The sequence below is a fragment of the Dromaius novaehollandiae genome, chromosome W, assembly GCF_036370855.1.
Source record: "Dromaius novaehollandiae isolate bDroNov1 chromosome W, bDroNov1.hap1, whole genome shotgun sequence".
Lineage (NCBI taxonomy): Eukaryota > Metazoa > Chordata > Aves > Casuariiformes > Dromaiidae > Dromaius > Dromaius novaehollandiae.
The window spans coordinates 4,960,907-5,032,995 of NC_088130.1; the positions used below are offsets into that span (position 1 = coordinate 4,960,907).

Consider the following 72,089-nt stretch of genomic DNA (forward strand, 5'->3'; position numbering starts at 1 on the left):
AGTGTCATTACAAATTAACTGCATATGGGTTACACTCTGCAGAACAGAGGCAGCATTTACAAAGCGAAAGCAAGTATCTGCTTTAGATGTGTTAGCTATATGGAAAGAGTAAGCCCAAGGTGTCAGCTTTTGGGAAACAATACCCAAATCGTGGAAATTCATGGGAGAAACAGAAATGTCAGCATTTTTTAGGAAAGTGTCACTCTGCAATACCTCGAGTGGAGCCGGTACACCTATGTAACATGTAGTTAAGGCATCATGCACTGATCGTCCTCCTGCAATACAGAAAGCAGAGAGGTTAGCTGATCTTTGTGCAAGCCAAATCCATGTATTTACATGGGAAGCTGGATGGTCTTGTAGATCAAGGGCATCTGTCGTGGTCAGCAAGGGGCACCATTCCAACGGCAGCTTACAGATGCTGGCGTGATAACCTGTTGATGGGAAGATACAAAGGCATGGTATCGCCATCAGGAAGGACTAGAGCAGTGGCTCCTAGACCATCTGCTAGAACAGTGCCAGGCTGTTTTTCCTTTTGAGGAGTTAGTACCCACACACTGGCTAAAGAGCGCATTGAGGGTGTTTGCTGAACTCGAGGCACTCCGGCACTGTGGATCAGAATTCCTCGCAGTATTGTTGCTCCTTGTGAGACATTCACTGGCGTGGATACGGATACCTGGAAAGATAAATCTTGAGAAGAGGTCAATAAGAGTGGGGCTATTTGAACGGGTATCAAAGGTGTAATCAGCCATACACACTGTGAAGGGCAGTCAAGTCTTAAGTGTAAGCTTATAATTCTTCGTTCAGCAATCGTAAGTTGCTCAGATGGATAGAATGCTACCTGCCCAGAGGCGAGTATGCAGCAGGCAATTCCCCCTTCCATTACAGTTATCCGAGCAGGGATTGCTAGGGTTGGTTTGGCTTGTACTCGCTCAGGAGATAACCTCCCAAAAGGAGGGGGCCTCTTGGACAGGCAATGGCTCTATTGGGGGAGCAAGGGGCGGTGGCAGCCCCTCTGGCACAGACAACAGAGGCATGCATTCAAAATGTACTTCCCCTAACAAGGTTGCAGGCGGGGTACTCATATTCTTTCTTCCTCCCCTTAAACCGGGCTTGTAGACAGTGTTTCCATTTCCACTGAGTTGCAGCTTGGGCCACCCTGACATGGGCCCTGACTGTGTCATCCATCACCCATGCCTGAATGGGGAGGGGGGGGTGTACAGTCACCGGGTCACGTCCTGTAATTCGTTCGGTATCCTGCAAAGCCCACACCACAGCCAAAAGCTGTTTCTCCAGAGGTGCATAATTTGCTGTGGCCCCTTGCAGGGAACAGGACCAGAAACCTATAGGTTCCCACCTTGCGTGGGCACATTGCTGCCACAACCCCCAAGACATCGTATCCCCCATAACTGTTACCTCCAGCTCGAAAGGTTGTCCCTCGTATGGAGTGAATAGCTTGGAATGTTCGTCCACCGCCTCCTTGCACAGGTCAAAGGCTTGCTGCTGCTCTTTAGTCCATTGCCACTGGCTATTTTTTTTTTTTTTTGGTCGAACACTGTAGTGGCTGCATTAAATATGCTAAGTGGGGTATAAAGGTCCGCCAGAACTCCAAAAGGCCCCCAAAAGCTTGTAGTTGTTTTACAGCAGTGGCAGCAGGGTATTGCTGAATAGTACTGTGCACTTTCTCAGGGATAGCTTTTGTCTGCCGCCTCCAGACTATCCCTAAGAATTGCACACTGGCGCCCAGCCCCTGTACCTTCTTAGGGTTTACAGCACTATGCAACACTGTAACCTCTGCTCCTGTATCTACTAAAGCAAGCACAGCTACTTCCCCTCCCGAGCGCCACCTAATTCGCAGGGGGACGTATGGGCGTCGGTCCCCCGGATGCTACACTGCAACCCACGCTTGGATTTTGGGGGACTCGCCTCCCCTTCATTGTTTCTTAGCAGGCAGCTTCCAGGGAGCACTGGGTGCAGGTGGGGGAGTGGGTTTAACTCGGTTCTGTTGATTGGCAGGCAAACGCTGCCAGCGCTTGAATAAATCAGCAGTGGACAACCCATCGATCTCATCCCACGATACCCCCGCCTGCCACAAGTCAGCCCACATCTGCTTTCGTGTGACTTTTCCACTCACTTTAGTCACCCCTCCCTGTCTCTTTGCTCTAACTTTCTGAGCCACCCGTACCTGTTTAGAATCTGGTCCACCCAGCAGAGCTAGGGCTCGCAAATTATTCACCAGCGCCCCCACTGTACCAGTAGCGGGCATCACCGTCCCTAACAGGAGCGGTTTCAAGGCACTTGGGGCCCCTCTCAATAGCTGTGTTTTCCTTTGCCGAGTTATCTCTACACCATCTGGACCGTTACTGTCTGCTAATCCGAAGGCTACCCCCAGCTGTCGCAGCATGTTTATGGCCTCTTCCATGGTACGCCATGCCCCCACCGTGGCGGCCAGCTCGCCCGTAGATGGGTAAGCCCCTACCACCGCGGCACATAACCACTGGTACAGCGAAGGAGCAACTACAGGGTTACCGGAGCTATCTTGCGCAGACGTAAGCTGGGAGAGAGACTACTGCACTTGAGCGTCTGTGGACAACGGGCTCATTAAATTCAGCTCCTCTCTTAACAACGTTAATGATCCAGCCCCATTATCCCAGGCTCTCACCATCCACGCTAGTAATGACTCCCCCGGTTGCTGCTGGAATGCGGTCAAAAACTCACGTAACTCCTTTGGTGTATAAGTCCTTCTCTACTCTACAGTATCCCTATCTCTGTGTCTCCCCCCCACATCTGAAGAAGCGGCCGCACCTGAGCATTAGCAGGTTCTTGCTCGATATCAAACTCAATTTCTGAGTCAGATGAGGTACTCCAAATATTGCCATCCCACTCCTCTGGGTCCCAGGAGGGTCGAGTTATAATCGCCCGCACCTGAGAAACAGTAGCGGGCACCTTCCCATAACACCCACAGTGCCTATTAGCCATCCGCAAAGCTAGCCGCTCCATCTTGTGGGTTAATTCCTGACTCTTTTCAGTTTGGGTCATAATCAGCTCCTGTGCTACCGCCTTCGCATCACGCAAATCCCCAGTCTCCTTCTCCAGATCCTTTACTTGTTCCTGCAAAGACGATATCTCATTATCTAAGGCTCGAATGCCTGTCAACAGTGCCCACCCTAATCGTCCGGCCAGCTTCCGAGCTGCTTCCGAAGGGGCACGGAAGGGCATGACCTGTAAAGTGGATTCAACCGCCTTTGGGGTAACACTTTCCCCCTGTGCCAACTCTGGCCAGTCCTCGGGGACTGCCAGCGTGGCAAGCAATGCAGCTACCAGCCCCCATGGCTCAGTCTGGGGCCATCCTGGCAGCCGCAGGCGAGCAGTCCCTTCTTGACTCTCGCCTTCCCCCTTCGCTCTCCTCAGCCACGGCATTGTCGTTTGTGTATCCTGCCGAATATGCCAAATGTAAGGGTGAGGCAGGGGTACCACCTGGACTCCCAGCAGGGACGGATACACAAACACAAGGCATACGATGGTCGATATGGAGCATTTATTACCTCTGTGTCTGAACGGGGAGTCCCTGACATTTTCCCAATGGAGGCAATAATGGAGCGGGGGATCCCTGGCACCGCTGAGCATCGGTCCAGGGTGAAGAACACTGTGGGGTGGGGGCACTAGATGAAGTTTTTATGTACTATACACATGCGCAGTAAACATGTTGAGCTCATTGTTATTCTCGATTCAAAGCCCAGGTGCAGCGCCACCCTGGCACAGGCTCAAGCACGTGACTACGGGTCCACATGCCCTGTTGATGCTCCTTTTCCCACAGAACCGTCTGGCTAGCTTCCATCGCCTATCTCCTTGACATTCTTCCGCACTTTCTCATACAGTGTGTGTTTTCAGAGTGTGTTTCTCAGTGGTGTCGATTTTTCAGTGTGTGTGTGATTTTCGAGTTTGTGTTTCAGTGTGTGTTTTCAGTGTGTTTTTCTGTGTGTGTGTGTGTGTGTGTGTGTGTGTGTGTGTGTGTGTGTGTGTGTGATTTCAGGGTGTGTGTGTTTTCAGTGCATGTGTTTTTCCATGTGTGTGTTTTTCCATGCGTGTTTTTACTCTGTGCTTGTGATTTCAGAGTGTGCATGTGTTTTCAGTGTGCCTGTTTTCAGTGTGTCTTCCAATGTTTTCAGTGTCTGTGTGATTTTCAGTTTTCCCTGTCTGTTTTCAGTGGGTGTGGTTTTTTTCCAATGTCTGTATTTTCTTCTGTGTGTGCATTTCAGTGTGTGCGTGTGTGTGTGAGCATTTCAGTGTGTGTGTACTTTCTGAGTGTGTTTTTTTCAGTGTGTGTGTGTTTTCAGTCTGTGGTTGTTTTTCAGTGTGTTTTCACTGTTTTTTCTGTGTGTGTGTGTTTTTTTTTCAATGTGTGTGGTTTCTTCAGTGTATGTGCATCTCTGTGTGTGTTTTCTGAGTGTTTTCAGTGTGTGTGGTTTCAGTGTGCTTTCAGTGTGTGTTTTTTCAGCCTGTGTGTTGTTTCAGTGTGTGTGCTTTTAGTCTCTGTGACTGCAGAATGTGTGTGCGTTTTTAGTCTGTGATTGCAGAGTGTGTGTGTTTTCAGTGTGTTTTTAGTCTGTTTCTGATTTCAGTGTGTGTTTTTAGTGTTTTTTATTTCAGAATGTCTTTTCAGTGTGTGTATTGTGCGTGTGTTTTCATTGTGTGTGTTTTCAGCGTGTGTTTTTTTAATGTGTGTTTTCTTCAGCGTGTGTGCATTTCGGTGTTTTTAGTCTGTGATTTCTGCATGTTTTCAGTGTGCCTGTTTTTCAGCGTGTGTGTGCATTTTCAGTGTTTTCAATGTTTATTTCAGCGCGTGTGCATTTTCAGTGTGTTTCAAGTCTGTGTGCGTTTTTCAGTCTCTGTATTGTTTCAATGTGTGTGTGTGGTTTCAGTCTGTGTTTGTGTTTTCAGTGTGTGTGTGTTTTGCAGGGTGTGTGTCTGTTTTCAGAGTGTGTTTGTTTTTCAGGGTGTTTTCACTGTGTGTGTTGTCAGTGTGTATGGTTTTTTCAATGTCTGTGTTTTTTCTTCAGTGTGTGTGCATTTCAATGTGTGTGTTTTCCCAGTGTGTGTGCGTTTCTGTGTGTGCCTGTGTGTTTTCCCGAGTATGTGTGTTTTCAGTGTGTGTGTGTTTTCAGTCTTTGTGTGTGTTTTTTTCACTGTGTGAGTGTTTTTAGCCTGTTTGTGTTTTCCGAGCGTGTCTGTGTGTTTTTCAGGGTGTGGCTCTCTTCTCAGTGTGTGTGTCGTTTTCAGTGTGTGTGTTCTCAGTGTGTGTGTTCTCAGTGTGTGTGCGTGTTCAGTGTGTTTTCAGTGAGTGTGTGTTTTTCAGTGTCTGTGTTTTTCAGTGTTTTCAGAGTGTGTGTGTATGGGAAAGTGCGGAAGAATGTCGAAGAGATAGGCGATGGAAGCTAGCCAGACCGTTCCGTGGTCTTCATCTAGTGCCCCCCCACGGTGTTCCTCACCCTGGACCGATGCTCAGCAGTGCCAGGGATCCCCTGCTCCAGTATTGCCTCGATCGGGAAAACGCTGGGGACTCCCCGCTCAGATGCAGAGGTAATAAATGCTCCATATCGACCATCATATGCCTTGTGTTTGTGTATCCGTCCCTGCTGGGAGTCCAGGCGGTGCCCCTGCCTCACCCTTACACTTGGCGTAGTCGGCAGGATACACAAATGACAATGCCGTGGCCGAGGAGAGCGAAGGGGGAGGGCGAGAGTCAAGAAGGGACTGCTCACCTGCGGCTGCCAGGATGGCCCCAGACTGAGCCATGGGGGCTGGTAGCTGCATTGCTTGCCACGCTGGCAGTCCCCAAGGACTGGCCAGAGTTGGCACAGGGGGAAAATGCTACCCCAAAGACGGTTGAATCTGCTTTACACGTTATGCCCCCTTTTTTTTTTTTTTCCTCCAATTTTTAACGTAACTACTGCCTGTACCGCTGGGGTGGCCAATCCTTCCAACCCACATATATGGATAGTGGCCTCCCCGGAGCTACTGCACTATGTAGTACGGTAACTTCTGCCCCAGTATCTACTAAAGCAAGCACAGCAATTTCTCCTCCAGAGCACCAGCGAATTCTCAGGGGTACATAAGGGCATCAGTCCCCTGGATGCTAAGTCGCAATGGATGCTCATATTGCAGGGGACCCACCTCCCCCTCATTGTCTTTTGGCTGGCAATTTCCACACTGTGGCTGCAGCAGTAGGCTGTGTCCAATATGGCTGATTAGCAGGTAACCGCTGCTTAAATAAGTCAGCAGTAGAAAGACCATTTATCTCATCATGTAATACCCCTGCCTGCAGCAAATCAGTCCACATCTGTCACCTCGTTAGCTTTCCACTCAATTTAGTAGTCCCTGCCAATCTTCTCACCTTGGAATTCCAAACTGCTCTCACTGGCTTAGTATCTGGTTCACCAACAAGGGCAAAATTCCTTATATTATTTACCAAAGCCCCCACTGTAGCAGCTAACTCACCAGTGGACAGGTAAGCACCTACCACAGCCACGCACAACCATTGATATAATGTTGGAGCTACAATAGCATTTCCTGCCCCATCCCATGCAGAAGTTAATTGGGTAAGATAATACTGTAGTTGGGCATCAGTCGATAAGGGGCTCATTAAATTCAGCTCCTCTCTTGCAAGAGTAAGTGATCCAGCACCTGCATCCCATGCTCTCACTAACCAGGCTAACAAAGACTCCCTGGGCTGCTGCTGGAAAGTAGTTAAAAACTCACATAAATCTTTTGGCGTATAAATCCCTGACTGCTCTACAGTATCCCTATCTATTTGTCTCTCCCCCTTGAATTGCACAAGAGGTCAGACCTGGGGAGTAGTCAGTTCTCCTTCTAATGCAAATTCAACCTCCAAGTCAGAGGAAGTACTCCAAATATTGCCATCCCACTCCTCTGGGTCCCAGGAGGGTCGAGTTATAATCACCCACACCTGAGAAACAGTAGTGGGCACCTTCCCATAATGCCCACAGCGCTTATTAGCCATCTGCAAAGCTAATTGCTCTACCCTATGGGTTAATTCCTGACTCTTTTCAGCTTGGGTCATAATCAACTCCTGCGCTACTGCCCTCGCATCATGTAATTCTCCACTCTCCTTCTCCAGATCCTTTACTCATTGCTGCAAAGAGGATACCTCGTTATGTAAGGCTCGAATGCCTGTCAACAGTGCCCACCCTAATTGTCTGGCCAGCTTCCGAGCTGCTTCCGAAGCGGCACGGAAGGGCATGACCTGTAAAGCGGATTCAACCACCTTTGGGGTAACATTTTGGGGCAGCCACAGGCAAGCAGTCCCTTCTTGACTCTCGCCCTCCCCCTTCACTCTCCTCAGCCACGGCATTGTCGTTTGTGTATCCTGCCGACTACGCCAAGTGTAAGGGTAAGGTGGGGGACCGCCTGGACTCCCGGCAGGGACGGATACACAAATGCAAGGCATACGATGGTCGATACGGAGCATTTATTACCTCTGCCTCTGAACGGGGGTTCCCCGATGTTTTCCCGATCGAGGCAATAATGGAACGGAGGGTCCCTGGCACCGCTGAGCGTCAGTCCAGGGTGAGGAACACCGTGGGGGGGCACTAGATGAAGTTTTTATGCACTATACACATGCGCAGTAGGCATGTTGAGCTCGTTATTCCCGATTCAAAGCCCAGGTGCAGCGCCACCCTGGCACAGGCTCAACCACGTGACTATGGGTCAGCATGCCCTTTTGATGCTCCTTTTCCCATGGAATGGTCTGGCTAGCTTCCATCGTCTATCTCCTCGACATTCTTCTGCACTTTCTGAAACTGTGTTTTTCAGTTTGTGTGTATTTTCATTCTGTTTGTGACTACAGTGTCTGCGTGATATCAGTGTGTGTGCATATCAGCGTGCGTGTGTTTTCCGAGTGTGTCTGTGGGTGTGTTTTCACTGTGTGTGTTTTCACTGTTTCCAGCGCGTGTGTTTTTCAGTGTGTGTGTTTTTTCTCTCTCTCTGTGTTTTCAGTGTTTTCACTGTGTTTTTAGTGTGTGCTTTTCTTTTCAGTCTGGGTGCTTTCAGTGTGTTTGTTTTTCAGTGTGTTTGTTTTTAGTGTGTTTTCATACCGTGTGTGTTTTCAGTGTGTGTGTGTGTTTTCAGTGTGTGTTTTCAGTGTGTGTTTTCAGTCTGTGTTTTCAGGGTGTGTGTTTTCAGTGTGTGTGTGTATGGGAAAGTGCGGAAGAATGTCGAGGAGATAGGCGATGGAAGCTAGCCAGACCGTTCTGTGGGAAAAGGAACATCAACAGGGCATGTGGACCCATAGTCACGTAGTTGAGCCTGTGCCAGGGTGGCGCTGCACCTGGGCTTTGAATCGGGAATAACAATGAGCTCAACATGCTTACTGCGCATGTGTATGGTACATAAAAACGTCATCTAGTGCCCCCTCCCCCGGTGTTCCTCACCCTGCACCGACGCTCGGCGGTGCCAGGGATCCCCCTGCTCCATTATTGCCTCGATCGGGAAAACGCCAGGGACTCCCCGTTCAGACGCAGAGGTAATAAATGCTCTGTATCGACCATCGTATGCCTTGTGTTTGTGTATCTGTCCCTGCCGGGAGTCCTGGCGGTGCCCCCACTTCACCCTTACACTTGACGTAGTCGGCAGGATACACAAAGGACAATGCCGTGGCCAAGGAGAGCGAAGGGGGAAGACAGTTGAAAGCACTTCACAGGTCATGCCCTTCCGTGCCCCTTCGGAAGCAGCTCGGAAGCTGGCCGGACGATTAGGGTGGGCACTGTTGACAGGCATTCGAGCCTTAGATAATGAGATATCGTCTTTGCAGGAACGAGTAAAGGATCTGGAGAAGGAGACTGGGGATTTGCGTGATGCGAAGGCGGTAGCACAGGAGCTGATTATGACCCAAACTGAAAAGAGTCAGGAATTAACCCACAAGATGGAGCGGCTAGCTTTGCGGATGGCTAATAGGCACTGTGGGTGTTATGGGAAGGTGCCCGCTACTGTTTCTCAGGTGCGGGCGATTATAACTCGACCCTCCTGGGACCCAGAGGAGTGGGATGGCAATATTTGGAGTACTTCCTCTGACTCAGAAATTGAGTTTGATATCGAGCAAGAACCTGCTAATGCTCAGGTGCGGCCGCTTCTTCAGATGTGGGGGGGAGACACAGAGATAGGGATACTGTAGAGTAGAGAAGGACTTATACACCAAAGGAGTTACGTGAGTTTTTGACCGCATTCCAGCAGCAACCGGGGGAGTCATTACTAGCGTGGATGGTGAGAGCCTGGGATAATGGGGCTGGATCATTAACGTTGTTAAGAGAGGAGCTGAATTTAATGAGCCCGTTGTCCACAGACGCTCAAGTGCAGTAGTCTCTCTCCCAGCTTACGTCTGCGCAAGATAGCTCCGGTAACCCTGTAGTTGCTCCTTCGCTGTACCAGTGGTTATGTGCCGCGGTGGTAGGGGCTTACCCATCTACGGGCGAGCTGGCTGCCACGGTGGGGGCATGGCGTACCATGGAAGAGGCCATAAACATGCTGCGACAGCTGGGGGTAGCCTTCGGATTAGCAGACAGTAACGGTCCAGATGGTGTAGAGATAACTCGGCAAAGGAAAACACAGCTATTGAGAGGGGCCCCAAGTGCCTTGAAACCGCTCCTGTTAGGGACGGTGATGCCCGCTACTGGTACAGTGGGGGCGCTGGTGAATAATTTGCGAGCCCTAGCTCTGCTGGGTGGACCAGATTCTAAACAGGTACGGGTGGCTCAGAAAGTTAGAGCAAAGAGACAGGGAGGGGTGACTAAAGTGAGTGGAAAAGTCACACGAAAGCAGATGTGGGCTGACTTGTGGCAGGCGGGGGTATCGTGGGATGAGATCGATGGGTTGTCCACTGCTGATTTATTCAAGCGCTGGCAGCGTTTGCCTGCCAATCAACAGAACCGAGTTAAACCCACTCCCCCACCTGCACCCAGTGCTCCCTGGAAGCTGCCTGCTAAGAAACAATGAAGGGGAGGCGAGTCCCCCAAAATCCAAGCGTGGGTTGCAGTGTAGCATCCGGGGGACCGACGCCCATACGTCCCCCTGCGAATTAGGTGGCGCTCGGGAGGGGAAGTAGCTGTGCTTGCTTTAGTAGATACAGGAGCAGAGGTTACAGTGTTGCATAGTGCTGTAAACCCTAAGAAGGTACAGGGGCTGGGCGCCAGTGTGCAATTCTTAGGGATAGTCTGGAGGCGGCAGACAAAAGCTATCCCTGAGAAAGTGCACAGTACTATTCAGCAAAACCCTGCTGCCACTGCTGTAAAACAACTACAAGCTTTTTGGGGCCTTTTGGAGTTCTGGCGGTCTTTATACCCCACTTAGCATATTTAATGCAGCCACTACAGTGTTCGACCAAAAAAAAAAAAAATAGCCAGTGGCAATGGACTAAAGAGCAGCAGCAAGCCTTTGACCTGTGCAAGGAGGCGGTGGACGAACATTCCAAGCTATTCACTCCATACGAGGGACAACCTTTCGAGCTGGAGGTAACAGTTATGGGGGATACGATGTCTTGGGGGTTGTGGTAGCAATGTGCCCACGCAAGGCGGGAACCTATAGGTTTCTGGTCCTGTTCCCTGCAAGGGGCCACAGCAAATTACACACCTCTGGAGAAACAGCTTTTGGCTGTGGTGTGAGCTTTGCAGGATACCGAACGAATTACAGGACGTGACCCGGTGACTGTACACACCCCGCTCCCCATTCAGACATGGGTGATGGATGATACAGTCAGGGCCCATGTCGGGGAGGCCCAAGCTGCAACTCAGTGGAAATGGAAACACTGTCTACAAGCCCAGTTTAAGGAGCGAAGAACCTTGTTAGGGGAAGTACGTTTTGAATGCATGCCTCTGTTGTCTGTGCCAGAGGGGCTGCCCCCGCCCCTTGCTCCCCCAATAGAGCCATTACCTGTCCAAGAGGCCCCCTCCCTTTGGGAGGTTATCTCCTGAGCGAGTACAAGCCAAACCAACCCTAGCAATCCCTGCTCGGATATCTGTAATGGAGGTGGGGAGGGATTGCCCCCCGCGTACTCGCCTCTGGGCAGGTAGCATTCTATACATCTGAGAAACTTATGATTACTGAACAAAGAGTTATAAGCTTACGTTTAAGACTTGACTGCCCTTCACAGTGTGTATGGCTGATTACACCTTTGATACCTGTTCAAATAGCCCCACTCTTATTGACCTCTTCTCAAGATTTATCTTTCCAGGTATCCGTATCCACGCCAGTGAATGTCTCACAGGGAGCACCAATACTGCGAGGAATCCTGACCCACAGTGCCGGAGTGCCTCAAGTTCAGCAAACACCCTCAATGCGCTCTTTAGCCAGTGTGTGGGTACTAACTCCTCAAAAGGAAAAACGGCCTGGCACTGTTTTAGCAGATGGTCCAGGAGCCACTGCTCTAGTCCTTCCTGATGGCGATACCATGCCTTTGTATCTTCCCATCAACAGGTTATCACGCCTTGTAGGGAGATGCTCCCAGCTTCCCCCCTCATCTAGTGCCAGTTACAAGCAGTCTGCATTCCTGTGCTTCACTCTCTGAAAGGGAGGATGTCAAGGCTTTGAGATAAGGCCTGCTTGGGCATCCGGAGGATGTCAAAGCTGTGAAACAAGGCCTGCTTGGGTGCCAGGACTCTGGGAAAGGAAGCCTCCTCTCACTGCTGGAACGGTGTTAATTAGGGTGTTCTGGACTCTCTCTTCCTCCTCAGGACCTTGGGAGATAACACCTGCTTTCACTGCTGGGGCAGTGTTAATCATTGGGGACTGGAATTAACTCCTTCTTACCCGAGCTATGGGATCTCTCCTTGGGATCACCACTGCAAGATTAAAGCAGTCATTCGCAGTCAAACTCCTTTCTCCAGTGCTGAAGAGTGCTCCAGGCAGCTAGCCTGCCCTTGGGGGTGTTCGGCTATCCCCCCCACCACCACCCCATGACTGTGGGTGCGATCGTCATAACAACGACAGAGGAGAGTTGAACCCTGCAGCAGCCAAGAGCTAGGGACTGCAACTGTGCGAAGAGACCTGCAACTGGCCTTGGGACTTCACCTCCACCTTCCCCTGAAGGGGATAAATAGGTTGGCCCCAGAGGCCTTCTTTGGCTCTTCGCGGGTGGCAGCAGGTCTGCCAAATTGTGGATCCCCTCGGGACGGGGACACCCTCCCGCAGTTACTTCCCTGGGACTGAGTGTACGTTGGCTGCTCAGGCAACGCGTGGGTAAGATCAATTAGAATTGGAAAATAAGTATTCTAGTTGAACTAAGTTTCTGTGGATAAGAATTGTTGCTTTGTACTGTTGTAACTTGTGTAGTAAATTTAGATCTTGAAAATAAGTTGTGGAGTCATGCAGTAAATCTCCTTCCTCCCCTCCTCCCCTCCCTCGTGCCACACAAAACCCTCATGGTCCGGGACTGTAAAGATAGTCGGTAGTCCCGCGACATTACTGGTACCACGAGTGGGGTGTGGTTTGACGAGATGGGGACTTTGGAAGCATATTTACCAAGGCATGGCATCCCTAAGAACCCAGAGGTCGACCAGCAGTGGGTCGAGAGTAATTGGGATCAAGAAGAAGAGATCGTGCATCATTTAGAGGCTGCACGAGGTAAGATGAAAGATGGAAAGGGTAAAGGCATTGTGTGTAAGATGCTTACCTCTTGTTTGCTAGCGGGAGGTGCTGAGAAGAGGTGTTTGTTAAATCAGTTAGATGAGAAAGAAAAGTGCATCAAGGATTTAAAGGCACACCTCACCATGTTGGAGACTCAGTTGCAGTCTCAGAAAAAGACTGCGCAGAATGATGCAGTTCAAATTCAGCAGTTGGAGACTCGGGTTGAGAGTATGTTGACTCGACAGCTAGCGTCTGGGGGAAGAACCCCAGATCCTTTGAAGGTTAGGGCTCTAGTCCGAGCTGGTCCCGAGGATTGGGACGGAGATATTTGGTTTGACTCTGATCCGTCCGAACCCTCGGACGATGAGAACTCTGTGAGTGAGACCATTCCAGTGAGACCTGTGGTGAAGTGGGAAACCACAGGTGGGCGAGGGGCTCCACCTCGCACAGTCATGAACATTGCTGATCGGTATAGCCATAAGCCTGGGGAAACCCCTCTAGAATATGTGACTCGTGTGTCGGAGGATGGGGGTGACCGCATTCTTCTCTTAGGTTCGGAGGCCTCAGGGAACTGGGGGCCAGGAGTGTTTCTGTCTGGCACCCAGCGGGATCCTGCATCCCTCACGCACCGTGTAGCAGTTTGGTGTAGCAGTGTGCCTCATTTAGAGAGAGGCGAGGCAGCCCGTCTGCCAGCAGGAACAATGGGGGAATTAACCCCAGGATTTCTAAGAGCTGCCGTGGCGCAGTTGTGTGAGCTTAGAGGATTTGGCTGGGGCCCTTTGGGGAACATTCCCCTGGATTCCCCTATGGAAGCCCATGCCGATCTGGTCGGAATGGGACCCTTAATGAGAGGTGCTACACCCGCTGTAAAGCTTGCACTGATTAGTGTTAAGCATGAGCTTCAGAATGTGCCCTTGAGGTGGGGAGAGGTGAGTCATGGGGCTCTGACCTTAGTTCGGGAAATGGGGGCAGAGAGTGAAGCTCCCCATGGACCAAAGCCAGTCTGGACAGTGACTGCCTGCACTGTTAAATCAAAAGAAAAGAAGAGAGAAATGCCTCAGTCCCGGAATGCAGAGGCAGTTAAACACAGGAATGATTTGTGGAGGCAGGCCCTTAAGGCAGGTATTGCTAGGCTGGGGTCTCCTGCTCCTTATTGGGTCTCATCACTGTCCCTAGGTAGGCCGTTTACTGTTGCTGTTTCTGCTGACAGGCGTGTCTTCATTCCTGGGTCCAGCCATTGTCTCTCAAGGTCCTGACAAAGAGGTGGTAATTCCAGCAATTAACACTGTTTCAGCAGTGCACAGGAATGCAAACTGCTGGTAACTCCCTTATCATTCCAGCCTGCACCAGCTTTGGGGCCCTTTCTCACTGGACTAGGGAATGCGGCTTAAGGCTTCAGCAAATTTAGCTACTCATGCTAAGCAAGCTTTATAGAAGTTGTACTAAGCAGCAATAATTTACAGTCCAGGTCCCAAAGTCTCTGCCCGATCGTGGTCTGGTTCAGTGCAGGCTCAGTGTGTCCTGGGTGGTCGCAGGGAGACCATTTCGGGGGGTCGCAGGAGCTCAGTCCTGTTTCCGCCAGGGACAGATGGCTTGTTCGGGGTTATGGTTTGCTTGCACCTTATGTACCAAGAAATGTTTAAGGCAAAAGTTCACTCATCTGTCCGCCACACCACCCCGTGACTTAAACACTGATTGGTACGTCTCCTTCCTGAAGTCTTCATAGCCTTCGTCCACGGTGGTGATATGAGATAGAGATCAGAAGGAAGTATAGAAAAGGTAGAACAAGCCCCAGGAAGAGTAAAAGGAACGATATAGGTTCAGGTAAAAGGTGCTTAACAGTGATTAAACAGAGGTGTTGCTCAATGCAAGCTCATGCTTTAACAACTTTAACAACATTTAACTTCACAGAACAAACATCAAAACTGAGTTAACAAGGTAAGTGATTGTTACAACAGGTATAACAGCTGGCAAATGTGGTATGGATGTCAATATGCAATTTCCTCCTTCAGGATAAACTGGGAATGGGTTTAAATGATGGGTACTGTGGTTGGCTGTGGCCGATGGATGGCACGGATTTTCTTTATGCCGTCGGGTGAGGTGGTAGGAACAAATTGCATATTTGACACAACATGTCGGATTAATTGAACAAAGCAAGGGATTATACAAGGTAAGAACATTAAAGCGGAAACTGCACATGACAAATACAATGTTAACTGTTTCACCCACGGTGCCCCCGGTAACCAGGACCACAAATCGCCACTCCAGCCATTCCAGGTTTGGACAGGAACGTGGGCTATTTTTCTGATATCTTTGGTTAACTGGAGGACTACTTCGCCTACATCATCTATCTCTAGACAACAGTTGGAAATATTTAATTTCCCACACACCCCTCCCTCTTCAGCTAACAGATAGTCTAAAACCATGCGGTGCTGAAGGATTGCCATGCGCATCTGTTGGGACTGCCGAGTTAAAAGATCTATTGCGTCAGCGGTTTTGTTGGTAATAATTTCCAGAGCCGCTTGTAGTCTGATTATTCGATTCAGGTTATAAATTGGTTCTCTCGCCCCCGATATTGGCTCATTAGGATTCCAGGTTGCAGGCCCGTAATGTTGAATTATTCGTTCAGGAGGCCACTCATTATTTCCCCATTTTTGCGTCCCACCCAAATTTACCTTAACGGATTGCGTCTTATGGGCAACACTTCTGTCTCCGAGGTTATCATATACCTTTATGCCTAACCGAGGTCCGCCTGTTTCTGGTAAAAGGAAAAACAAAGGTCTGATAATCCCTATATAACAGATTCCCAACCACCCCGCGGGTAAAAATTTATATGCTGTGTGTCCGCAGATCCAATAATGCCCCTTCTTAGCTCCGATGCCCTGAGCAAATGGCCCGTCTATCCCTGGTGGGAATTGAAAGTAAGTTGTGTCTCTGTCGCCCAGAGGGCTGAAAAATGTGGTCGCCCCATCACCTATTCGGCCGGTACAATACCAAGCCCCAGAGGTGCCTTTCCATTTGCAGGCTTGCTTGTAAGGGGGATAATTGGGTCGTTGGAGAGTTAAAGCTTCATTTTTGTTTGACCAGTATCCCTTAAATCCCCGATTGCACCCTGTTTCATCGAACCACATCCATGAGTGGAGAGTCCTGTCTTTATCGAGTGTCTTACAAGTGAGTGTCCATCGACATTTACTTTCCCCCACATCAATCCCTCCCTCCTGGGTACGATTTAAACAATATTGCCCCATGGCTGGAAACTGAATTGGCCAGGTCCCACTGTCGTCCCACGTGTCGTCCGCAGTTTCGCTACAATTGCTTACGATCTGGTCTGGGGTGAGGGGTGTGGACGTCCACAGCCAGCTTGATAACCCTAGCGGTCCTCCGCAAACCCAGCAGTGGCTTAAATTGACAGTTTGGCTTACTGCTTTCGCCAGCAACACGAGCTCGTTGTTCTCGAAGGGATTAAATGGGTTGGGGGAAGGTAGAGGGAGTGGTCGTTTGTCGCCCTCGTGGATGCATCCTTGAATCAGGATGGTCCAGAGCAGTAGATGCATCTTGGTCAGATCGCCGCCCTTGAAAACAGAAATAAGAACAAACTCGCTCCTCGGGTCAGGAGGAGGGAATAATCCATTTTGTGTGAATCTTGTGGGTTTTCCCACTAGCATCCTTTGCTCTCCAAGTATATTTATTATTCTATTAACCTCCCAGCCGTTTTGCTCCCAAAAAGGAAGCCATTCCGGGCAGCCTTTGAACACCATATGTGAGTCCGTGTAGATGTGTACAGGGGAAGTAGCCTGGCTTTCGCATTGGAACACGCTCCACACTGCAGCCAGCTCTCCCACCTGCGCACTGCCCTCTCCCTCTGTAATGATCTGCTCCTTAGTCCACACTTGGAGCGCCACAGCCCAGTATCTCCAGGTTTTCCCTTCCTGCTTTGAGGAAGCGTCTGTGAACCATGCATTTAGGATCTGATCGGAAAATGGGGGAGCTACTTGAAGTACAGGGGGACGTCGGGGGGTTTCTTTATTCAAGTCTGCCTCGTCTTGTATATTTAAAACTTTAGCGGCTCCCTCCGTTATGGAAAAGATTTCGCAATAATGCTCTATTTGTGCGTACCATTTTCGTACGGAGGCTCTCTGAGCCACCCCGTCAGGGGGCGGAGTCCCTGCCAGGACCGCTTTGGTCACTTTAAACAGACCTCTGAGAACTATGGGTTGCTTTCGAATAGTCTGTTCAGCCTCCCTTACAGCAAGGCTGACTACAAACAGGCCCTTCTGCCACAGGTGGATAGAGAGCCCAGTCCGGGCAAACCCCCATTCGATCTGGATAGGGTCAGTGGGGTGGATTGGCCCCAAAGCTTGGTAGGCGTTCTCCTCAAAAACCCGCAGCCACAATGCCTCATTGTGGACCGAGGTCTGCTCCCAGTGAGCCCTTTTCCATAGTAAGTCGTATAATGGCCTGGCAACAACTGAAAAATGAGGAATGTGCTTCCTCCAAAACACAAGCAGCCCTAGAGCATGTTGCAAGTCCTTTTTGGACTCCGGCATCTTAACTGAGTCCAACGAGGACAGGGTATCTGGGGGAATGCAGGTCATCCCCCTCCTCCACCAGATTCCCCAAAATTTTACTTCACTAGAGGGAGTTTGGATCTTTTCGGGCGGAATTGTCAGCCCTGTCTGCTCTAGGTGAGCAATAATGTCGCGCTGTGTTTTCTCAAAGTCCTCTACCTGGCTCCCTCCCACGAGCACATCATCTATGTATTGATAAATTTTGACTCCTGCCTGTATGGGAACAGTTTCGAGCTCTTGTGCTAGCGCATGATGGGCTAGCACAGGGGAATGCTTGTACCCCTGAGGCAGTCGAGTGAACGTGTATTGCTGTCCCTCCCACGTGAAGGCAAAACATTCTTGGTCCTCAGGCTGCAAAGGGACCATAAAAAACATGTCTTTGACATCGATTGGTGCCATCACAGGGTGGGACTGCTCCTGGATAGTCGCTATTAATTCAGCAATGTTTGGCACAGCTGCCGTCAATGGGCCTGTATTGTTATTTAATTGCCAATAGTCTATGGTTAGTCTCCACTTACCCTTTGGTTTTCGAACTGGCCATGCAGGGGAATTGAAGGGGGACTGGGGTAATTCCCTCTCTCCTTCTCAAAGGTAACAGATAGGGTTTTACATTAGTCAGCCGGGAAGTGGGGAGGGGAGACGCTGCTTGCAGCAAGCGCACTGCCACACCAAAATCTCCGGTTAGTCTTCTGACCTGAGGAACACCGAAAGACCGCGAATTTCCCTGGGTATCACGCCACTGTTTCCCCTTCAGGACATCTATGCCTAAGAGGTTCATTTGAAAGGCCCCACAGCCGCCATGGTGTCCACAGGACTCTCTTCCCCTGGTAACCACAATGTTACCGGGGTCATGGGCACAGTTTGGGTCTTCCCCAGAGCATTTAAAACTATTAGGTGTTTGGATGGGACTGAGATGCCACACCGTTCCGCCTCACTCCATGTTAGCGCTGTAATTTGTGCCCCCGTATCGATTAAAAAGGTTAGGGGCATTCTCTTCGGCCCCACTGCTACGGTGATGAACAGATCTCCTTTGTTATTGCAGGTGAGTTGTCTTATAAACATCCACCCTCCGCCTCCCCCCTCACCCTGAGGGGGCCGAGGAGCTAGTTTTCCCGCTGCCCTTTTGTCCTCCTCGAACTCCTCCCCCACGTTTAACGCCGGCACCGGGGGGGGGGGGGGGGGGGGGGGGGTTGTTTCGGTCTGGGCGGGGGTCCCTGTCCGGACCACCTCCGGACCAGGAGTTCTAGTTTTTTGGTCGGGAGCCCGTCCATCAAGTCTCGGGGCACGCCTTTTTGCAGCCCCAATTGCCATAGTCCCTGCCGGGTCAGGGATCTTTCTCTTCTGGCTAAGTCTGGGCTCCTCCCAGAAAGTGCCAGCGGCTTGTTTGCTGGCTCTGCCGCCCGCACGGCCCTAGTTTCCACCCTTTGGTAAGTCCGGCCGACTGGCCCGTATTTCCTCCCATAATTGATCAATTCCTGGGCTACCTCCCCCCAGGTCCACACCTTTTCCCCCAGCCGCGGGTGCTCGGGAGTTACCATCCCCTCCAGGGCAGCCGCGATTCTCTCCTCGTGGGGCACATTTTGGATTCTCCCCTGCAATTGGATCCCAATAGGTTTCAGGGAATCAGGAAGTCCCCGTATTAGGGGAGTCATCTGCTCGGGATCTACTGGCAATAACATCGGAGAGCTCAGGCTCGGCTTGAGTTCCCGATCGTACATCATTTGCAGACAAGCTGCCTTTTGTACGCTTTCCAGCAATTGATGGACGGAACCTGTTATAGCTAGGGGATCCCCCCTTTCCAAAGGGTTCAGCCCCCCCGCCCAACACGCGACCCTCTGAGTCAGGGACCACGGGGCTCGGCGATTGCCGGTCGTCAGGAACACGCCCGGGCCCCAATATCCCTCTGCCTCCCTTTCCGATAGCAGGATTCCGTCCCGCCCCAGACAGGGATACCCTCCACACGTATTCGGTTTCGGATTCCCTAGCCGTTCTGGCAAAATCTTTTCGCAGCTTGGCCAGTTCGGTAGCTGTGAAAGGGATTTCTTTGGTAACAACCTGGGGGCAGTTGTCGCTGTCGTCCTCGTATATATATTCCATTTTGACTAGTGGGCACATATCGGGGGGGCCGTCTATGACCTCCTTTAATCTTTTCAGGTCCCTTTGGGGGTAAATTTGGCATACCCCTTTTCCCTCGAGCAGCACCTCAGTTTCGGTGAGGGTGTCTGCCTCCCTCAGGAGCTGGTTTCTTAGCTCCTCTTTCAGTATCAGACCTTGGTGCTTCTCCTCCTCCAGCGCCCGCTTGGTTTCCCGTAATTGTTCTTGCAGCGGCGCTAGTGCCGCTTGCAGCGCAGCAATCACAGCCTCCGCCTGACAAGGTGCCTGCTTCCTGTCCTCCACCGCAGCTGCTAGGCACGCTCCTAGCACGGCGCAAACAATAGCTTTCCCTTTTCCTCTCTTAACTTTAGCAAGACCGCTATTCGGTCCACTACACTTTCCAAGTGGAACCAATGGTCCCATGCCCAGTCTCGTCCCGGGGGTGAGGGACGAGAACGGTGTACTTCCAAAAGGTCATACAATTTCTCGATTTCCTCACAAAAATCGCCTGCCTTCTGGGCGGCCATATCCTACAAAGGGGATGTTGTCCCGAGGGGGTCACACCTTAAAATCCAAGTTTCCCCTATACACCCTCAGGAGGCCAAACCGTAAACTAGTACAAAAATGTCCTACAAAGGGGATGTTGTCCCGAGGGGGTCACACCTTAAAATCCAAGTTTCCCCTATACACCCTCAGGAAGCCAAACCACAAACCAGTATACTAAAGATCTCAGCATTCACTCCTTCCTTATGCTTCGTTCATCTCCGGCCGCTTCCCTCGCGGGAGAGCGGAACCATGGATCGCAACTCCGCACTCGCTTCGTACTTGCTCGTACGTCTCGTTCACACACAATCGCTCAGCACACCATAAGGTTGTACGACACTCTTGTCTCAAGGGATCCTTTCTGTGACACCAATTAGATGTCCTGATCCAATATCGGGAAGGTTTCGTTACGATCCCAAGGACGAGATTAAGACCCTAAAACCAGTCAAATGTCGTACAACCTTTTACCTTTATTTTCAACGGAGTGGGGAGAAAAGGTGGGGAAAGGCAAAGGGGAGAGGGCAACAAGGGTAAGGGGAAAAGATAGACGAAGTTGGAAAAGGAGAAAAGAAACTAGCTACTGCCACTCCGAGTCCGATGATGTTCCGCTGACTCCGCTCGAGATCTTCAGTCCTCGCAAACAAGCCCCCCCAGTCACACAGTCTGCAGTTTTTATAGGTTCTTGCCCCACCTCTGGGAGGTGTTTCCTTACTTCCCATGCAGATTAGCTGTCATGCGCAGTCTGCCCTCTCGGAACCTTCCAGAAACAGGCTGGGGGCATCTGGGGGTCTCCTGCTCATGCGCAGATGGCAAATGAGTACGTGTGGTTCGTGCCAGACATGCTGTTCCCCTAGAGGCGGCCTTCTGCCCTTTTCATGCCCTTTTTTCCCCGTGCAGGTGCACGAGGTTGTTTAGCTCGCGGACGGCTCCCGGGGGCGCTGGCGCGGCATTGCCCGACATGCCTTGGCAGCGGCGGCTCTGCAGCAGCAGCAGCAATGTCGAGACAAAACCGCATTTAGTACCAGTTCTCTACAATAGGCCACCTGTGGCGTTGGCTGGCACATATGTATATGCTGTAGTGCCACACAGAAGGAACCATCCTAATGGTAGGATAAGGTGAGCAGATGCATAGGTAATATTCATAGTGTCATTACAAATTATTACTTAAGGGTAAGGACTTAAGGGTCCTCGATCCTGGATGATAGCCCTCGAAGGAGGGAAGGAAATTCATGTTCCACAGGCTTGGGTGCGCCTCCCCAAGACCTAGTTTCTTTTGTTTTTCAGGTCTCATGTTCGAGCTCGAGAAGAAAGGTTGCTGGCACCATCCCCTTCACAAACGTGATTAGGAGTCCGAGTGCTGATGCCAGGATGGGAATGGGTACTAATGGTTGCTCTGGTAATTCCAGCAATGTGTGTGCTGGGCCTCGAATATTGCTTCTCAAAATGAACGCAGCAATGTGTCTGGCGGCTGTGTTGTCAAACGGAACCAGCCGAGCCAGTGAACCTACCACCCAACATCTTGAAAATAATTTAATCCTACAACAAATTCATAAATTTGGCCAGCTAATTAATGAACCCGCCATAACAGCCTGCCTGCATACACCTGGGTCAGTGGATGAGGCGGCACTGAAAATCCATGCATACCCGCCTTCTGACTGGGGAGAACGCCTCCTCAGCCTCTGGAAGAAGGCTGGCTCATTTATCTTTACTACTTACACAGCTAACAGTAACTATTCCTGGCCTGCACACCGCTGGAATGACACCACCCTTTGTACTGATGATTATCTTAATAGCAAAGTTTCTAGACCTTTTTTATCTCTCCCTTGGGGGTTAGCAGCTGACACTAGTGACTGGGACCGAGGGGATCATTCTGTCCTGTGGTCAACAATGCCAGATAGCATACCTTGGTGTATAGAGCGACCTTCCAAGTTCGGCTCAAATTGTGAAAGTGCATGCCATTCCCATGGCCTGGGCTTGTAACAATCAACATCTTTATAGCACATACACACACATACAGGTAAAAACCACACAGACACTGGAAAACCTACAAGCACACACAGTGAATAAGACCCCCACACAAACACACACGCACACTGAAAAAACAACACATGCACACACTGAAAAAACAACACATGCACACATACACATGCATACTGAAAAAAACCACACACACTCAAACCACACACACACACACACACAAAACCACACACACACACACACACACACACACAAAAAAAACACACACACAAACCCTGAATCCCTGCCACAACCACACCGAAAAAAAGACTCCCCCTGTTGGGGACCAAAATAGGATGACGCTGTGTAAGACAGCGGAGAATCTCTAAGGCAGAAAGTGATGATGTGCTAACTATGATCTGTGGCCAGAATGTGTGCACGTGAGTTGCCAGCAATCACGGTGTGCCTTCCTGCCCACCTGCCAGGGATCAGGATATGCCTTCCTACCTATCACAAGATGCCACAATGCACAGGAGACACGCGGAAGGAGGAGGGGCTGGGCTTGGTTGCTATATAACCAGCCATTGTTGTCTCAATAAAGGAGATCTCTTGCACCACCCTACCTGAGGTCCGTGTCATCATATGCCACATCCTCCCACACACACTGAGAAAAACCGCACACACACTGGAAACACCACACACACACACACACACACACACACACACAGAAGCCACTCACAACCACCCCACCCCACCCCACCCCAAACACACTAAAAAAAGACCCCCCCCACACACACACTGAAAAAAAACTGTGCGCACACACACAGACACACGCACACACTGGAAAAGTGAAACACTCACACAGAAAAAAAATCACAAGCACTGGAAAAAACACCACTGTTGGGGACCAAAACAGGATGGCACTGTGTAAGACAGCAGAGAATCTCTAAGGCAGAAAGTGATGATGTGGTAACTATGATCTGTGGCCAGAATGTGTGCATGTGAGTTGCCAGTGATCATGATGTGCCTTCCTCCCTATGTACCAGCAGCCATGATGTGCCTTCTTTCCTGCGTACCAGCAGTCACGGTGTGCCTTCCTGCCTACGTGTCAGCAGCTATGGTGGGCCTGTCCTGCTGGCCTGCCTGCCTGCCTGCCAGGGATCAGAAGACGTCTTCCTACCTATCACAAGATGCCACAATGCTTAGGAGATACTTGGAGGAGTGGCTGGGCTTGATTGCTATATAACCGGCCATTGTGTTTTTCAATAAAGGATCTTTGCACTACCCTACCTCAGGTCCGTGTCATCATATGCCACAAATGGCGCCTGAAGAGGGACTTCAAAAACACAAGCATGAAAAATAGAAGCATGAAAAACAGAACCAATGGACTTCAAAAACAGAAGCATGAAAAACAGAAACAATGAATCCGGTGGCATAGCCCAGCTGAACTTCAGGACAGTTGACAATTGAGCGCTCTCATCAGCACTGCTGGACAGCAGGTGAGCAGCTGGGAACCATGGGGCAATCTCTTACAAGAGAACAGAGAAATCATGTGAACGTGTTACAGAAAGTTTTAAAGACTCATGGGGGAAATATCTCCCAGCTCTCCTGGTTTTCGCAGGAGGGAACGTTAAACATTACGGTGTGGAAACATACCGGGGATGAATTGGGGCGGCGGAGTGATGATAAAGCGAAGAAACTTTTAATAACTTGGCAACAGGTCTTTTCTGCCTTCCACCGCTTGCAAGCAGTAAATGTGGCTAAACTCCTGCCCTACGCAGCAACGGCTGGTGAGGGCACCAAAAGGCTCTCGTTAAAATCCGGACCGGATTCCGAGCCTGACGATCCATTTGACCCAGGGCCGATTGATCCGGAACAGGAGCCGGACCTCTATCCACCTCTTAATGCGCCTTGCTGTGTCCATCTTACAGCCCCTTCGGAACCACCCCCCCCCGCAAGAGACGGGACCGCCCGCCAGTGCAGACTGCCCACAACCCCCTCCACTGACCGGCCTTCTGGGAAGAATCCATCGCCCCAGGGCCGCTTGGCGGGGCGTGACTACACCGGCCGGGGACGCCCACCGCCTGCCTTCTTCCCGCCTTCCTTCCCCCTCCCGCCCAGCCCTTCCTCTCTCCGCCTGGCGCTGCCTCCGCCTGGTGCCGCCACAGCCGAGCAGCAGGAGGAGGAACATGGCAAAAGCGGAGCAGGCCTCAGCCTCGAACCGCAGCACGAGCTCAGATTCAAAGAGCCTTTCGCAGATGGTGTCACCACAAACCTGAAACTCGGCAATCCTACAGATAGAAGTGTGTGCTTCAAAGTTAAGACCACAGCACCACGTAGATACTGTGTAAGACCTAACAGTGGAATTATCGATGCAGGAACATCAATTAATGTTTCTGTGATGCTACAGCCTTTGGACTATGATCCTAATGAGTAAAGTAAACACAAGTTTATGGCTTAAAAAAAAAAAGAAAAAAAAAGAAAAGGAAAAAAAAGAAAAGGAAAAAAGAAAAAAAAGAAAAAAAAAAGAAAAACCAACAGTCTATGTTTGCTCCAGCTGATACTTCAGATATGGAAGCAGTATGGAAAGAAGCAAAACCAGAACTCATGCATTCGAAACTTAGGTGTGTGTTTGAGCTACCAACGGAAAATGATACGCCTTATGACATAGAAATAAAATTGTATCCACAACTGCAACAAAGACAGATTCTTCTGCAATGTCTAAATCAATAAGTTCCTTTTTGGATGACATTGAAGTTAAGAAAGTAATGGAAGAATATAGGAGGCTTCAAGTAGAAGTTCAGAGGTTACGGGAGGAGAATAAACAGTTTAAGGAAGAAGATGGACTTCGGATGAGGAAGACACCCCAGACAAACAACCCAATATCTGCTTCTGCAGCTGCTGTCCGAGCCTTCACACTGTCCAAGGCACAGCCTTTGAACGTTGTTGCTGACTCTCTTTACGTTACGGGCGTCATCCAACGCCTGGAACGATCCTTTTTAAAAATTCTTACAAATCAACAATTGTTTCTTCTGAAGGAACGACTGTTGTTTTTGTTGGAGCAAAGAGAGCATGACTACTTTGTTTTATGTGTTCGCTCTCACACCACTCTACCCGGACTGATTGCCCAAGGCAATCGCGTTGCTGACCATTTTACAGTAGCTGTGCTGACACCTGACACCTGTCAGCAGGCTAAATTGTCCCATGATTTCTTTTTTTTCCACTAAAATGCAAAAGCACTACAAAAAACTTATCATATCACAAGGGACCAGGCCCAAAACATTATTCGAAGTTGCCCTGATTGCCAAAATGTATCCCCGTTACCACCCTACTTGGGGACCAACCCTCGAGGCCTGCAACCCTGCAATGTCTGGCAGACAGACATTACCCATTATCCCTCATTGGGAAGATTGAAATATGTCCATGTCTCTGTAGATACCTTTTCCCATTACGTTGTCGCTACTGCCTATGCTGGGGAAAAAAAAAAAACCTGTGATGTATGTCGTCACTGGCTTGCCTGTTTCGCCACAATGGAGGTTCCCACTCAAATTAAAACTGACAGTGGTCCCGCATACACTGCACAACGAACGCGGGCATTTCTTCAAACCTGGGGGGTCGCTCATGTGACCGGAATTCCCTATTCCCCAACTGGCCAGGCAATAGTGGAACGTACCCATCGTACTCTAAAATACATGCTTGAAAAACAAAAAAAGGGGGAATAGCCCTGGTGCCTCCCCACAAGAGCAGCTCTGGAAAGCTTTATATGTTCTCAACTTCTTAAACCGTTATACGGACCAAAGTGCAGTTAATGAGCATCTCTCATGCCCTACGTGGCGAGAACAGCCTCGGGTTCACTACAAGAACCTGGAAACGGGTCAATGGAGTGAACCAGTAGACTTAAAAACATGGGGGAAAGGTTATGCTTGTGTCTCCACAGGTAATGGGCCTCATTGGATGCCTGCACGGCTGATTCGACCTGTTGACGCATCCCTCGAAACACCAAACGAGGACTGAGAGCCAGTTACGATGAGCCCATTTCGGGATATTTTCTGGCAATATCTGCCTGCCTTGTGCAGGGTCTATGTCGATTCATAAAAGCTTACTGTGATTACATGACCTTACTAATAAGTTGTAGGTAGAATCAGAGTAGAACCCTTTTAAGGGATAGGACTGGATGTTAGGTTTGGGGTCGTGGGTTAAGAAGGCACCGGCGTGTGGATTGGTAATCTTGCTAAGATTTTTAGCCCTTGCTATCTATCTCCCCTGCTTAATAAGCCTTATGCAGAGAATGACTCGAAGGGCTTTGCATCAAGTACTTGCTGTACAAATACACACAAAACAGGATGGCACTGTGTAAGACAGCAGAGAATCTCTAAGGCAGAAAGTGATGATGTGGTAACTATGATCTGTGGCCAGAATGTGTGCACGTGAGTTGCCAGTGATCATGATGTGCCTTCCTCCCTATGTACCAGCAGCCATGATGTGCCTTCTTTCCTGCGTACCAGCAGTCACAGTGTGCCTTCCTGCCTACGTGTCAGCAGCTATGGTGGGCCTGTCCTGCTGGCCTGCCTGCCTGCCTGCCAGGGATCAGGAGATGTCTTCCTACCTATCACAAGATGCCACAATGCTCAGGAGATACTCGGAGGAGTGGCTGGGCTTGGTTGCTATATAACCAGCCATTGTGTTTTTCAATAAAGGATCTTTGCACCACCCTACCTCAGGTCCGTGTCGTCATATGCCACACACCACACACACTGAAAAAAAAAACCCCACACGCACAGAGGAAAAAACACACACACAAACAGACACACTGGAAAACACCACACACACACATACATATGCACACTGAAAAAAACCCCCCCACACACAGAAGTCTCACACACACACACACACACACACAGAAAACAAGCATGCGGACACACACAGAAACACACACTGGAAAAACCATGCACTCTGGAAAGAGCACACACAAACTGAAAAAAGCGTGTGCGCACACACACTGAAAAAACGATACACAGACGCAGAGAAAAAAATGCCATACACACACACACTGTAAAAACCACACACACACTGACACACCCCTCCCCACACACACACGCTGAAAAAAAAAGCCCCACACGCACACATACAGAGAAAAAAAACACACACACACAGGAAAAACGCACATACACACTGAAAAAAAAAAAAACCAGCACACGCACTGAAAAAAAAACCCAGCACACAGACGTTGAAAAAAAAAAAAAACCCACACGCACTGCAAAAAATTAACGCATGCATGGACACACACTGAAAAAAAACCCACACTGAAAAAAACCACTCACTGAAACCACACACACTGCAAAAACCATGCGCACATACACAGACTGCAAAAAACCACGCGCACACACACGCACACTCACTGAACCACACGTTCTGAAAACACACACACACGCTGAAGAAACCAAACACTCAAACCACACACACCCCCCACATACACACAGGAAAAAACACACATACTCTGTAAAACACACACACAGAGAAACCGCCCCACCCACACACACTGGAAAAAAACACACATGTACTGAAAAAACCACACGCACACACTGAAAAAAACACACATACACACATATACTGAAAAAAAACAGCCCCCACCCTCCCACACACACTGAAGAAAACCACACACACCCCCCGAACTGCCCGCACAACCACACTGAACCCCCCGACAAGCACACCAACCCCCCAACAACCAGCCTAACCCCCCCAAAAAACACACTGAAAAAACCTCACACACAGAAAAGAAACCTCACACACACAGTGAAGAAAACACATGCTGCAAAAAAACACACACACACTGCAACCCCCTCCACACACAGAATAAACACACACACACACTCTGAAAAAACAACACACACACCAAAAAAATGACACACACACACTGAAAAAACGCCCCCCACACACAGTGAAAAGGCCCACACAGACACTGAAAATCCCCACACACACATACACACACTGAAAAAAATAGATGCACACACACTGTGAATAAAACACACACGCACACACACACTGTGAAAATAACCACACACACACACACTGAAACCCCTCCCCATACACACACTGAACCCCCCCCACTCACTGAAAAAACTCCCCCCCCACACACAGAGACACTGAACTAACCATACACACACTGAAAAAACCGCACACACACACTGAAAATAAAACACACACTGAAACCGCTCGCCACACACACACTGAAAAAAGCCACACACAGACACACACTGGAAAAAAAAAAACCACACGCATACACACACTGAAAAAAAACCACACAAAGAAACTCTGAATCCCCCCCACACGATCAATGAAAAAGCCACACACACTGAAAACACACACACACACACACACACACACACACACACACACACACACAGAGCAAAATAACACACACACTGAAACCCCCCCCCACAGCACCCCCCCCAAACACACACCAAAAAAACCCCACACACAGAGGAAAAAACCACACACTGAACCCCTCCCACACACAGAGACACTGAACAAACCACACACACACTGAAAAAAGCCATACACACACACACACACACACACACACACACACACACACAAACTGAAAAATACAAACACACACACACACACAGAAACTGCAAAAAACCACACGCACACTAAAAAAACCACAGAGACACACTCTGAAAAAAACACACGCACTCTGAAAACACACACACACACACACACACACAGGAAAAACCACACACACTGAAAAAGAGCACACACACACTGAAACCACCCCCCCCCCACACACACACACACTGGAAAAATCACACACACACACAGAACAAAAGCGCGCACGCACACACACACACACACACACACACAGAATAAAAGCACACACACAGAATAAAAGCACACACATGCACAGTGGAAAAAGCCACACGCACACACACACTGCAAAAATACCGCGCACACACACACACACTCTCTCTCTCTCTCTCTCTGAAACCCCCCCCCACATGCACTCATACAGAGAAAAAAACACACACACAGAGGAAAAAGAACACACACACTGAACACCCCCCCCCCACACACACACAATGACCACCCCACCAAACACACACTGGAAAAAAAAAAAAACCACACACACACACTCAGAAAAAAGCCTGCGCGCGCACGCACACACACACACACACACACACACACACACACACTGAAAAAAAAATGCAGACACACACTGAAACCCCCCCCACACACACTGCAAAAAAGTCACTCAAACCATGCACACACTGAAAAAAATCAAACACACGCTGCAAAAAAACATGCACACACACACTGCAAAAACCATGTGCACACACACTCACTGAACCCCCCTACAAACACACTGAAAACCATGCCCACACACACTGAACCCCCCCCACACATGCACACACACAGAAAAAAACACACACGCAGAAAAAGCAGACACACACTGAACCCCCCCCATACACACACACTGAAAAATCAGACACACACACACTGAAAACTGCCCTCCCCCCCACACACAGAAACACGCCACCCCCCCCCACACACACACAGAAAAAGCCCCCTACACGCACACACACATACTGCAAAATACCACACACACAGAGGAAAAACATACGCACTGACCCCCCCCCCAGACACCACACACACACACTGAACAAACCACACGTACACAGACACACACTGAAAAAAAACCCCACACACTGAAATCTCCCCGCCACACACACACACACACTAAAAAGAATCCAGACAGATACACACACTGAAAAAAACCACACACGCTGAAGAAAAACAGACACGCACTGCAAAAGCCATGCACACAGAGCAAAAAATCACACACACACACACACACACACACACACACACACAGAGAAAGAACCAGACACTGCAAAAAGTGCACGCACACACAGGCAACACACAGAAAACACACACACAGGCCCCCCCCCCCCCACTGAAAAAAATGCCACACACACAGAGGAAAAAGAGCATGCGCGCACACACACACACATGCACACACACACTGAAACTACCCCCCCCCCCCGACAAACACTCTGGAAAAACCACACAGTGGAAAAACACCAAACACACACACACACACACACACGGGCACACACACTGCAACCCCCCCCGACACACACACACACTGACCCCCTCCCCAAACACACTGAAAAACACCCCCCACACACACATGGACCCCCCCCACACACAGACTGAACCCCCCCCTGTTAGGGAAAGTGCGGAAGAATGTTGAGGAGATAGGCGATGGAAGCTAGCCACACGGTTTCGTGGGAAAAGGAGCATCAACAGGGCATGTTGACCCATAGTCACATAGTTGAGCCTGTGCCTTTCCAAAACAAAGACCATCCGGCTTCCCATGTAAATACATGGATTTGGCTCGCACCAAGATCAGCTAACCTCTCTGCTTTCTGTTTTGCAGGAGGACGATCAGTGGATGATGTCTTCACTATGTGTTAACATAGGTATACCAGCTCCACTCAAGGTATTGCGGAGTTATACTTTAAAAAAAAAAAAAATTTTTTTTTTTAAACTTGACATTTCTGTTACTCCCATGAATTTATACAATTTGAGTATTGTTTCCCAAAAGCTGACACCTTGGACTTACTCTTTTCATATAGCTAACATATCTAAAGCAGATACTTGCTTTCGCTTTGTAAATGCTGCCTTTGTTCTGCAGAATGTAACTGATATGCAGTTAATTTGTAATGACACTATGGATATTACCTATGCATCTGCTCACCTTATACTACCATTAGGGTGGTTCCTTCTGTGTGGCCCTACAGCATATACATATGTGCCGGCCAATGCCACAGGTGGCCTATGCACTGTAGGTCGTGTTACTTTAAGCATTCCTCCCTTTATGACGAAGCGGCAGAGGACCCTGTGGCATATCCTAAGATGCCGCTTGTAACCCCCATATAAGTTTATTTTCTCATGCAGAAGCTCTAGGCCTCTTGTTGAGCCTAGCTGGGATCCCGGGGGTGGTGGCACATAATTGCAATCAGTTAGAGCATGTTGCCTGTGCTTTGGCTCAAAGCTTAAATTGGACAGCTAGAGCCATTGCCTCTTCAAATAGGGAGTTGGGAGCAGTGCAGCAAGGAACACTGCAAAACCACCTAGGGATCGACTGCCTCCTACTGCGAGAGAACCACAGACACCATGACTTCGCCGAGATGTGCTGTTTCAACATCATTGATGAATCGGCATCTCTTGAGAATATCAGCCACCTCATACAAGGAGAAATCTTTTCTCTTATCTTTTGCTTTGTATTATGTTATGTTTTGATTTCATTACCTTGTAAACTCCCTTGCCATCATACCCCATGCCCTTCTGAAGACTGGGACTGCCTGTAAGTAGCTTTCCCTTGCGGGGATGGAGTGTATGGGAAAGTGTGGAAGAATGTCAAGGAGATAGACGATGGAAGCTAGCCAGACCATTCCATGGTAAAAGGAGCATCAACAGGGCATATGGACCCATAGTCACGTAGTTGAGCCTGTGCCAGGGTGGCGCTGCACCTGGGCCTTGAATCAAGAATAACAAGGAGCTCAACATGCTTACTGCGCATGTGTATGGTACATAAAACTTCATCTAGTGCCCCCCCTCGGTGTTCCTCACCCTGGACCGACGCTCAGCGGTGCCAGGGATCCCCCGCTCCATTATTGCCTCGATCAGGAAAATGCCAGGGAACCCCCGTTCAGACGCAGAGGTAATAAATGCTCCATATTGACCCTCGCATGCCTTATATTTGCGTATCCGTCCCTGCTGGGAGTCCAGGTGGTGCCCCCGCCTCACCCTTACACAACCTGAAAAAAAAAATGCATATATATACACACACACAAAAAGCCCCCCCCCCACACACACACAGACAGACACACACACAGACAGACACACACACAGACGAAAAATGATACACAGAAGCAGAGAAAAAAACACCATGCACACACACTGGAAAAAAAAATCACACACACAAACACTGAAAAAACCACACACACAGTGGAAAACACCACACACACACACACACACACACAGGAAAAACCACGTTAAAAAAGAGCATGCGCGCACACACACTGAAACCGCCCCCCACAGACACTGAACAAACCACACATACACAGACACTCTGAAAAAAACCACACACACTGAAGTCTCCCTGCCACACACACACACACTGAAAAGAAACCCCCCCCACACACACAGAAAAAATCCACAGATACACACACTGAAAAAAAAAACACACAAAGAAGCTCTGAACCCCATACACACACGCACACTGGAAAAAACCACACACGCTGAAAAAAAGACACGCACACACGCACTGCAAAAACCACGCACACACACGCACACACACTGCAAAAAAACACACGTGCACACACACACAGGAAGAACCAGACACACTGCAAAAAGCGCACGCACACACACAGAAAACAGAGGCAACACAGAAAACACACACACAGGCGCGCACACACACACACTGAAAAAAGCACACATGCACACACGTTCTGAAACCACACACACACACGCTGAAGAAACCAAACACTCAAACCACACACACACCCTGAAAAAAACACAAACACTGAAACCACACTCACACACAAACCACATACACACAGGAAAAGCCACACATACTCTGGAAAACACACACATAGAAACTGTCCCCCCCACACACACTGGAAAAAAAGCACACACACACTGAAAAAGCCACATGCACACACTGAAAAACACACACACACTTAAAAAACACCCCCCACCCCCCCACACACACTGAAGAACCCCCCCCCCCCCACACACACACCCCAAACCACCCCCACAACCACACTGAACCCCCCCACAAGCACACCAAGCCCCCCCAACAACCAGCCTAAAAAAAACCCCCCACAAACACACTGAAAATACCCACACACAGAAAAAAACACCCCTCTCACACACAGCAAAAAAAGCCACACAGCAAACCCCCCCCACACACACACACACTGGAGAAACCACACACAGACACACACACACACACACACAGAAGTTCCCCCCCTCCCCCCCCCCCACACACAGGGAAAAAAAACCACACACAAATACAGAGAAAAAATCCACACACACACACACACACAGGGAAAACGCACACACACACACACTGCAAAAAAATCGAACACATACTGCAAAAAAACCCACACATGGACACACGCTGAACCCACACACACTGAAAAAAAAAATCACACACACACACACCGAAAACTGCCCTCCCCCACACACACTGAAACACGCCACACACACACAGAAAAAGCCCCCCACACACACACTGAAAAAAACCACACAAACACTGCAAAATACCACACACACACACAGGAAAAAACACACACACTGACCCCCCCCAAGACACTGAACAAACCACACACACACACACACTGAAAAAAAACACACACACTGAAACCTCCATGCCCCCCCCCACACACACACTGAAAAGAAAACCACACACACACACACCACACACACACAGAAAAAAATCCACAGATACACACACTGAAAAAAGGCACACAGACAAAACAGCTCTGAACCCCCCCCCACACACATGCACACTGAAAAAACCCACACACACTGAAAAAAAACAGACGCATACACGCACTGCAAAAACCATACACACACACACAAACAGTGGAAGACCCAGACACAGTGCAAAAAGCACATACACACACAGGCAACACACAGAAAACACACACATAGGCACATACACACACCCTGGGAAAAAAAAACCCACACACAGAGGAAAAAAACACACATGCACACACGTTCTGAAAACAAACACATGCCGAAGAAACCAAACACTCAAACCACACACACACCACATACACATAGGAAAATAAACACACATACTCTGAAAAACACACACACAGAGAAACCGCCCCCACACACACACTGGAAAAAAACACACACGTACTGAAAAAACACATGCATACACTGAAAAAACCCACATACACACACTTAAACACCCCCTAACCCCCCCCACACACACCCTGAAGAAAACCACACCCCCCCCAAACCGCCCCCACAACCACACTGAACCCTCCCACAAGCACACCAACCCCCCCCAACAACCAGCCTAAAAAAAGACCCCCCACAAACACACTGAAAATACCCACACACAGAAAAAAAACACCTCACACACACAGCAAAAAAAGTCACATAGCAAACCCCCCCCCACACACACACATTGAAAAAAAAACCCACACAGACACACACAGACACACACTGGAGAAACCACACACACACTGAAGTCCCCCCCTCCCCCCCCACACACACGGAAAAAAAAACCACACGCACACATACAGAGAAGAAATCCACACACACACACACACACACACAGGGAAAACGCACACACACTGAAAAAAAAAAAACCAACCCCACACACTGCAAAAAAACCAGACACACACACACTGCAAAACCCCACTACACACACAATGAAAAAACACACACGGACACACATGCTGAAAAACAGACACACACACACACTGAAACCCCCCCCCACACACACACAGAAAAAAAACACACAGGAAAAGCTGCACACACAGTGAAAAAACCCCCACACACAAAAAATCCTCCCCACACATACTGAAAAAAAATCAGACACACACACACACACACACTGAATACTGCCCTCCCACACACACACTGAAAAATACCACACACAGAGGAAAAACCCCACACAGAAACCACACCCCCCCACACACAGAAACACTGAACAAACCACACACACACACAGACACACACTGAAAAAAGACACACACTGAAACCCCCCCATCACTCACAAACACACACAGAAAGAAATCCACACAGATACACTGAAAAAAAAGCACACAGACCAAAAATCTCTGAACACCCCCCCACACACGCACACTGAAAAAAACACACACACACTGCAAAAAAACAGATGCACACACGCACACAGGAAGAACCAGACACACTACAAAAAGCACACACACACAGAAAACACCACAAAGGCATACACACACACACACACACTGAAAACAGACACACACACACACGTTCTGAAAACACACACGCTGAAGAAACGAAACACTCAAACCACACACACACTGAAAAACACACAAACACTGAAACCACACACACACACCCCACATACACACAGGAAAAACCACACATACTCTGAAAAACACACACACATAGAAACTGCCCCCAAACACACTGAAAAAAACCCACATGCACACACACTGAAAAAACACCCCCCCACACACACACACTGAACCCCCCCACAACCACAGTGAACCCCCCCCCAACAACCAGCCTAAAAAAAGACCCCCCACAAACAGACTGGAAAAACCCACAAACAGAAAAAAACCTCTCAGACACACACAGAAAAAAAACCCACTCACACACACACACACACAGAGCGAAGAAAACACACACCAACCCCCCCCCCCCCAGGAAAACACACATACAGCAAAAAAAAATACACAAACTGAATAAAAACACACACACTGAAAAAAGTCACACACACACTCACTGAAACCCACCCACAAACACACTGAACCCCCCCGACACACATTGAAAAAAAAAACACACACACACTGAAAAAACGCCACACACACAGTGAAAAGGCCCGCACACACTGAAAAAGCCCCCCCCACATACACACACTGAAAAAAATACACACACAGACACACACTGAAAAAACACATGCGTGCACACACACACTGAAAATAACCACATATACGCACACACAAACACATGCACACACACTAAAACCCATACACACCAGAGAAACCACACACACCCCTGCAAAATACCCACCCCCCCCATACACACAGGAAAAACCACACACAAAGTGAAAAAAACCATACACAGACACACACTGAAACCCTGCCCCATACACAAACTGAACCCCCCCACACACACACTGAAAAAAAGATCCCCCACACACACTGAAAGAAAAAAAAAAAACCCACACACAAAACACACACACAAAACACGCCCCCCCACACACACAGACACTGCAAAAAACCACACACACAGACACACACACTGAATTCCCGTGCATACACATACTGAACAAACCACACACACTGCAACAACCACACACTGAAACCCGCCGACACACAAACACACACTGAACCTCCCCCTCACACACAAGCTGAAAAAAAGTCTAACCACACTCTCTCTCTCTCTCTCTCTCTCTCTGACCCCCCCCCTCCACACACACACACACACACACACTGAAACCCCGCACCATACACACACCAAAACGCCACTCCATACACACACTGGAAAAAACCTCCCCCCACACACACTGAATGAAAAAAACCCAACACACTCAAACCACACACACACACACACACACACACACTGGAAAAAAAAACCCCACACAGTCAAACCACACACACAGAGACACTGCAAAAAAAAAAAAAAAAAAAAAAAAACAACCAAACCCACACCACACCACACACACACACTGAACCCCCCCGCACATACATACTGAACAAACCACACACACTGCGACAACCACCCCACACACACACAAAGACACAGAGAGGAAAAAACACACACTGAAACCCACCTACCCACACACAAACACACACTGACCCCCCCCCGCCCCCGCCAAACACACACACTGAACCTCCCCCTCACACACAAGCTGGGGAAAAAAAAAAAGCAGTCTAAACACACACACCCTGAAACCCCGCCCCCCCCCCACACTGAAATGCCACTCCACACAAACACTGAAAAAAACCTCCCCCACACACACTGAATGAAAAAACCCAACACACTCAAACCACACACACATGATCCCAAGGACAAGATAAAGACCCTAAAACCAGTCAAATATTGTACAACCTTTTAACTTTTATTTTCAACAGAGTGGGGAGAAAAGGTGGGGAAAGGCAAAGGGGAGAAGAGAACAAGGGTAAGGGGAAAAGATAGAGAAAGTTGGAAAAGGAAAAAAGAAACTAGCTACCACCACTCCAAGTCCGATGATGTTCCACTAACTCCACTCAAGATCTTCGGCCATCACAAACAAGCCACCATCCCCCACTATTCACCCAGTCTGCAGTTTTTAAAGGTTCTTGCCCCACCTCTGGGAGGTGCTTCCTTACTTCCCATACAGATTAGATGTCATGCGCAGTCTGCCCTCTCAGAATCTTCCAGAAACGGGTTGGGGGCATCTGGGGGTCTCCTGCTCATACACAGATGGTCAGACATGTTATTCCCCTAGAGACGACTTCTGCCCTTTTCGTGCCCTTTTTACCCTGTGCAGGTGCACGAGGTTGTTTACCTCACGGACGGCTCCCGGGGGCACCAGCGCAGCATTGCCCGACACGCCTTGGCAGTGGTGGCTCTGCAGTAGCAGCAGCAATGTCGAGACAAAACTGCATTTAGTACCGGTTCTCTACAATGAGGTGTAAGGGTGAGGCGGGAGCACCGCCTGGACTCCCAGCAGGGACGGATACACAAACACAAGACATACGATGGTCGATACGGAGCATTTATTACCTCTGCGTCTGAACGGGGAGTCCCCAGCATTTTCCCGATCAAGGCAATACTGGAGCAGGGGATCCCTGGCACCGCTAAGCATCAGTCCAAGGTGAGGAACGCTGGGGGGGGCACTAGATGAAGTTTTTATGTACTATACACATGCGCAGTAAGCATGTTGAGCTCATTGTTATTCTCGATTCAAAGCCCAGGTGCAGCGCCACCCTGGCACAGGCTCAGCTACGTGACTATGAGTCAACATGCCCTGTTGATGCTCCTTCTCCCACAGAACAGTCTGGCTGGCTTCCATCGTCTCTCTCCTCGACATTCTTCCGCACTTTCCCATACACAAGGTATCATCTTTGCAGCAACAAGTAAAGGATCTGGAGAAGGAGAATGGAGAATTACATGATGCGAGGGCAGTAGCGCAGGAGTTGATTATGACCCAAACTGAAAAGAGTCAGGAATTAACCCAGAGGGTAGAGCGATTGGCTTTGCGGATGGATAATATGTGCTGCGGGCATTTTGGGAAGGTGCCCACTACTGTTCTCAGATGCAGGCGATTATAACTCGACCCTCCTGGGACCCAGAGGAGTGGGATGGCAATATTTGGAGTACTTCCTCTGACTCGGAGGTTGAATTTGCATTAGAAGGAGAACTGACTACTCCCCAGGTCTGACCTCTTGTGCAATTGAAGGGGGGAGAGACAAATAGATCGGGATACTGTAGAGCAGTCAAGGATTTATACGCCAAAAGAATGACATGAGTTTTTAACTACTTTCCAGCAGCAGCCCAGGGAGTCTTTGTTAGCCTGGTTAGTGAGAGCATGGGGTGCAGGTGCTGGATCGCTTACTCTTGCAAGAGAGGAGCTGAATTTAATGAGCCCCTTATCAACTGATGCCCAACTACAGTATTATCTTACCCAATTAACTTCTGCATGGGATGGGGCAGGAAATGCTATTGTAGCTCCAACACTATATCAATGCTTGTGCGCCGCTGTGGTAGGTGCTTCCCTACCCACTAGTGAGTTAGGTGCTACAGTGAGGACTTTGGTAAGCAATATAAGGACTTTTGCACTTGTTGGTGAACCAGATACTAAGCAAGTGAGAGCAGTTCAGAATTCCAAGGTGAGAAGATTGGCAGGGACTACCAAATTGAGTGGAAAGCTAATGAGGTGACAGATGTGGACTGATTTGCGGCAGGTGGGGGTATCGTGGGATGAGATCGATGGCTTGTCCACTGCTGATTTATTCAAGCGCTGGCAGCGTTTGCCTGCCAATCAACAGAACCGAGTTAAACCCACCGCCCCACCTGCACCCAATGCTCCCTGGAAGCTGCCTGCTAAGAAACAATGAAGGGGAGGCGAGTCCCCCGAAATCCGAGCGTGTGTTGCAGCGTATCATCCGGGGGACTGATGCCCATATGTCCCCCTGCAAATTAGGTGGCGCTTGGGAGGGGAAGTAGCTGTGCTTGCTTTAGTAGATACAGGAGCAGAGGTTACAGTGTTGCATAGTGCTGTAAACCCTGAGAAGGTACAAGGGCTGGACACCAGTGTGCAATTCTTAGGGATAGTCTGGAGGCGGCAGACAAAAGCTATCCCTGAGAAAGTGCGCAGTACTATTCAGCAATACCCTGTTGCCACTGCTGTAAAACAACTACAAGCTTTTTTGGGGCCTTTTGGAGTTCTGGCGGAGCTTTATACCCCACTTAGCATATTTAATGCAGCCACTACAGCGTTTGATCAAAACAAAAAAGTAGCCACTGGCAATGGACTAAAGAGCAGTAGCAAGCCTTTGACCTGTGCAAGGAGGCGATGGTCCAGCCTTGTAAGCTATTCACTCCATACGAGGGACAACCTTTTGACCTGGAGGTAACAGTTATGGGGGATACGATGTCTTGGGGGCTGTGGCAGCAATGTGCCCACGCAAGTTGGGGCCCTATAGGTTTCTGGACCTGTTCCCTGCAAGGGGCCCCAGCAAATTACACACCTGTGGAGAAACAGCTTTTGGCTGTGGTGTGGACTTTGCAGGATACCGAACGAATTACAGGACGTGGCCTGGTGACTGTACACACCCCCCTCCCCATTCAGGCATGGGTGATGGATGACACAGTCAGGGCCCATGTGGGGGTGGCCCAAGCTGCAACTCAGTGGAAATGGAAACACTGTCTACAAGCCCGGTTTAAGGAGGGGAGAAAGGACATGAGTACCCCACATGCAACCTTGTTAGGGGAAGTACGTTTTGAGCACATGCCTCTATTGTCTGTGCCAGAGGGGCTGCCCCCCCAATAGAGCCATTGCCTGTCTAAGAGGCCCCTCCTTTTGGGAGGTTATCTCCTGAGCGAGTACAAGCCAAACCGACCCTAGCAATCCCTGCTCGGATATCTGTAATGGAGGTGGGGGGGGATTGCCCCCCGCGTACTCGCCTCTGGGGATGTAGAATTCTACATATCTGAGCAACTTATGATTGCTGAACGAAGAGTCATAAGCTTACATTTAAGACTGGACTGCCCTTCACAGTGTGTATGGCTGATTACACCTTTGATACCTGTTAAAATATCCCCACTCCTATTGACCTCTTCTCAAGATTGATCTTTCCAGGTATCCATATCCACGCCAGTGAATGTCTCACAGGGAGCACCAATACTGCAAGGAATTCTGACCCACAGTGCCGGAGTGCCTCAAGTTCAGCAAACACCCTCAATGCGCTCTTTAGCCAGTGTGTGAGTACTAACTCCTCAAAAGGAAAAACAGCCTGGCACTGTTTTAGCAGATGGTCCAGGAGCCACTGCTCTTGTTCTTCCTGATGGTGATACCATGCCTTTCTATCTTCCCATCAACAGGTTATCACGCCGGCATCTCTAAGTTGGTGTTGGAATGTTGCCCCTTGCTGACCACAACAGATGCCCTTGATCTACAAGACCATCCAGCTTCCCATGTAAATACATGGATTTGGCTCACACCAAGATCAGCTAACCTCTCTGCTTTCTGTATTGCAGGAGGACGATCAGTGGATGATGTCTTAACTACGTGTTACATAGGTATACCAGCTCCACTCGAGGTATTGCGGAGTTATACTTTCAAAAAAAAGAAAATTGACACTTCTGTTACTCCCATGAATTTCTATGATTTGGGTATTGTTTCCCAAAAGCTGACACCTTGGGCTTATTCTTTCCATATAGCTAACATATCTAAAGCAGATACTTGCTTTCGCTTTGTAAATGCTGCCTCTGTTCTGCAGAATGTAACCCATATGCAGTTAATTTGTAATGACACTATGGATATTACCTATGCATCTGCTCACCTTATACTACCATTAGGATGGTTCCTTCTGTGTGGCCCTACAGCATATACATATGTGCCGGCCAATGCCACAGGTGGCCTATGCACTGTAGGTCGTGTTACTTTAAGCATTCCTGCCTTTATGACGGAGTGGTGGAGGACCCCATAGCATATCCTAAGATGCCGTTTGTAACCCCCATATAAGTATATTTTCTCATGCAGAAGCTCTAGGCCTGTTGTTGAGCCTAGCTGGGATCCCGGGGGTGGTGGCACATAATTGCAATCAGTTAGAGCATGTTGCCTGTGCTTTGGCTCAAGGCTTAAATTGGACATCTAGTGCCATTGCGCTAGAAAGAGTTAGGAGCAGTATGGCAAGGAACACTGCAAAACCACCTAGGGATTGACTGTCTCCTACTGTGAGATAGCCACGGACATCATTACTTTGCCGAGATGTGCTGTTTCAACATCACCGATGAATCAGCATCTATCGAGAATGATATCAGCCACCTACAAGGCTTTATCCAACATATCCGGCAGAATGACAGAGATGCCTGGCTGGCTAATTGGTTTGGCTCCCTAATGGCATGATTGGGCCACCCCATACTAGGAGAGCTCTTGTTTATCTCTTGCTTTGTATTATGTTATGTTTTGGTTTCATATACTTTGTAAGCTCCCTTGCCCTCTTACCCCATGCCCTTCTGAAGACTGGGACGGCCTGCAACTAGCTTTCCACCGCGGGGGTGGAGTGTTAGGGAAAGTGCGGAAGAATGTCGAGGAGATAGGTGATAGAAGCTAGCCAGACCGTTCCGTGGGAAAAGGAGCATCAACAGGGCATGTGGACCCATAGTCACGTAGTTGAGCCTGTGCCAGGGTGGTGCTGCACCTGGGCTTTGAATCAAGAAAAACAATGAGCTTGACATGCTTCCTTGCCCTGGACCGACGCTCAGCGGTGCCAGGGATCCCCCACTCCATTATTGCCTCGATCGGGGAAAATGCTGGGGAAGGGAATCCCCGTTCAGACCCAGAGGTAATAAATGCTCCATGTCGACCATCGTATGCATTGTGTTTGTGTATCCGTCCCTGCTGAGAGTCCAGGCGGTGCCCCCGCCTCACCCTTACACACGCGCACACACACACATGCGCACACACACACACACACACACTGAAAAAAACCACAGACACTCAGGAAGACACCACACACACACACACACACACACACACACACACACGAAAAAAACGCACTCCCAAACCACACACAGAGAAAACCACACACACATGCACCCCCCACACACACACACACACTGGAAAAAAACACACACACTCATACCGCACACACACACATAGGAAAAACCACACACTGGAAACAAGAACACACGTGCGTGTGCGCATGCGTGCACACACACACACTGAAAAGAGCCACAAACAAACACTGAAAAAAACACAAACAGATACAGGAAAAAACACATACACACTGAAAAAAACATACACAAACTGGAAAAGTCACACAGAGATGCACAGAAAAAAATGACACACACTCTGGAAAAAAAGCAGACATACACTCTGGAAAAAGCACACACACAGACACACTGGATAAAACCATACACAGAGAAAACTACACACACAGCACCCCCACACGCATGCACGCACATTGGAAAAAACACACACACACACACACAGAGGAAAAAAACACACACACTCAAACCGCATACACACACACTGGAAAAAAACACACACTGGAAACGACCACAAAGAAACACTGGAACAAACACAAACACACTCAGAAAAAAACGAACACACACACACACACCCCCTGAAAAAACCACACACAGAGAAACCGCGCACACACACACACAGGAAAAACCACACACTGGAATCAAGCACAAATGCACACACGCACACACACAAACTGGAAAAACCACAGACACGCTGAAAAAACCCACACACGCAAAAAAACCCACACACGCACAGACACCCCCCACTCATATGCATGCACACTGGAAAAACCACACACACTCAAACCGCACACACACACACACAGAGGAAAAACCAGACGCGTGCAGAAAAAAACACCACACGCACACACACAGAAAAAACACAGACAGTGGAAAAAGCACAAACACACACAGTCAAAAAACCCACACACACGTGCGCACGCGCTCTAAAAAAACGCCACATGCACGCGCACTTAAAAAACACCCCCCCACACACAAGCACACACAATGAACCCCCCCACCAAAATACTAAAGATACTGGAAAAAAAAAACCCACACACTGCAAAAAAGCCATACACACACACTGAAAAAGCACATAAACACACTGAGAAAGCGAGCGCGCACACACACACACTGAAAACGACCGCAAGCACTGAAAAAACTACACAGACACTCAGGAAGAAGCCGCACACACATACACACACACACACACTCTCTGAGAAAAACCACACACACAGAAAAATACCAAACACACACACACACACACACACACACACACAGGAAAAAAATGCACACTCTCAAACCACACACAGAGAAACCCCTGCCCACGTACACACACTGGAAAAACCACACACTGGAAACAAGCACACACACACACAGAGAAAAAAACACGCACACTGAAAAAAACCACACACACAAACTCACAACTGAACTCCGACCAAAAACACTAGACACTGAGAAAGCGCACACACACACACTGAAAACAACCACAAGCACTGAAAAAATGACACACACACGCACACTGAAAAACCACACACACTGAAAAACCACACACACAGAACCCCCCCACACACACACTGAAAACAAGAACACATACGCGCACACAAAAACTCCCCACACACACTGAAACACCCCCCCGAAACATACACACACTCAAAAAACCACACACATACACACACACAGAGAAAGCGTGCACACGTGCGTGTGTGTGCACACACACACACACACTGAAAACAACCACAAACAAACACTGAAGAAACCCCCCCCCCCACACACACACACACTGAGGAAAACACAGACACACACTAGATAAACCACACAGAGGCACACAGAAAAAAATGCCACAAACCGGAAGAAAAGTAGACACACACACACACACAGAGCGAAAAAAAACACACACATGCGCACGCACACACACACATGCAAACAGAGGAAAAACACCACAAACGCTCAGAAAAAAAACACACAGAAATCCCCACACACACTCTGGAAAAACCACACACACACAGAAAACAAGCACACACAAGCACACACAGAACCCCCCCACAAACACTGAAACGCCCCCCCCCCCAAAACACACACACACACACAAACACACACACTGAAAGCGCGCGTGCGGACACACACATGCTGAAAAAAAAACACGTACACACACAAACGCACAACTGAAACCCTCCCCAAAATACTATTGACACTAAACCCCAGCACACACACACACACACAACTCCCCCACACATGCAGAGGAAAACCCACAACCACTCAGAAAACCACACACACAGAACCCTCCCCACACACACACTGAAAACAAGAACATGTACGCACACACAGAAACTCCCCCACACAGAAACTGAACCCCTCCGAAACATACACACACTCAAAAAACCACAAACACATACAAACTGAGAAACCACACACACACTGAAACACACACACACACAAACACACACAAAAAAAACACACGCACGCACACACACACATACACACAGAAAAAAACCCCACATATATACACACACACGCACACTGAACCCCCCCACACACACACTGAAAAGAAACCACACACACACACACACACACACTGGAAAAGCCACACACACACACACACACACACACACACGAAAAACCACAAACAGTGAAAAAAACCACACACACTATATGGGAAAGTGCGGAAGAATGTCGAGGAGATAGGCGATGGAAGCTAGCCAGACTGTTCCGTGGGAAAAGGAGCATCAGCATCAACAGGGCATGTTGACCCATAGTCACGTAGTTGAGCCTGTGCCAGGGCGGCGCTGCACCTGGGCTTTGAATCGAGAATAACAATGAGCTCAACATGCTTACTGCACATGTGTAGAGTACATAAAAACTTCATCTAGTGCCCCCCTCCATAGTGTTCCTCACCCTGGACTGACGCTCAGCGGTGCCAGGGATCCCCCGCTCCAGTATTGCCTCCATTGGGAAAACGTCAGGGACTCCCCACTCAGACGCAGTGGTAATAAATGCTCCATATCGACCATCGTATGCCTTGTGTTTGTGTATCCGTCCCTGCCGGGAGTCCAGGCGGTGCCCCTGCCTCACCCTTACACTTGGCGTAGTCGGCAGGATACACAAATGACAATGCCATGGCTGAGGAGAGCGAAGGGGAAAGGCGAGAGTCAAGAAGGGACTGCTCGCCTGCAGCTGCCAGGATGGCCCCAGACTGAGCCATGGGGGCTGGTAGCTGCATTGCTTGCCACGCTGGCAGTCCCCGAGGACTGGCCAGAGTTGGCACAGGGGGAAAGTGTTACCCCAAAGGCGGTTGAATCCACTTTACAGGTTATGCCCTTCTGTGACGCTTCAGAAGCAGCTTGGAAGCTGGCCGGACGATTAGGGTGGGCACTGCTGACAGGCATTCGAGCCTTAGATAATGAGGTATCGTCTTTGCAGCATCAAGTAAAAGATCTGGAAAAGGAGGTGGGGGATTTGCGAGATGCAAAGGCGATAGCCCAAGAAGTGATCACAGCACAAGCTGAGAAAAATCCAAGATTTAGCCCACAAGATGGAGCGGCTAGCTTTGTGGATGGCTAATAGGCGGCGTGGGCGTTATGGGAAGGTGCCCGCTACTGTTTCTCAGGTGCGGGCGATTATAACTCGACCCTCCTGGGACCCAGAGGAGTGGGATGGTAATATTTGGAGTACCTCATCTGACTCAGAAATTGAGTTTGATATCGAGCAAGAACCTGCTAACGCTCAGGTGCGGCCGCTTGTTCAGATGTGGGGGGAGCGACAGAGAGATAGGGATTCTGTTGAGGCCATAAACATGTTGCAACAGCTGGGGGTAGCCTTCGGATTAGCAGACAGTAACGGTCCAGATGGTGTAGAGAACTCGGCAGAGGAAAACACAGTTATTGAGAGGGGCCCCAAGTGCCTTGAAACCGCTCCTGTTAGGGACGGTGATGCCCGCTACTGGTACAGTGGGGGCGCTGGTGAATAATTTGCGAGCCCTAGCTCTGCTGGGTGGACCAGATTCTAAACAGGTACGGGTGGCTCAGAAAGTTAGAGCAAAGAGACAGGGAGGGGTGACTAAAGTGAGTGGAAAAGTCACACGAAAGCAGATGTGGGCTGACTTGCGGCAGGCGGGGGTATCGTGGGATGAGATCGATGGCTCGTCCACTGCTGATTTCTTCAAGCGCTGGCAGCGTTTGCCTGCCAATCAACAGAACCGAGTTAAACCCACCGCCCCACCTGCACCCAGTGCTCCCTGGAAGCTGCCTGCTAAGAAACAATGAAGGGGAGGCGGGTCCCCCGAAATCCGAGCGTCCGTTGCAGCGTATCATCCGGGGGACCGACGCCCATACGTCCCCCTGCGAATTAGGTGGCGCTCGGGAGGGGAAGTAGCTGTGCTTGCTTTAGTAGATACAGGAGCAGAGGTTACAGTGTTGCATAGTGCTGTAAACCCTGAGAAGGCAACCACACACATCTGCGGTTTGGGTGGCTCTGCCACCCCCGCCGTACAGGCGATAGTTACCTTAGCGATTGGGAAAAACCCTCCCTTCTCCACTCCAGTTTTATTGGCACCCATTCATGAATATATTTTAGGAATTGATGTGTTACTAGGTGGAGATATACATACAGTGCAAGGATTATTCTCTTTCGGGAGGAGTCCCTCACTGCCACAAGCGCGGGTAATCACTCTAATCAGAGGGTACCCAAAATGGGACCCCGTAGATTTGCCTGTACCACCTACCGTTGTGCAAATCAAATAGTACAGAATACCGGGAGGAGAAACAGAAATTCAAGAAACAGTAGATGCTCTGCTACATGCACAGATAATACGCCCTGCCCTGTCGGCCTTTAATAGCCCGATATGGCCGGTGAAGAAGCCAGATGGCTCATGGCGTATGACTGTGGATTACAGGGAGCTAAATAAAATTGCCCCACCATTAGCAGCCGTAGTACCTGACATGGTAACTCTGTTAGAAGGAGTGGGCAAAAATTTGCAAGAGTGGAAGGCTGTGGTGGATCTGGCAAACGCCTTTTTCTCTTTTGCTATATCCCCAGCCTCACAGGACCAATTTGCCTTCACTTGGAAGGGGAAGCAGTATACATTCCAGGTTCTTCCTCAGGGATATAGGCATAGTCCCACTATATGTCATCAAATGGTCGCTGCCGACCTCCCAACACCTCTCCCAGAATGCACTATTCATCATTATAGCGATGATGTTTTGATAATGGGACCGTCTGAAGAGCAGGTGAAAGAGCAGCTAATGGCACTGACGCATGCTCTCCAGCATAGGGGATGGGCTGTGAACCCCAAAAAGGTGCAAGGACCAGATATTAGTGTCCAATTTCTGGGAGTAGTGTGGAGAGGACAGACAAAAGCCATTCCTGAAAAAGTGCGTAATACTATCCAGCAATACCCTGTCCCTACGACTGCAAAACAGCTGCAAGCTTTCCTAGGTCTCCTAGGATTTTGGTGAACTTTTATACCTCATTTAGCATACTTGATGCGGCCCTTGCAGCATTTAACAAAGAAAAGCAGTCAGTGGCGGTGGACCAAAGAGCACCAGCAGGCTTTTGACTTGTGCAAGGAAGCAGTGGTCCAACACTCTGAACTGTTTACACCCTATAAAGGTCAACCCTTCGAATTAGAAGTTATAGTTGTGGGGGATACAGTGTCTTGGGGGTTGTGGCAGCAATGTGCCCATGCAAGGCGGGAACCCATAAGTTTCTGGTTCTGTTCCCTGCAAGGGGCCACAGCAAATTACACACCTCTGGAAAAACAGCTTTTGGCTGTGGTGTAGGCTTTGCAGGATACCGAATGAGTTACAGGACGTGACCCGGTGACTGTACACACCCCCCTCCCCATTCAGGCATGGGTGATGGATGATACAGTCAGGGCCCATGTCAGGGTGGCCCAAGCTGCAACTCAGTGGAAATGGAAACACTATCTACAAGCCCATTTTGGGGGGGGGAGAATAACATGAGTCCCCCACATGCAACCTTGTTAGGGGAAGTACCTTTTGAGCACATGCCTCTATTGTGTGAGCCAGAGGGGCCGCCCCCCCCAATAGCTCCATTGCCTGTCCAAGAGGCCCCTCCTTTTAGGACATTATCTCCTGAGCGAGTACAAGCCAAACCGACCCTAGCAATCCCTGCTCGGATATCTGTAATGGAGGTGGGGAGGGATTGCCCCCCGCGTACTTGCCTCTGGGGACGTAGAATTCTATATATCTGAGCAATTTATGATTACTGAACAAAGAGTTATAGGCTTACGTTTAAGACTGGACTGCCCTTCACAGTGTGTATGGCTGATTACACCTTTGATACCCGTTCAAATAGCCCCACTCTTATTGACCTCTTCTCAAGATTTATCTTTCCAGGTATCCGTATCCACGCCAGTGAATGTCTCACAGGGAGCACCAATACTGCGAGGAATTCTCATCCACAGTGCCGGAATGCCTCGAGTTCAGCAAACACCCTCAATGCACTCTTTAGCCAGTGTGTGGGTACTGACGCCTCAAAAGGAAAAACAGCCTGGCACTGTTCTAGCAGATGGTCCAGGAGCCACTGCTCTAGTCCTTCCTGATGGCGATACCATGCCTTTCTATCTTCCCATCAACAGGTTATCACGCCAGCATCTGGAAGTTGCTGTTGGAATGTTGCCTCTTGCTGACCACGACAGATGCCCTTGATTTACAAGACCATCCAGCTTCCCATGTAAATACATGGATTTGGCTTGCAGAAAGATCAGCTAACCTCTCTGCTTTCTGTATTGCAGGAGGACGATCAGTGGATGATGTCTTAACTACATGTTACATAGGTGTACCAGCTCCACTCGAGGTATTGCAGAGTTATTCTTTCCTAAAAATTTTGACACTTCTGTTACTCCCATGAATTTCTACGATTTGGGTATTGTTTCCCAAAAGCTGACACCTTCCGATTACTTTTTCCATATAGCTTACACATCTAAAGCAGATACTTGCTTTTGCTTTGTAAATGCTGTCTCTGTTCTGCAGAATGTAACTGATATGCAGTTAATTTGTAATGACACTATGGATATTACCTATGCATCTGCTCACCTTATACTACCATTAGGGTGGTTCCTTCTGTGTGGCCCTACAGCATATACATATGTGCCGGCCAATGCCACAGGTGGCCTATGCACTGTAGGTCGTGTTACTTTAAGCATTCCTCCCTTTATGACGAAGCGGCAGAGGACCCTGTGGCATATCCTAAGATGCCGCTTGTAACCCCCATATAAGTATATTTTCTCATGCAGAAGCTCTAGGCCTATTGTTGAGCCTAGCTGGGATCCCGGGGGTGGTGGCACATAATTGTAAACAGTTAGAGCATGTTGCCTGTGCTTTGGCTCAAAGCTTAAATTGGACATCTAGAGCTATTGCCTCTTTAAATAGGGAATTGGGAGCAGTGTAGCAAGGAACACTGCAAAACCACCTAGGGATCGACTGCCTCCTACTGTGAGATAACCACAGACACCATGACTTCGCCGAGATGTGCTGTTTCAACATCATTGATGAATCGGCATCTCTTGAGAATATCAGCCACCTCATACAAGGAGGACTCTTGTCTGTCTCTTGCTTTGTATTATGTTATGTTTTGATTTCATTACTTTGTAAACTCCCTTGCCATCATACCCCATGCCCTTCTGAAGACTGGGACGGCCTGCAACTAGCTTTCCATCGTGGGGGTGGAGTATATGGGAAAGTGTGGAAGAATGTCAAGGAGATAGACGATGGAAGCTAGCCAGACCGTTCTGTGGGAAAAAGAGCATTAACACGGCATGTGGACCCATAGTCACGTAGTTGAGCCTGTGCCAGGGTGGTGCTGCACCTGGGCTTTGAGCCGAGAATAACAATGATCTCAACATGCTTACTGCGCATGTGTATAGTACATAAAAACTTCACCTAGTGCCCCCCCCCCTCGGTGTTCCTCACCCTGGACCGACGCTCAGTGGTGCCAGGGATCCCCTGCTCCATTATTGCCTCAATCGGGAAAATGCCGGGGACTCCCCATTCAGATGCAGAGGTAATAAATGCTCCATGTCGACCATCGTATGCATTGTGTTTGTGTATCCGTCCCTGCCGGGAGTCCAGGCGGTGCCCCCGCCTCATTCTTACACCCCCCAACAAGCACAGTAGAAAAAGACCGCCCCACACACACACTGAGGAACACCACCCCCCCCCCCCACACACACACACTGAAAAAAACCACACACACATAAACACACACACACTGGAGAAACCACACATACAAACAGACTGAAAAAAACCGCGCACATGCTCTGAAAAAAAACACAGAGAGGAAAAAAATGCGCACTTTCAAACCACACACAAAAAAACACACTGTGCAGGGATGCTCCCAGCTTCCCCCTCCATCTTGTACCAGTCACAACCAGTCTGCATTCCTGTGCTTCACTCTCTGAAAGGGAGGGTGTCAAGGCTTTGAGTTAAGGTCTGCTTGGAGGTTGGGAGGATGTCAAAGCTTTGAAACAAGTCCTGCTTGGGCGCCAGGACCCTGGGAAACAAAGTCCCCTCTCACTGCTGGGGCAGTGTTAATTAGGGTGGTCTGGACTCTCTCCTCCTCCTCAGGACCTTGGGAGATAACACCTGCTTTCACTGCTGGGGCAGTGTTAATCATTGGGTGCGGGAGATAAACGGACAGCACGCCAATCAATATGATTAAATGCTGACACTTTACTAAGCCCGAATAGCATCTTTTATATGCCTTAACAGTGATCCCGTGAATCAAACTATACAGTGATTGGTACATGTTCATTTAGTACGTACATCTAAACAGTATATGATTGGATAGCATTTACTGTCTCTGAGGAGGCAAAGAAATTACCTAAGCCCGTAAGTTTCTCACTGAACATCTGGGAGTTGTTTTTTCCTGGGAGTTGTTTTTCTCCTTCCAAGGACAGTTTCTCACCACATTGCATGCCCTCTAGTAACCTTACCGGTAGGCCGCAAAACCTACTTTCACACTCTTGCTATTAGCATTAGGGCTGGATTGCTCACATGTCCGTTTTCCTCTAGAAAATCCTCCACAAATCCCCCTTCTTTTCTTTGAGCAATCCAGACACTCTTGATTGATCGAGACACCAGTGTTATCAAACAACGCCACAAAACACATATCAATATGACGAATAGCACTACAGGCATTAACATCATTAGAGACTTAAAACCCACTCAAACCCTGGGGATGGGACTCACATCCATCCCCTGGTATGCCTTACGGTGGCCAGCCTGCATACCCCTTACAGTGCACTGTTACCAGACTAGAATTTAGAATTTAGGCAGGAATTTAAGACTCATCTTTTCGGTGCCTCTTATTGCCAAAAGATCCCAGGTGAACTCACCCAATGGCACCAAATGATCATTTGGAGACGAGGGGCCCCGACAGTGTCGGCCACCATAACAGGGCCTGACCCTAGGTTCCCGCAGAAAAGTTCAGAGCCAAATCAAAGCAAATTAAATAATTAAATTTTAGTTACACGCATGCAGTAATTACAGCTCGAGCGATTACAATGAGTCCTGGCCCACTTTGTTTGACTCTATCCATGGTTTCACCCATCTTGCTGGGATCCAATGAAGTCCTTCATCTGTAAGCACATATATCCTCTACTGGTCATTTGTACCTCGACAGGTCCCTTCCATTGTCCCGTTTTTAAATCTTTATATTGAACAAGAATTTTCTCCTTTTTCTCTACCCCTGATTTTAATACACTGCTATGTACAATCATTGGAGGCTCTTCTTGTCCTCCTGCTAAGCGCAGAAAATTCAGCACATATAGTGTCTTTGCTAGCCGTTCGCTTGGCCCCAAACCATTCTCCCCCGTTTTTTGTTTTAATAGCTGGTTTTTTAGAGTCTGATGCATGCGCTCCACGATAGCTTGTCCAGTGGGAGAATGTGGGATTCCTGTAATATGCTTAATACCCCATCGTAGGCAAAGTTGTTGAAACGAATGAGAGATGTATGCAGGACCGTTATCTGTCTTGATAGACAGTGGTACCCCTAAAACAGCAAAGCAGGCGTATAAATGTTGCATCACATGCCATGCGGTTTCTCCAGTTTGAGCAGTTGCCCATATTCCTGCAATCAATATATCATCCATGTAATACAACCCAATGATACCTTTTTGCAGGTTCTGACTTATTAATAGAGGGAACAGTAAAAGCAAATTTTTCTGCATCCTCGGGGTGCAAGGGAATTGTGAAAAAACAATCCTTTAAATCAATTACTAAAAGATCCCAATGCTCCGGCAACATGACCGGTGAAGGCAGCCCAGGCGGAGAGAAGGGCTGGGTGGGAGGGGGAAGGAAGGCGGGAAGGAAAGGAGGGAGGGAAGGAGGCAGGTGGGGGGCATCCCCGGCCGGTGTAGTCACGCCCCGCCGAGCGGCCCTGGGGCGATGGATCCTTCCCAGAAGGCCGGGTCAGTGGAGGGGGTTGTGGGCAGTCCGCACTCGCGGGCGGCCCCATCTCTACCGTGCTGTTTCAAAGTCTTTTGCATTACGTTTAGCACGGACCTATCTTGCGGGGAGATTCCATTTTCCACGACTCCCACGCGTTCCCAGCCGCTTACCTTTTTTTTTTTTTTTTTTTTTTTTAGCAGTGGCCCCGAACCGCTGCCCCAACAGTGGTAGCAATATAGGCTGCCTTGTCAGTTTCCAGCATGCGTTCCGCTGCCTCAAGCATCTGCGCAGCGCTTGCTCCCCTTGGCAAAACCCCAATCGCTCTTTTAGTCTTTTCATTGGCATTCTTGTAGGCTAATGTGTCAAGCAATTTCCCCTTCAAATCTGATCCCAAATCAGGATTACTCATGAGCGCATCATGCAATCGATCAACAAACTTGCCAAAAGACTCAGTATTGCCTTGTTTAACATTACCAAAAGAAGGTGTGCCCTGCCCTGGCAGATGCATATTTTGCAAAGCTTGAAACGCTAGTTGCCGGGACAAATGCAACACTTCTACATTGAATTGTGCCTGCATATCAGCCCTCACAAAAGGTCCCATGCCCATTAACATTTGTGCCTGGACCCCAAATAATGGATCCTGTGGCTGTCTAGGGATGGCAGCAGCAAAGTTTGTATAATCATTCAGGAATCATAAGGTATTAATAAATTACTGTAAAATAAAGGTGGTAAATTGTGAACACAACCCGTATTGCACGACCGCAGCTTTTGTCTCCTTAAAAATTTTTTAATCCAAGGCAACCCACTGCCCTCCCTCTCCCGGTCCCGTGACTACGGGGAGTGCGGAAGGGAAGACTTGTCCGTCTGCCACCACCTCCCTTTCGATCCCTCTCCACCGGACAGTCGGATCCTCCCCCCCTCCCCCACCCGCTAACAAGGGTGCGGGCGGAGTCGTCGGCCACGGGTGCCGGCAGCCCCCCCACCATTGTCGGCGGGCAGACTGATGATGAATAGGGTCCTGGGGGCAAAAAGGGAATTAGAGTTATAAATTAGGCGCGGCCCGCTCTCCGAGCCTGCTTTGAGCTGTTCCACCTTCCTCGCTATCTCCTGCGGTTTCTTGTCGAGCTGTTGTTGAACTACTGGAGGCGGTCCTGTAGGGCTTCCTGGGGGTGAAGGTGGCAGAGACGGATATAAACTAGCTGGTTTCTCCGATTTATCTCGTTCCTCCTCATTAACTTTAATGTCCAAATCAATTACTGACGCCACTCCCTTTTCATCGGGCTCACTCCCTTTTAATCCACCGTCCCGAGACTTTCGAGTCCTCCTTAACTTTAATTCTTCACTTTGAGATAACGTCAAAGGCACGGGCAGCTGAGGTGGCTGAGATGGAACGGATTGATAGTCTGCCAGTGCCGGACCCGGTATATTCATTTCAAATAGTCTCTCAGATGGTGACATAGGTGAAAACGCAGCAAAAGCAGAAGTAACTGCCGCTCACTCACCTTTCATTTCTTGTAAAGTCTCTTTTATAAGTCGCCACAATGTAGCTAATCGAATTGCTTCTTTTGAACCTTTACTAATTTCTTTCCAAAGGGCACTTCCAATATTTTCCCAGGTAGGCAGTTCAAAAGCAACGCCCACTCCCGGTATCAAGCCTCTATCACGGGCCCATTTCAACAAAGCTTTTAATGTTAACCCTCTCTTAGAAAGGATATGTTGGAGGAGCTTTACCACCGCCGATTCTTCCTTGGACAGTGAGACTCCCATCTCCTCCCCGACCACTCACCTTCCTAGGGCGAGATTCCTCCCTCGCGATCCTCTGTCACGGCTGCGTGTCCCTTGTTGCGGTTAACCCTCGCAATCCCTGGTTCCTTTGTCGCGGCTAAACTTCGCGACTTCACGATCGCGGCTAATCTTCGCGATCCCTGACGCGGCTTTCTTGGGTGCGCACCCCTTTAATCAGTTGCCAGGACAGCAACTCCTTCGGTCGGCTTTCCCGCTCACCCTCCTGTTCCAGCTGTCTTTATTGCTCAATCAAGCAACAGCAAGAGGGTCCCTGTTCGGGCGCCAGTTGCGGGAGATAAACGGACAGCACGCCAATCAATATGATTAAATGCTGACACTTTATTAAGCCCGAATAGCATCTTTTATATGCCTTAACAGTGATCCCATGAATCAAACTATACAGTGATTGGTACATGTTCATTTAGTACGTACATCTAAATAGTATATGATTGGATAGCATTTACTGTCTCCGAGGAGGCAAAGAAATTACCTAAGCCCGTAAGTTTCTCACTGAACATCTGGGAGTTGTTTTTCCTGGGAGTTGTTTTTCTCGTTCCAAGGACAGTTTCTCACCATATTGCATGCCCTCTAGTAACCTTACCGGTAGGCCGCAAAACCTACTTTCACACTCTTGCTATTAGCATTAGGGCTGGATTGCTCACGTGTCCATTTTCCTCTAGAAAATCCTCCACAATTGGGGACTGGAATTAACTCCTCCTCACCCGAGCTATGGGATCTCTCCTTGGGACCACCCCTGCAAGAGTAAAGCAGTCATTCGCAGTCACTCAAACTCCTTTCTCCAGTGCTGAAGAGTGCTTAAGGCAGCTAGCCTGCCCTTGGGGGTGTTCGGCCACCCCCCACCCCCACCCCATGACTGTGGGTTCAATCATCATAACGATGGAGGAGAGTTGGACCCTGCAGCAGCCAAGAGCTAGGGACTGCGACTGTGCAAAGAGACCTGCAACTGGCCTTGCGACTCCACCTCCACCTTCCCCTGAAGGGGATAAATAGGTTGGCCCTGGAGGCTGTCTTTGGCTCTTCGTGGGTGACAGTGGGTCTGCCAACTTGCGGATCCCCTCGGGACGGGGACGACCTCCCGCAGTTACTTCCCTGGGATTGAGTGTACGTTGGCTGCTCAGGCAACGCGTGGATAAGATCAATTAGCATTGGAAAATAAGTATTCTAGTTGAACTAAGTTTCTGTGGATAAGAATTGTTGCTTTGTACTGTTGTAACTTGTGTAGTAAATTTAGATCTTTAAGATAAGTTGTGGAGTCATGCAGTAAATCTCCTTCTCCTCTCCTCTCCTCCCCTCCCTCGCGCCACACGAAACCCACACGGTCCGGGACTGTAAAGATAGATAGTCATCCCTTGACACAAACACACACACCCCCCCCCCCCCACCACACACACACACACACACACACACACACAGAAGAAAACCCTATAATGAGAAAAACACCACATACTGAGAAAAACAAACACACACACACTGAATCCACCCGACAAAAACCCGACCCCCTGCCCTACAACCACACTTAAACCCCACCAACCACCAAACCAAAAAAGACCCACACACACTGAGAAAAACCACACACAGACACAGAAAAAACACACACAAACACAGAGAAAAAAATACCCCCCCACACAACCTCTCCACACACATGCTGAAAAAACTACAAACACAGACTGACACCCCCCCCACACACACACACACTGGAAAACCACCAAGAAGACACACACTGCCCCCCCACACACACACACTTAAAAACCCCACACACACGCACACAGAAAGAAAACACATACACACACAGAAAACACACACACACACACACACACACACTGAAAGAAACAGCCGCACACTTAAGAAACCGCACACTTAAGAAACCACACACACACTGAAAACTCGCACACACACACGCACAGAGATACACTGGAGAAAATACACACACACACACGCACGCACACACAGGAAAAAAAAGCAGACTCTCAAACCACAAACACAGAACCCCCCCCCCACACACACACAGACACTGGAAAAACCACACACACACACACACAGAGGAAAAAAAGCAGACTCTCAAACCACACACACAGCAAACACACACACACACACACACACACACACACACACACACACACACACACACACACACACACAGACCGTCCCCCCAACCACACACACACATTGGAAAAAACACACACACTGGAAAAAAGCACACACGCACAAACAGACACACTGAGAAAAACCAAACATGCACACACACATGCACACTGAAACACACACACACACACACACACACACACACACACACTGAAAAAAACACAGACGCACAGAAAAAAACGCCACACACTGGAAAAAAAAGCAGACACAGACACACACACACACACACACACACACACACAGAGGAAAAACCACACACACAGGAAAAACAACACACACACTGAAAAAAAAACCCCACACAGAGGAAAAACCACACACACTGACCCCCCCCCAACACACACAGACACTGAACAAACCACACACACTGAAAAAACCACACACACACAGGCACACACGGGGAAAAAAAAACACACAGACATACAATGAAAAAAACACACACAAAGAAAAAACCACACACAGAGAAAGCACACACATACACACTCAAAAACACCGCACACACTGAAAAACCCCACACACAGAGAAAACCACACACACACAGAACACCCCTCCCTACACACACACACACCCCACACACACTCAAGCCACACACACACTGAAAAAAAACGTACAGTGAGAAAAACACTGCACACTGAGAAATACACACACCCCCTCCCCAATCCCCCCCAACCAGTATGAACCCCCCGACAAGCACACCGACCCCCCCCAACAACCACACTAAAAAAAGACCCCCACTCACTGAAAAAAAACACACACACACTCACTGAAAAAAAACGCGCATGCACACACGAGAAAAAACCGCATGCTCTCAAAGCACACAAAGTAAACCACACACACAGAGAATCCCCCCAAACACACATACAGGGAAAAACCACACACACTCAAACCACACACACACACGCACACTGATAAAACCCCTACACTGAGAACTCCACACACTGAGAAAAGCACACACACTCACACACTGAAAAAGCACACACATGCACACACTGAGAAAAAAGCATGCGCGTGTGCACACACGCAGGGAAAACTACACACACTCAGAAAAGGACACACACACAGAAACACCCCCACCCCCCCCACACACTGAAAAAAACACACACACAGTGAAAACACACACAGAAAACACACAGAAATACTGAAAACACACACAAACACTGAAAAAATACACACACTGAATATAAGCACACACACTGAAAACACACACACACTGAAAACACACTGAAAAGAAACACACACTTAAAATACACACACAGACTGAAAACACTCGCTGAAAAACACACACAGAAAAAGCGCACACACTGAAAAGGCGCACACACTGCAAACAAGCACACACTGAAAACGAACACACACTTACAATACACACACACAGAAAATGCACAGACTGATAACACACACAAAGTGAAAGCACACATGCACTGAAAAACACACACTGAAAAAACAGACTAAAACCACAAACACTGAAAAACACGCTGAAAACACACACCCACACAGTGATACCACATACACTGAAAACACACACCCTGAAAACACAAACACACACACACTGATAAGCACACACACATTGAAAACACACATGCACAGTGAAAACACACACACTGAAATAATAGACTAAAAACAAATGCACACACTGAAAATAAACTGAAAACACACACACACACTGAAATGACAGACAAAATAGACACACTGAAAAACACACACACTGAAAATGATGACACTGAAAACACACACACTGAAAAAACAGTAACACACACAGTGAAAACACTAAAAACATACACCCTGAAAACACAGACACACCCTGAAAATACAAACTGAAAACACACACACAAAACACTGAAAACAAACACACTGAAAACACACTGAAAACACGCACACTTACAATACACACACACACTGAAAACACTAAAACCACACACAGAAAACACACAAAAAGAAAAAACACTGAAAAACACACACCAAAAAACACACACACCAAACGCACACACTGAAAACACACACACACTGAAACGATGAACACTGAAAACACACACACACTGAAAAACACACATACTGAAAACAGACACTCTGAAATTGCAAACGCAGACTAAAAACATACACACACACACACTGAAAAACACACGCTGATAACACACACACTGAAAATAACCCAATGGAAAAAACACACACTTAAAACACACACACACAGAGGAAAAACCACATACACACACTGAAAAAAGCACATGCATGCACACACTGAAAAAAAGCGCACACAATCACACACACTCAGAAACACCCCCCCACACACACACACTAAAAAACCACACACACACAGTGAAAACACACTGAAAAACACACATACAGAAAACACACAGAAACACTGAAAACACACACACACACACACCCTGAAAACAAGCACACACCCTGAAAACACACACACATTGAAAACACACTGAAAACGCACACTTACAATACACACACACACACTGAGAACACTCGCTGAAAAACGCAGAAAAAACACACACTGAAAAGGCACACACTGCAAACAAGCACACACTGCAAACAAGCACACAGACTGAAAGCACACAGACTGAAAAACACACGCACTGAAACCACGAACACACTGAAACCACGAACACACTGAAAAACACACACACACACACACTGAAAAACATGCACACTGAAAACAAACGCCCACACTGTGATACCACACACACTGAAAGCACACACCCTGAAAACACAAACACTGAAAACACACACACACTGAAATGAGAGACACTTAAACACAGACACACTGAAAAACACACACACTGAAAATGATGACACTGAAAACACACAAACTGAAAACACAGTGACAACACACACACTGAAGACACTAAAAACACACACTGAAAACAAGCACACACACTCTGAAATCACAAACACTGACTAAAAACACACACACCGAAAAACATGTACACTGAAAACACACACACTGAAAACACAGTGAAGCCACACACACTGATAAGCGCACATGCACGCACACACACACACACAAACTGAAAACAAACACAAACCCTGAAAAAACACACACACATTGAAAAACACAAAAAGACTGAAAACAAACACACAAATTGAAAACACACACTTGAAACGTGGAAAACGCACACACGCTGAAAAGCACACACTGAAAACGCACTGAAAATGCACACACCATAAATAAGCACAAACACACTGAAAACTCACGCACGCATACTGAAAAACACACATACTGAAAACAGACACAATCTGAAATCACAAACACAGACTAAAAACACACTGTAAGGGTGAGGCGGGGGCACCGCCTGGACTCCCAGCAGGGACGGCTACACAAACACAAGGCATACGATGGTCGATATGGAGCATTTATTACCTCTGCGTCTGAACGCGGGTTCCCCGGCATTTTCCCGATTGAGGCAATAATGGAGCGGGGGATCCCTGGCACCGCTGAGCGTCGGTCCAGGGTGAGGAACACCGAGGGGGGGGCACTAGATGAAGTTTTTATGTACTATACACATGCACAGTAGGCATGTTGAGATCATTGTTATTCCCGATTCAAAGCCCAGGTGCAGCGCCACCCTGGCACAGGCTCAACTACGTGACTATGGGTCAACATGCCCTGTTGATGCTCCTTTTCCCACAGAACGGTCTGGCTAGCTTCCATCGTCTATCTCCTTGACACTCTTCCGCACTTTCCCTAACACTCCACCCCCACGGTGGAAAGCTAGTTGCAGGCCGTCCCAGTCTTCAGAAGGGCACGGGGTATGATGGCAAGGGAGTTTACAAAGTAATGAAATCAAAACATAACATAATACAAAGCAAGAGACAGACAAGAGTCCTCCTTGTATGAGGTGGCTGATATTCTCAAGAGATGCCGATTCATCAATGATGTTGAGACAGCACATCTCGGCGAAGTCATGATGTCTGTGGTTATCTCGCAGTAGGAGGCAGTCGATCCATAGGTGGTTTTGCAGTGTTCCTTGCTACACTGCTCCCAACTCCCTATTTAAAGAGGCAATGGCTCTAGATGTCCAATTTAAGCTTTGAGCCAAAGCACAGGCAACATGCTCTAACTGTTTGCAATTATGTGCCACCACCCCCGGGATCCCAGCTAGGCTCAACAACAGGCCTAGAGCTTCTGCATGAGAAAAATAAACTTATATGGCAGTTGCAAGCGGCATCTTAGGATATGCTACGGGGTCCTCTGCCGCTCCGTCATAAAGGGAGGAATGCTTAAAGTAACACGACCTACAGTGCATAGGTGTCCCGATCCAATATCGGGAAGGTTTCGTTACGATCCCAAGGACGAGATTAAGACCCTAAAACCAGTCAAATATCGTACAACCTTTTACCTTCATTTTCAACGGAGTGGGGAGAAAAGGTGGGGAAGGCAAAGGGGAGAGGGGAACAAGGGCAAGGGGAAAAGATAGAGAAAGTTGGAAAAGGAGAAAAGAAACTGGCTACCGCCACTCCGAGTCCGATGATGTTCCGCTGACTCCGCTCGAGATCTTCAGTCCTTGCAAACAAGCCCCCCCAGTCACACAGTCTGCAGTTTTTATAGGTTCTTGCCCCGCCTCTGGGAGGTGCTTCCTTACTTCCCATGCAGATTAGCTGTCATGTGCAGTCCGCCCTCTCGGAACCTTCCAGAAACAGGCTGGGGGCATCTGGGGGTCTCCTGCTCATGCGCAGATGGCAAATGAGTACGTGCGGTTCGTGCCAGACGTGCTGTTCCCCTAGAGGCGGCCTTCTGCCCTTTTCATGCCCTTTTTCCCCCGTGCAGGTGCACGAGGTTGTTTAGCTCGCGGACGGCTCCCGGGGGCACCGGCGCAGCATTGCCCGACATGCCTTGGCAGCGGCGGCTCTGCAGCAGCAGCAGCAATGTCGAGACAAAACCGCATTTAGTACCGGTTCTCTACAATAGGCCACCTGTGGCATTGGCTGGCACATATGTATATGCTGTAGTGCCACACAGAAGAAACCATCCTAATGGTAGGATAAGGTGAGCAGACGCATAGGTAATATCCATAGTGTCATTACAAATTAACTGCATATCAGTTACATTCTGCAGAACAGAGGCAGCATTTACAAAGCGAAAGCAAGTATCTGCTTTAGATATGCTAGCTATATGGAAAGAGTAAGCCCAAGGTGTCAGCTTTTGGGAAACAATACCCAAATCGTAGAAATTCATGGGAGTAACAGAAGTGTCAATTTTTTTTTTTTTTTTGAAAGTATAACTGCAATACCACGAGTGGAGCTGGTATACCTATGTAACATGTAGTTAAGACATCATCCACTGATCGTCCTCCTGCAATACAGAAAGCAGAGAGGTTAGCTGATCTTTGTGTGGGCCAAATCCATGTATTTACATGGGAAGCTGGATGGTCTTGTAGATCAAGGGCATCTGTCGTGGTCAGCAAGGGGCAACATTCCAACACTGTCGCCTTCTGATGCGACAATCTCCCGTTCGCCTGAGACGGCACGGAGGCTCCCCCTGCCTCCGGGCCAATGAGCACTGACACCAATATGAGGATGCTGCAAATGGCGTTTATTGTACGTATGCATTCGCTTATATACCTACAAGCATACTGCTATCTCTACGTCATATCCTTCCTCTTCCTTCCTCTTTCCGTGCCATCGCGAGATCTTCCGATCGCCGTTCCCTACACAACACCAACTTAGAGATGCCGGCGTGATAACCTGTTGATGGGAAGATACAAAGGCATGGTATCACCATCAGGAAAAAACTAGAGCAGTGGCTCCTGGACCATCTGCTAAAACAGTGCCAGGCTGTTTTTCCTTTTGAGGAGTTAGTACCCACACACTGGCTAAAGGGTGCACTGAGGGTGTTTGCTGAACTTGGGGCACTCCGGCACTGTGGATCAGGATTCCTCGCAGTATTGTTGCTCCCTGTGAGACATTCACTGGCATGGATACGGATACCTGGAAAGATCAATCTTGAGAAGAGATCAATAAGAGTGGGGATATTTTAACAGGTATCAAAGGTGTAATCAGCCATACACACTGTGAAGGGCAGTCCAGTCTTAAATGTAAGCTTATGACTCTTCGTTCAGCAATCATAAGTTGCTCAGATATGTAGAATTCTACATCCCCAGAGGCGAGTACGCGGGGGGCAATCCCCCCCCCACCTCCATTACAGATATCCGAGCAGGGATTGCTAGGGTTGGTTTGGCTTGTACTCGCTCAGGAGATAACCTCCCAAAAGGAGGGGCCCCTTGGGCAGGTGATGGAGCTATTGGGGGAGCAAGGAGGGGCAACCCCTCTGGCACAGACAATAGAGGCATGTGCTCAAAACATACTTCCCTTAACAAGGTTGCATGTGGGGTACTCATGTTCTTTCTTCCTCCCATAAACCGGGCTTGTAGACAGTTTTTCCATTTCCACTGAGTTGCAGCTTGGGCCACCCCGACATGGGCCCTGACTGTATCATCCATCACCCATGCCTGAATGGGGAGGGGAGTGTGTACAGTCACTGGGTCACGTCCTGTAACTCATTCGGTATCCTGCAAAGCCCACACCACAGCCAAAAGCTGTTTCTCCAGAGGTGTGTAGTTTGCTGTGGCCCCTTGCAGGGAACGGGACCAGAAACCTATAGATTCCCGCCTTGTGTGGGCACATTGCTGCCACAGCCCCCAAGACATGATATCCTGTGGCATATGACGACACGGACCTCAAGTAGGGTAGTGCAAAACATCCTTTAATGAAAACACAATGGCTGGTTATATAGCAATCAAGCTCAGCCACTCCTCCAAGTATCTCCTTGGCATTGTGGCATCTAGTGATAGGTAGGAAGGCGTCTCCTGATGCCTGGCAGGCAGGCAGGACAGTCCAGCAGGACAGGCCCACCGCAACTGCTGACACATAGGCAGGAAGGCACATGATCACTGGCAACTCGTGCACACATTCTGGCCACAAATCATAGTTACCACATCATCACTTTCTGCCTTAGAGATTCTCTGCTGTCTTACACAGCATCATTCAATCTTGGTCCCCAACAATATCCCCCATACCGGTTTCCTCCATCTGAAAAGGTTGTCCCTCGTATGGAGTGAATAGCTTGGAACGTTGGACCACCGCCTCCTTGCACAGGTCAAAGGCTTGCTGCTGCTCTTTAGTCCATTGCCACTGGCTAGCCCTTTTTTTTTTGGTCAAACGCTGTAGTGGCTGCATTAAATATGCTAAGTGGGGTATAAAGGTCTGCCAGAACCCCAGAAGGCCCCCAAAATCTTTCAGTTGTTTTACAGCAGTGGCAACAGAGTATTGTTGAATAGTATTGTGCACTTTCTCAGGGACAGCTTTCGTCTGCCCCCTCCAGACTATCCCTAAGAATTGCACACTGATGTCCGGCCCCTGTACCTTCTTGGGGTTACAGCCCACCCCCATTCCTGTAGGGTCTGAATATCTCTGCCCAGTAACACGTCAATCCCCAAGAGGTACTCACGAATCGGTGCTAATAAAACCAGGGTAATTATTACTATTATATATTTTTTTTTTCGCCAATTGTTAACGTAACTACTGCCTGTACTGCTGGGGTGGCCGATCCTTGCAACCCACATATACGGATAGTGGCCTCCCTGGAGCTACCGCGCTATGTAGTACGGTAACTTCTGCCCCCGTATCTACGAAAGCAAGCACAGCAATTTCTCCTCCAGAGCACCAGCGCATTCTCAGGGGTACATAAGGGCTTCGGCCCCCTGGATGCTAAGCCGCAATGGATGCTCGTATTGCAGGGGACCCACCTCCCCCTCATTGTCTTTTGGCTGGCAATTTCCATGATGTAGCTGGAGTGGGGCGGAGGGCGGGCTGTAGGCCGTGTCCGCTATTGCTGATTAGCAGGTAACCGCTGCTTAACTAAGTCAGCAGTAGAAAGACCATTTATCTCATCATGTAATACCCCTGCCTGCAGCAAGTCAGTCCACATCTGTCACCTCATTAGCTTTCCACTCAATTTAGTAGTCCCTGCCAATCTTCTTGCCTTGGAATTCCAAACTGCTCTCACTTGCTTAGCACCTGCACCCCATGCTGTCACTAACCAGGCTAACAAAGACTCCCTGGGCTGCTGCTGGAAAGTAGTTAAAAACTCACGTAACTCTTTTGGCATATAAATCCCTGACTGCTCTACAGTGTCCCTATCTATTTGTCTCTCCCGCCGCATCTGAACAAGCGGCCGCACCTGAGCGTTAGCAGGTTCTTGCTCAATATCAAACTCAATTTCTGAGTCAGATGTGGTACTCCAAATATTACCATCCCACTCCTCTGGGTGCCAGGAGGGTCGAGTTATAATCGCCCGCACCTGAGAAACAGTAGCGGGCACCTTCCCATAATACCCACACCGCCTATTAGCCATCCACAAAGCTAGCCGCTCCATCTTGTGGGCTAAATCTTGGATTTTCTCAGCTTGTGCTGTGATCACTTCTTGGGCTATCGCCTTTGCATCTCGCAAATCCCCCACCTCCTTTTCCAGATCTTTCACTCATTGCTGCAAAGAGGATACCTCGTTATCTAAGGCTCGAATGCCTGTCAACAGTGCCCACCCTAATTGTCTGGCCAGCCTCCGAGCTGCTTCTGAAGCGTCACAGAAGGGCATAACCTGTAAAGTGGATTCAACAGCCTTTGGGGTAACACTTTCCCCCTGTGCCAACTCTGGCCAGTCCTCAGGGACTGCCAGCGTGGCAAGCAATGCAGCTACCAGCCCCCATGGCTCAGTCTGGGGCCATCCTGGCAGCCGCAGGCGAGCCGTCCCTTCTTGACTCTCGCCCTCCCCCTTCGCTCTCCTCGGCCACGGCATTGTCGTTTGTGTATCCTGCCGACTACGCCAAGTGTAAGGGTGAGGCGGGGGCACCGCCTGGACTCCCGGCAGGGACGGATACACAAACACAAGGCATACGATGGTCGATATGGAGCGTTTATTACCTCTGTGTCTGAGCGGGTGTTCCCTGGCGTTTTCCCGGTCGAGGTAATAATGGAGCAGGGGATCCCTGGCACTGCTGAGCATCAGTCCAGGGTGAGGAACACCAGGGGCGGGGGCACTAGATGAAGTTTTTATGCAATATACACATGCGCAGTAAGCATGTTGAGCTCATTGTTATTCTCAATTCAAAGCCCAGGTGCAGCGCCACCCTGGCACAGGCTCAACCACGTGACTATGGGTCCACATGCCCTGTTGATGCTCCTTTTCCCACGGAACAGTCTGGCTAGCTTCCATCACCTATTGCCCCGACATTCTTCCGCACTTTCCCATGCACACACATACACACACACACTGAAAACACAGAGGCTGAAAACACGCTCATGTTCTGAAATCACAGACACACAGAGAAAAACAAAGAGACTGAAAAACACACACACTGAAACACACACACAGAAAACGCACAGAAAATGAAGACACTGAAAACAAACTGAGAACACACACACTGAGAAAAACAGGCACACACAGAAACGCCCCCCCCACACAGAGTGAAGACACACACAGAGTGAAGACACACTGAAGATACACACACTGAAAACACATGCTGAAAAACACGCCCTGGAAACACACACACACTGAAGTCACAATGTAAAAATATTCACACTCAAAAACACAGTGAAAACACACAGAGAAAAATTACATACTGAAAACACACACCCTGAAAAAAAAAAAACACATACTGAAAACACTGACACAAACTGAAAAACACACTGAACACACACGCACTGAAAATGCACACACGCACACACTGACAACACAGATACTGAAAACACACATACAGACTGGAAACACACACACACTGTGAAATCACAAACACTGACTGGAAACACACACACCAAAAAACATGCAGACTGAAACACACACACACTGAAACACGCACACGCAGCCTAAAAACACACATGATGAAAAAAACACACTGAAAAAACCCCCCCACACACACTTTCAATACACATACACACACTGAAAACATACTGTTGCAGGATGACCGACTATCTTTACAGTCCTGGACCATGAGGGTTTCGTGTGGGACAAGAGAGGGGAGGAGGAGATTTACTGCATGACTCCACAACTTATTTTCAAGATCTAAATTTACTACACAAGTTACAATAGTACAAAGCAACAATTGTTATCAACAGAAACTTCACAATAACCCAATGGAAAAAACACACACACACAGTGTTCAACTAGAATACTTATTTTCCAATGTTAATTGATCTTACCCACGCGTTGCCTGAGCAGCCAACGTACACTCAATCCCAGGGAAGTAACTGCGGGAGGGCATCCCCATCCCGAGGGGATCTGCAAGTTGGCAGACCTACTGTGACCCACAAAGAGCCAAAGACGGCTTCCGGGGCCAACCTATTTATCCCCTTCAGGGGAAGGGGGAGGTGGAGTTGCGAGGCCAGTTGCAGGTCTCTTCGCCCAATTGCAGTCCCTAGCTCTTGGCTGCTGCAGGGTTCAACTCTCCTCTGTCGTTGTTATGACGATCGCACCCACAGTCATGGGGTCGTGGTGGGGGTTAGCCGAACACCCCCAAGGGCAGGCTAGCTGCCTCGAGCACTCTTCAGCACTGGAGAAAGGAGTTTGAGTGACTGTGAATGACTGCTTTACTCTTGCAGGGGTGGTCCCAAGGAGAGATCCCATAGCTCGGGTAAGAAGGAGTTAATTCCAGTCCCCAATGATTAGCACTGCCCCAGCAGTGAAAGCAGGTGTTATCTCCCAAGGTCCTGAGGAGGAGGAGATAGTCCAGACCACAACAATCAACACTGCCCCAGCAGTGAGAGGAGGCTTTGTTTCCCAGGGTCCTGGTGCCCAATCAGGCCTTATCTCAAAGCCTTCACATCCTCCCTTTGGGAGTGTGAAGCCCAGGAATGCAGACTGCTTGTAACTGGCACTAGGTGAGGGGGGAAGCTGGGAGCATCCCCTCATGGGGGGGGGGGGGTCAGAGTGTGTGTGTGTGTGTGTGTGTGTGTGTGTGTGTGTGTGTGTGTGTGTGTGCGCGTGCGCGTGCGTGTGTGAGCGCGCGTGCACTTCTTTTAAAGGTTTGTGTGTGCATATGTGTAGGTGGGTTTGTTTTCCACTGTGTGTATTTCTGTTTTTTCCAGCGTATCTGCGTGTTTTTTCCAGTATGTGGTTTTTACCTGTGTGTGTGTGTGTGTGTGTGCACACGCGCACACTTGTTTTCAGTGTGCGTGTGTGGTTTTTCCAGCATGTGTTTGTGTGTGCACGGGGGTTACTGAGTGTGTGTGGTTTTTTTGGGGTGTGTGTGGTTTTTTTGGGGTGTGTGTGGTTTTTTCGGGGTGTGTGTGGTTTTTCGGGGTGTGTGTGTGTGTGTTTTCAGGGTGTGTGTCTGTGTGTTTTTTCCAGTGAGTGTGTTGGGGGGGGGGTCTGTGTTTGTGTGTAGTTTTCTCTGTGTGTGGTTTGAGAGTGCGTTTTTCTCCTGTGTGTGTGTGTGGGGGGGGTGTTCATTGTTTGTGTGTTTTTTCCAGTGTGTGCGTGTGTGCACGTGCAGGGTTTCTGTGTGTGTGTTTTTTCTATGTGTGTGTGTGTTTTCAGCGTTTGTGTAGTTTGAGTGTGTGTGGTTTTTCCAGTGTGTGTGTTTAGGGGGGGTCTGTGTGTGTGTATGGTTTTCTCTGTGTGTGGTTTGAGAGTGCGCGGTTGTGTGTGTGTTTGGTTTTTGTGTGTGTATTTTCAGTCTGTGTTGTTTTTCCAGTGTCTGTCTGTGTGTGTGTGTGTTTTTTCAGTGTGTTGTTTTTCCAGTATGTATGTGGCATTTTTTCAGTTTGTGTGTGTGCTTTTTCCTCTGTGTGTGTGTGTGCGCGCGCACGCACTTTTCTGTGTGTGTGTTTTTTTTCCACTGCGCGTCTATGTGTGGTTTTTCCAGTGTGTGTTTTTGTTGGGGGGTACTGTGTGCGTGTGATTTTCTTTGTGAGTGGTTTGAGAGTGTGCCTTTTTTTCAGTCTGTGTCTGTGTGTTTTTTTCAGTGTGTGGGTGTTGTTTTTCCTGCGTGTGTCTGGTTTTTTTTCAGTGTTCCTGGATTTTTTTCAGCGTGTGTGTGATTTTTTTCAAGTGTGTGTGCATGTGCTTTTTTTTTTTTCAGTGTGTGTGGGGGGGGCATTTTTGTCGGTGCGTCATTTTTTGCAGTGTGTGCATCTGTGTGATTTTTTTCTGTATGTGTGTGTGCGCTTTTAGAGTGTGGGGGGGTGTCTGTTTTTTTCTTAGTGTGTGGGGGCGTTCAGAGTGTGCGTGTGTGTGTGTGCGCTTGTTTTCCGTTGGTGTGTGCTTGTTTTCAGGTTTTGTGTGTGTGTGTATGTGTGCATGTGCTTTTTTCACTGTGTGTGTTTCTGTTTTTTCCAGGGTCTGTGTGTTTTTTCCAGTATGTGTGGTTTTTACCGATGTGAGGGTGTGGATGTGTGGTTTTTCCAGTGTGTCTGTGTGTATGTGTGCGTATGTGGGGTTTTTTTTCCGTGTGCGTGTGTGCGCTTTTTTTCTGTGTGTGCGTTTGTGTGTGATTTTATTCACTCTGTGTTTTTTACAAGTGTATGTGTGTTTTATCTGTGTGTGTGTGTTTTTTCCAGAGTGTGTGGTTTTTTTCAGTGTGTGTGTCTTTTTCTGGTGTGTGTGTCATTTTTTTCAGTTTCTGTGTGTTTTTTCTCAGTGTGTGTGGTTTTTCCTGAGTGTGTGTGTGTTTTTCAGTCTTTTGGGTTTTTTTTTCTGTGTTTTTGTGTGTGTGTGCACGCGTGCATGCTTTCTCAGTGTGTTTGTGTGTGTGTGGTTTTCCAGGGTGAGTGTGTGGTTTTTTTCAGTGAGTGTGTGTGCGCACGTGTGCATCATTTTTCCATTGTATGTGTGTGCATGTTTTTTTCAGTGCGTGTGCGGTCTTTCCAGTGTGTGTGTGTGTGTGGGGGGGTGGTTTGAGTGTGGTTTTTTTTCCTCTGTGTGTGTGTGTGTGTGTGTGTTTGTGTGTGTTTGGATTTCCCTCTGTGTAGTTTGAGAGTTTTTGCTTTTTTTCTGTGTGTGTGTGTTTCTTTCAGTGTGATGTGTGCTTGAGGTTTGTATCAGTGTGTGCGTGGGGGGGGGTTCAGTGTTTGTGTGTGTTCTTCTCAGTGTATGGGGTTTTTCTCAGTGTAGGGTTTTTTCAGTGTGTCTGTGTGTCTGTGTGTGTTTTTCAGTGTGCTTGTGTGTGTTTTTTCCTCTGTGTGTGCATGTGTGTGTGTGTGTGTGTGCTTGTTTTAAGTGTGTGTGGTTTTCCCTGTGTGTGTGTGTGGGGGGGGGTTGTCTGTGTGTGATTTTCTGAGTGTGTGTGGTTTTACCTCTGTGCGTGTGTGTGCTTTTTATCAGTGTGTGTGTGTGTGTGTGTGTCTGTGTGTGGTTTCAATATGTGTGTTTTTTTGCCGTGTGTCTGTGGTTTGAGTGTGTTTGGTTTTTTTCCAGTGTGTATCTGCACGTGTGTGCGTGTGGTTTTTCCACTGTTTGTGTGTGTGTTTGTTTTTTTCCTGAGTGTGTATGTGGTTTTTTCAGTGCTTGTGGTTTTTTTCAGTTTGTGGGGTTTTTTTCCAGTGTCTGTAGTTTTTTTTTTTTTTTTTGGGGGGGGGTGTCTAGTGTGTGTGTGTGTGTTTTTTCAGTGTGTGTGTGTTTTTTGAGAGAGTGTGTGTGTGTGCACGTGGCGGGGTGTTTCAGTATGTGAGGGGTTTTTTTTTAAGTGTGTGCTTGCTTTCAGTGTGTGTGTGGTTTTTCCAGTGTGTGTGGTGGGTGTTCTGTGTGTGTGCTTTTTTGAGTGTGTGTGTTTTTTACTCTGTGTGTGTGTTTTTACAGTGTCTGTGTGTTGGGGGGGGGGGGTTCGTGGGGCGTGAGGGTGGGGAGGAGGGGAGAAGGAGATGTACTGCATGACTCCACAACTTATTTTAAAGATCTAAATTTAATACACAAGTTGCAACAGTACAAAGCAACAATTCTTATCCACAGAAACTTAGTTTAACTTATTTTCCAATACTAATTGATCTTACCCATGCGTTGCCTGAGCAGCCAACATACACTCAATCCCAGGGAAGTAACTGCGGGAGGGCATCCCCATCCCGAGGAGATCCACAAGTTGGCAGACCCGCTGTCACCCACGAAGAGCCAAAGACAGCCTCCGGGGCCAACCTATTTATACCCTTCAGGGGAAGGTGGAGGTGGAGTTGCAAGGCCAGTTGCAGGTCTCTTCGCGCAGTCGCAGTCCCTAGCTCTTGGCTGCTGCAGGGTCCAACTCTCCTCTGTCGTTGTTATGACGATCGCACCCACAGTCATGGGGTGGTGAGGGGGGATAGCCGAACACCCCCAATGGCAGGCTAGCTGCCTTGCGCACTCTTCAGCACTGGAGAAAGGAGTTTGAGTGACTGTGAATGACTGCTTTACTCTTGCAGGGGTGGTCCCAAGGAGAGATCCCATAGCTCGGGTAAGGAGTTAATTCCAGTCCGCAATGATTAACACTGCCCCAGCAGTGAAAGCAGGTGTTGTCTCCCAAAAGAAGATAGTCCAGACCACAACGATCAACACTGCCCCAGCAGTGAGAGGGGGCTTTGTTTTCCAGGGTCTTGGTGCCCAATCAGGCCTTTATCTCAAAGCCTTGACTTCCTCCCTTTTGGAGTGTGAAGCCCAGAAATGCAGACTGCTTTTAACTGGCACCAGATGAGGGGGGAAGTTGAGAACATCCCCCCACACAGTGTCTATGTGGTTTTTCCAGTGTGTGTGTGTGGTTTTTACCAGTGTGAATGTGTGTGTGTGTGTGTGTGTAGTGTTTTTTTTAATCTCTGTGTGTGTGTGCGTGCATTTTTTTTCAGTGTGTGTGTTTTTTTCCAGTTTGTGTGTGGTTTTTTTCAGTGTGTGTATGTCTGCTTTTTTTCCAGCGTATGTGTGTGTCGTTTTTTTGGGGGGGGGGGGGCATTTTTTCTGTGTGTGTGTGTGTGTGTGGTTTTTTTGGTGTGTATGTGTGTTTTTTTCAGTTTGTGTGTGTGTGTGTGTGTGTGGTTTTTCCTCAGTGTATATGTGCGGTTTGTGTGTGCGTGTGTTTTTTCAGTGTGTGTGTGTGGGGGGGGGGCGTTGTGTGGGGGGGTTTTCCAGTGTATGTGTGTGTGGTTTGAGAGTGTGCAGTTTTTTTCAGTGTGTGTGTTTGGGGTTTTTTTCAGTGTTTGTGTGTGTGCATGCTTTTTTCAGCGTGTGTGTGGGGGGGGGGGGTGGCTTTTCCTGTGTGTGTGGCTTTTTCAGTGTGTTTGTGTGGTTTTTTTCAGTGTGTTATGTGATTTTTTTCAGTTTCTGTGTTCTTTTTCAGTGTGTGCACGCTTTTCTGCATGTGTGGTTTGAGTGTGTGTTGTTTCATTTAGTGTTTGTGTGGTTTCCATGTGTGGGGTTTTTTCCACTGTGTGTTTGGGGGGGAGGGGGTTTCCAGTGTGTGTGGGGTGGGGGTTCTGTGTGTGTGTGGTTTTCTCTCTGTGTGGTTTGAGAGTGTGGGTTTTTTTCCATTGTATGTGTGTTTGGGTTTTTTCAGTCTGTGTGTGTGTGTTTTTTTCCTGAGTGTGTGTATGTGTGTTTTTTTTCCTCTGTGTGTGTCTGTGTGTGGTTTTTTTCAGCATGGGTGTTGGTTTTTTTGCTCTGTGTGTGTGTGTGTTGTTTTTCCTCTGTGTTGTGTCTGTGTTTATTCCAGTGTCTGTGGCTTTTTCAGTGTGTGTTTTTTTTTTCAATGTGTGCGTGTGTGTGTGCGCTTTGAGTGAGTGTGGTTTCTTCAGTTTGTGTAGGTGTATGGGGGGGTTCAGTGTGTGTGTGTGGGGGGGGTCGGTGTGTGTGTTTTTTCCTGTGGGTGGGTGGGTGAGGTTTTTTTCTGTGTGTGTGGGGGGGGGGGGTTCAGTTGGTGTAATTTTTCCTGTGTGTCTGTGTGTGGTTTTTTCACTGTGTATGTGTGCGTGTGTGTGTATGTTTTTTTTCCTGTGTGTGTGGGGGGGGGGGTGT

The 72,089-nt window shown here is 48.7% G+C and overlaps 1 protein-coding gene, 3 long non-coding RNA genes and 1 pseudogene across 5 annotated transcripts; 2 read left to right on the forward strand and 3 right to left on the reverse strand.

Moving 5' to 3' along the window:
- Nucleotides 1-15,367: 15,367 nt before the first annotated feature.
- On the reverse strand, nt 15,368-19,819 carry LOC135324365 (uncharacterized; annotated as a pseudogene).
- Nucleotides 19,820-23,018: 3,199 nt separating this feature from the next.
- LOC135324495 (uncharacterized) lies at nt 23,019-24,449 on the forward strand. The gene has a single exon (XM_064501017.1). It carries the CDS (start codon nt 23,308-23,310, stop codon nt 24,226-24,228), a length of 921 nt encoding a protein of 306 aa, XP_064357087.1. The 5' UTR covers nt 23,019-23,307; the 3' UTR covers nt 24,229-24,449.
- A 12,184-nt stretch (nt 24,450-36,633) lies between these two features.
- Nucleotides 36,634-37,393, reverse strand: LOC135324284 (uncharacterized). The gene is made up of 3 exons (XR_010385650.1): nt 37,302-37,393; nt 37,084-37,146; nt 36,634-36,984 (listed from the first exon to the last, which is right to left on the reverse strand). It is a non-coding gene; the product is annotated as an uncharacterized LOC135324284 (long non-coding RNA).
- A 53-nt stretch (nt 37,394-37,446) lies between these two features.
- LOC135324283 (uncharacterized) lies at nt 37,447-41,616 on the forward strand. Of its 2 annotated transcripts, XR_010385649.1 has the most exons (3): nt 37,447-37,633; nt 39,866-40,001; nt 40,122-41,616. It is a non-coding gene; the product is annotated as an uncharacterized LOC135324283 (long non-coding RNA). The 2 variants fall into 2 exon arrangements; XR_010385648.1 differs by lacking the exon at nt 37,447-37,633 and having other exon boundaries at nt 37,648-40,001.
- A 20,029-nt stretch (nt 41,617-61,645) lies between these two features.
- Nucleotides 61,646-66,826, reverse strand: LOC135324273 (uncharacterized). Its single transcript, XR_010385633.1, has 2 exons — nt 66,326-66,826; nt 61,646-62,073 (listed from the first exon to the last, which is right to left on the reverse strand). It is a non-coding gene; the product is annotated as an uncharacterized LOC135324273 (long non-coding RNA).
- Between the last annotated feature and the right edge of the window lie 5,263 nt (nt 66,827-72,089).

What these genes read in the sequence shown, in the direction of transcription:
- LOC135324495 (XM_064501017.1), top strand. Translation starts at nt 23,308, where the DNA reads ATGGGGCAATCTCTTACAAGAGAACAGAGAAATCATGTGAACGTGTTA.